The sequence below is a fragment of the Enhydra lutris genome, unplaced genomic scaffold (assembly GCF_002288905.1).
Source record: "Enhydra lutris kenyoni isolate GAN:26980312 unplaced genomic scaffold, ASM228890v2 scaffoldscaffold13, whole genome shotgun sequence".
Classification (NCBI taxonomy): domain Eukaryota; kingdom Metazoa; phylum Chordata; class Mammalia; order Carnivora; family Mustelidae; genus Enhydra; species Enhydra lutris.
This window is the reverse complement of record NW_019154097.1, coordinates 51,652,800-51,721,505: the sequence shown is the minus strand read 5'-3', so window position 1 is coordinate 51,721,505 and position 68,706 is coordinate 51,652,800. Positions and strand designations below refer to the sequence as shown.

At 50.7% G+C, this 68,706-nt stretch overlaps 3 protein-coding genes across 8 annotated transcripts; all 3 read right to left on the bottom strand.

Moving 5' to 3' along the window:
• Positions 1–10,547: 10,547 nt before the first annotated feature.
• LOC111145690 (zinc finger protein 853) lies at positions 10,548–18,433 on the bottom strand. The gene is made up of 4 exons (XM_022500797.1): positions 18,164–18,433; positions 17,284–17,401; positions 14,037–14,216; positions 10,548–13,698 (listed from the first exon to the last, which is right to left on the bottom strand). Exons 1-4 carry the CDS (start codon positions 18,173–18,175, stop codon positions 11,921–11,923), a joined length of 2,088 nt encoding a protein of 695 aa, XP_022356505.1. The 5' UTR covers positions 18,176–18,433; the 3' UTR covers positions 10,548–11,920.
• Positions 18,434–39,315: 20,882 nt separating this feature from the next.
• LOC111145860 (chromosome unknown C7orf26 homolog) lies at positions 39,316–52,351 on the bottom strand. Of its 4 annotated transcripts, XM_022501138.1 has the most exons (7): positions 52,073–52,351; positions 51,376–51,540; positions 49,370–49,535; positions 45,655–45,718; positions 45,194–45,423; positions 44,195–44,234; positions 39,316–40,055 (listed from the first exon to the last, which is right to left on the bottom strand). In XM_022501138.1, the coding sequence occupies exons 1-7, from the start codon at positions 52,262–52,264 to the stop codon at positions 39,854–39,856; spliced, it is 1,059 nt and encodes a 352-aa protein (XP_022356846.1). In that variant the 5' UTR covers positions 52,265–52,351; the 3' UTR covers positions 39,316–39,853. The 4 variants fall into 4 exon arrangements, with proteins under 4 accessions (XP_022356846.1, XP_022356843.1, XP_022356844.1 ...); XM_022501135.1 differs by having other exon boundaries at positions 45,194–45,718; positions 51,376–51,597; positions 52,073–52,349; XM_022501136.1 differs by having other exon boundaries at positions 39,699–40,055; positions 45,194–45,718; positions 51,376–51,597; positions 52,103–52,349.
• Positions 52,352–53,691: 1,340 nt separating this feature from the next.
• On the bottom strand, positions 53,692–67,609 carry LOC111145818 (zinc finger DHHC-type containing 4). 3 transcript variants are annotated; one of them, XM_022501068.1, is made up of 8 exons: positions 67,546–67,609; positions 66,881–67,019; positions 66,157–66,280; positions 65,316–65,389; positions 64,211–64,389; positions 62,164–62,289; positions 60,380–60,624; positions 53,692–54,050 (listed from the first exon to the last, which is right to left on the bottom strand). In XM_022501068.1, the coding sequence occupies exons 3-8, from the start codon at positions 66,271–66,273 to the stop codon at positions 53,760–53,762; spliced, it is 1,032 nt and encodes a 343-aa protein (XP_022356776.1). In that variant the 5' UTR covers positions 66,274–66,280; positions 66,881–67,019; positions 67,546–67,609; the 3' UTR covers positions 53,692–53,759. The 3 variants fall into 3 exon arrangements, with proteins under 3 accessions (XP_022356776.1, XP_022356777.1, XP_022356775.1); XM_022501069.1 differs by having other exon boundaries at positions 53,693–54,050; positions 67,459–67,609; XM_022501067.1 differs by having other exon boundaries at positions 53,693–54,050; positions 66,828–67,019.
• Positions 67,610–68,706: the final 1,097 nt, after the last annotated feature.

Genomic DNA, 68,706 nt, shown 5'->3' with positions numbered 1-68,706 from the left:
GCCGCCCACTCACCGCGCGCGCGCGCCGGGCCGGCCGAGCCGCCGCCGGACGCCGGGGCCGGGCCGGGCCTGCGCGCCCCGCGCTACACAAAGTGACGGCCCCGGAGCTGCGCGGCGGCGGCGCGTGGGCACCGGAAGTGCCGCCGCCGGGCCCCGCCCCGCCCGCGCCCACGGGGGGCCACTTCCGGTCACGCGGGGTCGAGCGCGGCTCCCGGAGGGGGCGTGCGTGGAGGGCAAGGAAACGCCTCTGGTGCGAGGGAGGGCACTCCGGGTCCTGGATCCCGCCCCACCCCTGGGGACCCTGGTGCCCCACTCCTGGGAACTCCAGGGTCCTCTGCCCCGACCCAAGACCTCCACTCCTCCCCTGGGAACCCCAGCGCCCCCTTCTCTGACCTGAGATCCCGACTTCAGCCTGGACACCCAGCCCCGCCTGCCCGGACCCTACACCCCAAAACTCCGACTCCTCCCCTGAGAACCCCAGAGCTCCCTGCTCTGACCCGAAACCCTGACTCCCCCCCTGGCCCCCCCCCCCCCCCCCCCCCGCTCTGAGACCTGGGTCCTCCTTTGAAGACCCCGGTGCCCCCCACCCCGAGACCGTGGCCCCAACCCCTGGACACCCCAACTCCGTCCTCCCCCTCGATTCTCCCCATGAGATCCCTTGGCTCTGAGCCTAACCCCTTCCCAAGCCCAGTGTGCAGGGAGTGCAGACCGAGTGCCAGACCGGAGACGGACCACCCCCCCCCCCAGCGTTGGGTCGCTCTCCAGGTCCTGAGACCGTGGAGGTAGGCTATGACCTATGGAGAGGCCTCGTGGAGGCTCTATCCAGTCCGCGGGCCATGACACGGAACAGGGACGAGGGCGAGCCCTTGCAGGCGATGAGCAAGTGCGACTGCAGCAGGAGGGGCCGGTGTCCACTTCTCACCCCCCCTGCATGCGGGACCACCAGTGCGTGCTGGACCAACGCTGCTAAATGAGAGCGTTTTACCCAGAAGCGATGGCGATGAGGACTGAGAGGCAGTGGGCCGGGTCAGCCGAATGAATGCAATAGGGTCTCCGACTGGAGCTTCCCCTGGAAGGACCTGTATCAGGAGGAGGCGGAGGACCAGCCTCTGAGAAGGGAAGGGTCCTCCAAGCAGAGGGAGGCACGAGTGATCTGTGACTGCAGGAGCTGTGAGGAGGTGAGGTCGCCAGACTGAGAGTCCACCTGCAGTCCTCCCCCAAACCTGCCAGCATCCACCTCCAGGCAGCCCGCTGGGTGTGACAGTGAGCTCTTGCCCTTACAGAGGTCGGGGCCTTTTTCAGCCTGCTTACAAGCCCCAGTCAGCAGCGGTGGAGCCCTGCTCCTTCCCAAGCTCCCACCCCACAGGCACCATTATTCTTAAGTTTTCCGTGGCACCGCCCAGCCTTGGACCTTCAGGACAGAGCAGCGACCTGGCCGGGCTCAGGCCAGGTTCAGACCTGCCTGAAATAACAGCTTCTCCCCTCCTCAAACCTCAGCCCCTGATCTTCTCAGGTCTCCACACAGGACTCAAACGTGTGTCCTGCAGAGGGATGCAGCAGTCACTGTCCCCCTGTTCCCCCCGCCAAGCCTCACCTTCTCCAGCTGGTGAGCACCAGCAGACCACCTTCCGGCTGAGGCTAACTCTTCACGGTGATTGTCTTTGCCTTCTGGTATTTTAAAAATGTTTTAAAATGGATAACGCTTAAAAATTGAGGATCTCCAGTCATGATCCCAGGGTCGTGGGATTGAGCCCCGTACCGGGCTCTCTGCTTAGTGGGGAGCCTGCTTCTGCCCCACCCCCCGCCTGCCCCTCTGCCTGCTTGTGATCTCTGTCTGTCAAATAAATAAAATCTTAAAAAAAAAAAATTGAGGGTCTCCTGTAAAAAGATGGAAAAAAATGGAAGTTCTGCCCACACGGAAGGCGGCGGTTTCCAGGGCACCTGTTAGGGGGCCCTGAGAGGCAACTAGCACCCCCTGCAGTTGAGGCTGGGGTTTGCCGCTCTCTGTGAGCACTTCCACATGGCACCTCCTCTCTGGGCCTTTGGAACTCTAGACCCCCATGGACCCTTCCCCACCCTCCATCCCCAGGTAGTCCCCACGAGAGGGTGTGAGTGAAGGAGAGCTAACGGGAGCAGTGGAGGCCAGGTAAAGGGGAACAACAGGGACAGAGGCCCCAGAGACTGGCACCAGGCCCTGAAATGGCGTGGGGGGGGTTGGCAAGGAAGGACGTCGTCCAGCCTGGGGAGAGCAGAAGTGCAGATGGGGTCCCCCCAGTGGGAGCTGTGACCCTGGCGAGGGGTGAGAATACCCCAGCCCTGTCCTCCCCACCTTTCCTGGCAGCCCATTGGCCGAATCCGCTTGTACTGTGGAGGGCAAGGGGTCCTGGGGCTGCGGTCACAGTCCAGTGCCCAAAGCCGGGTAGAGAACATACGGCGCAGGGGCTCGACAGAACCAGCCCCTCATCAAGCCGGGATCCCGCATCTCCTCAGAACTCTTCCTGGCCTGTCCCCGCTGGATACCTAAACCAGACTTGATTTCTTCCCCTCCCTTCTCTGAGGAGATTTTCGAGTCATGAAGCCCCCCAGGCTCTCGCCACTCAGCAGGCTCTGCCTCCATCCCGCTCTGTCCCCCAGAGGCTGAGCAGGGAGACTGCCACCCCCAGCCCTCTCTATGTTGTCCCCTCTGTGAGCTTCTACTCCCTCTGGCCCTGTGACAGGCAAAGTCCCCCAAAGCTTTTCCAGGACACCCACGTGGTGCACTGCACAAAGGCCCCAGAGTCTGCCGCCCAGTCGGCATGTCCAAGGTCAGAGTTAGGCTTGGGACACTCCCGTAAGATAACCTCCTCCCCTGCCCCATACCTGTGACTTCAGAAGCAAGGCGTGCTGGGGTAGACAGCCCGCTATTCTGTGGGAATCAAGCCGCTTGATAGGAGCCTTCGTATCTTTGCTTATTTTATAGTTAAATCAATATAATTCCCACTCTTACGACCTCACCTGGCCCGGTTCCTTCTGGGTCAGCTCTCCACTGGGTCCGGATTGGGTACTTCGGGAGTGGGACTTGCCATCCACCTCATACTAACCAAGCCCCTGCAGATGACCCTCCCCTGGACCCCAGGTCATCTTTGTGCCTGCACTAAGCAGTGCTAGGCTGTCCCAAGTGGCTGGGTCATGCCTGGGACTGTCATGTCCCCGTCACCGGGCCTTGATGCTCCCAGCCATCGAAGCCCAGAGCGGCCAGGATTGGCGCTGGCTGCCCAACACCTATGGGCACGGAACCTGAACACTGCCATAGGGCCGGGCTCCTGCCAGGTGGACCTTGCTTCCCAGGGGCCCTGGAGAGCCAGAGACCCAGGTTCCAGCCTTGACTCCCCACCTCCCTCTCCTTCACCCCATCATGCAGCGATGTTCTCACAAGCTCTGGGTAGCCCTGCTGCTTGGGTTTCCTGAGTCTCACAGTCCCGGCCAAGCCCCAGCCATTGGCCTTCCTGCAGATTCTCGGGTCCTCAATGGTATCACCACTCCTTCTGGGGCCAGCAGCCTCTCCCTGCTTTTCCTTTTGATGGCCCGCGTTCCCTGGCACAGCTGCACCCCTGCTGAGTGCAGGGCCTGTGCTCACGCCTGGGGTTCTCTGAAGAGCTCAGACCCTGCTGTCTAGGTGGTGGGGAGGGCGAGGAGACAGAGCCTTCACATGGGTCCCTGGCTCAGGGCTGCATACTGAGCCATGAAAGCCAACGGGAGGTGCCGGGGGGAGTGGGGAGAGAGATTAGCAGGAGTGGGGACCAGCACAAGCAAGCTGGAGCCCCGAATCTGCTAGGGCGCTGGCCCCACCCACCCAGAGATGCTGCTTTGGGCCATCTGAATTTAGCTCAGGGATCTCAGAACTGCAGTGGCAGTGCCAGTGAGCCCTCAGATAACAATTATAGATGCAGACAAGGCATTGGGATTCCATATTAGGGGTGATTGGAATCGGGAGGGGTTTGGTGCCATTTTTGCTTCTGAGCCGGAAGGAGAGAGCGGAGTGGTGGCTGGCAGTACGTCCCAGGGTAACGCCTGCCCAGGCCTGTGCACCCTGAGAGAGCAGGAAGCAACAGGAACAAGAGAGACCCAGACTGGACATTTCCACGCAGCCCAGCCAGGGACTGACCTGTCAGTCGGCAGCTTTCTCCCTGGAGCGCACTGGGAAGGGCCTGGTGGAGGAGGGCTGGGCAGAGGGGAGCGGCGGCTTCTCCCAGACGCAGGGGCTAGCCTTGGCCTGAGCTCCTCCCACACTGTGCTACCTGGACAGGTCTGGGGCGGACAGCAGTAACGGACACAGGGCCCCCAGGGGCAGAGGAGCGTGGGTCCCAAGAAGGAGGTGGGACCTGTGAGCCATGGGCCAGGTGGCATTTCAGCCAAGCCTGAAAGAGAGCCAAAAGCTGGGTCCTTATTCAGTGGAAGGCTCAAGGGAGCTCTCTGGGGTCCCTTTTATAAGGGCATCAATGCTGTCAGAGAGGGCTCCAACCCATGACCTGGTGGCCTCCCAAAGGGCCCCCCTCCTAATGCCATCACACTGGGCATTAGGTTTTAACATAGGAAAGGGGTGAGTTGGAGGGGGGACACAAATATCTAGTCCACGCCACAAGGTGACAGGGTCACATAGTAACTGGTGGCCGGAATTCCAATCCTCAAGTCCTCCCTGGAGGGACATTGCTATTTCCTAAAAGAAACCAAGCTGACTCAAGTAGAAATGGGAATTTCTACTTTCTGGGAGGAACCTCATCACTCTGGGAACATTCCCTAGTTCTCCAATCTTTGACACCGTGAAGGACTCTGCCCATCATCCTTCCAGAGGGAGCCCCTCCCCACCTCGGCCCCCCAACCCCAGAAGCCATGCCTGCCCAGTCTGCCATTCGAGTCCATCCCAGCCTCCCGCCAAGACCATACAGGGCAGGTGGAGGGCAGAAAGGGGGGAGCAGGCAGAGATGATACATGTGTCCCCTCAACAGGGGCAGAGGGTTGAATCCAGGCCCCTGCAATGGCAGGGGTGGGGTCTAGACTGTAGACAGATGGGGGGTGGGGGAGGGGCGTGTTGTGACAAAGACCATTTCCCTAACCAGACTTTTAGCCTGGGCCTCACCTCAATTAGGCCCTGACTTCCAGCTTCCATGTCTGTCTGCATCACCCACTTTTAACAAAAATCCTGTCAAGTTGGTTTAGCTAGAATTCCCACCCTTGGTATCTGATCACCCTCCATATCTGGTCGTGGTTCTGGGCCCAATACCCTCCACCTCGCCACCCCCACCTCACCCTTCAGCCACTGTGAGGTCTGATTGCCCTGGCCTGCCGTCAGCAAGAATCCTGTTTAACTAGAATCTCCCCCTACCCCTGATGTTTCTCGCGTCTTAGTAAATGTCCATCCACCAACTTCCCCCTACCTTGCTCCTTGTGAAAAGATTCCTGTGAATCTTCTCTTGTCCTTGCTGAATCCAAATTCTCTTCTGAGGTCTCTTTCCCCATTGCATTAGGTCCTGAATAAAATCTGTTGTTGCTGCTTTAACTACCAACTGGCTCTGGTTCTTTTGAGTGGTTGCACTTCTGTCATTCCCCCATAATGGGAATGTGGGGCTGGGTGGGAACTTTGGTCAGCACCCCTCTGTGCTGGGTTCCTTGCCGATCCATGGCATGAGAGCCCAAGAAGAGCCCAGAAGGGCTTCCTACAGGAGGAGAGAGTTGAGCAACTCCTAAGAGCTGAGTGGGAGTGAGCTCTGCCCAGACCAGGGGCCAGTCCCTGAAGGTGGTGGCATCATTCCCCTGGAGGGCCAAGCAGGAACTAGGCAGAAGACTCCTCTGGGAAACTCCATCTCACGACTACATCTTTACAGGCCCCAAAACTGTTACAGATCTATAACAAGGACATGGAATGTGTATTAATGCAGAAGTCTATGCTTTGGGGATACCATTTGATTTCTTACATCCTTTTTTTTTTTAAAGGTATTTTAAAATTAGTTCTCCAGGTGGATTTGGGAAATCTGTCGAGATTGAGTTCAGCAATGAGCACCAGGAAAGCCCAGTGAAGCAATGGTTGATAAAAACCAAGGTGTATCTGTCCTCAGGTGAGAGGCATCCTGATGGGGGTGGTCCCGGGCTGCTCCAGCAGCTGCCCAAGGTCATGGACAACCTCCCCTCACCCCTTCTCCCACCTCAGCTGGTTTCTTCCCTCCCCTGTCCTGACTGACCCTCTTAGCAACCCCATAAGTGAGGCTGCTGGGGCAAGAGGCAGAAATCACCAGGGCTCAGATGAAATGGACTTGGGGCTCCTGGGTGGCTCAGTGGGTTAAAGCCTCTGCTTTCAGCTCAGGTCATGATCCCAGGGTCCTGGGATCGAGCCCCGCATCGGGCTCTCTGCTCAGCAGGGAGCCTGCTTCTTCCTCCCTCTCTGCCTACTTGTGATCTCTGTCTGTCAAATAAATAAATAAATAAATAAATAAATAAATAAATAAAATAAAAAAGATTAAATGGACTTGTTCAAATTTGATGTGTGTTTATATATTTATTTATTGCACCATTGTTTCTTTACTTATTCCTAAAACAGATGAATAACTTGAGAGTAAATTGGGAGGGTAAGTCAATCTTATGACCAGAGATTGTAGGGCCTGGCAGAATGTGGTAGGAAGGAGCCTAAAAGATGGGGGGGGGGGGGCAGAGAGAACCGGAAAAGCGTTTTATTCTTAGGTAAGGAATTCAGATTTTCTTCTACAGGTCATGTGGGACAGAGATGGTTTAAGGGGTTACTGGGAAGGATTCTCAGTAACACCCAGTTGTTACCTTGTTGCCTTTCCTGTCTTCCTGTTGCTTCTCCTCTGCATCCTCTGATACTGTCCAGGAGAAGGTCTCTCTGCAGGGCTGCTGGTCTCCAACACCTCTCCCATATTCGCTCATCACCCTTTAGACAAAGACAGGGCAAGCCTTGAATTCGGAGCTTCCACCAGACAAATGGGGCTCGCCGTATTTTAACCACAGCATTTTGTTTCCACTGCATTTATTTTTACAGCTGCCTTCTATCTTTTTTTGCGGGGAAGGGGCAGAGGGTGAGAGAAAATCCCAAGCAGGCTCCATGCCCAGCTCAGAGCCCGATGTGGGGCTCGATACTATGACCCCTTGATCTGGGCTGGGACAGCGATTTCATTTTATAATTAGCTTTTGACATAAGTGACACTCTACTACTTCAAAGGCTAGATCATAAGAAGCCTTACAGATCCCAAGCCCAGGTCTCTTGGGACCCAGACTCTACTGAGAGATACACACATCACAGAGAGAGATTATGTGGAACTGCTCCGGGGGACAGCCCCACTGAGCTGACCACCAGTATTAACTACCAGCCTCATGATGAACCCACGTCTCACCCCACCGAACCATCAGATGACATCACACGGAGCAGAAGAACCTCCCGGCTGAGCCCAGGCGACTGCAGAGACATGAGAAATAATATGCTGTTTTTAGTCACCATTGCACAACAATCATTAGCAGAAGCAGAGGGCATTAGATAAAGCAGGAGACATCTAGAAGGACTCCTGGGCTTGGGTCTCCATGTCCCCAGGTAGATGGTGCTGCCAGCCACTGAAAGGAGGAATCAAGAGATGCAGGCTTGGCCGGGAATTAAGAGCTCTGTGTGGTCTTCCTGAGCTTTAGATTTTTGTAACACCCAAGTCTGGGAGACCAATGAGTCCTCAGGTCCTAGAGAGAAGCCTGGGTGGAGGCTGGGGACCCTACCAGATCCTACCTGCAGGGGAGGCTCCTAAGGGCATAACTATGCCCTTCTACCATCTGGGGTGCTCACGATTCATTTCTACAATGTCTACATTTTTTAACATTGGAATAGTAGGAAGCCTTATCTCGGAAAATCCAACCAGAGGAAGGAATTTGTGTTTGACTCTTGCTTTAGAAGCAACGAACATATTCAAAGAGCCTAATGTGTGCTGGACCCTTTTGCCCCTTTGCCTGTACTATTTCGCCTATTGTGTTTGATACACAATAACCCAGAACTATGGACACTCTTGCTCCCATTTTGCAGGCAAGGAAAATTATCACATAGTAACTGGTGGCTGGAATTCCAATCCCCAAGTCCTCCCTGGAGAGACACGGGTATTTCCTAAAAGATACCAAGCTGACTGAAAGGAAGCAAAGACCAATAATAAGAGTCCAGCTCTTTTCTGTTTTAGAGATTTGATTTTATCTCCTTCCCTGGGGATTTTCCATTTTAGAGAATCCAGGGCTTAGCCAGCCAGCTCCTGATATGACACAAATACAGCCCAAGGGCCAGCCCAGAGATATTTACCTAATCGCTAAGAAAGCAACATGACACCCTGCTCTACTGTCATTATGGTGACAAACACATCACCGAGGGGCAGGAAGGATTTCACACCAGGTCCCTCTGTCTAGCACTAGTCCCTAAAGTACATAAACCGTGGAGCCCTTTCCTGACCCCCTCACAAAAACATGATCCTTATCTTTTGCAAACCCTTGTAGATACAATCATTATATGAAAAATTAAGACTGATAGCACTCTTGGTAATTTTGTGAGCTTTTTAAAAAAAAAATTCACATTGTAATTTTTCACTTGATGAGCCAGCCTTGAGTCTGGACCCCTTTACAAAATTTCCAACCATTAAGAAACTTCTTTTCTGGGGGTACCTGGGTGGCTCCATTGGTTAAGTGGCTACCTTCAGCTCGGGTCATGATCCCAGGGTCCTCGGATGGAGCCCTGCATCGGGCTCCCAGCTCCATGGGGAGCCTGCTTCTCTCTCTCCCTCTGCCTGCTGCTCTCCTGTCTTGTGCGCTCTCTTTCTCTCTCTCTGTCAAATAAATAAAATCTTTAAAAAAACAAAATGTCATTTCTTAGTGCTCATGTCTCCCAACACACATGATTTAGCCAGGCCTAACTAACATCAATTAGAGGAGTGATCTAAACACTGAAAAGCAGGGTCCCCCACAACAAGCAGGGCATAGGTGAATGTGATGGCCATTGACTCAAGTCCAAGAAAGAACCCTTGGACATGGGTGGAACTACAACTGGCAGGTGGACAGGGAGCCCTTCCCAGGGCCAAGGGAGATGAGGCCCCCAGCTCCCTGCTACACAGCCCTGGGGCCCGGCCTGTCAGATGTCTCTGCAACCAGGATCCCCTACTCCTGACACAGGAATCCAAGTCTGGGATGCACTGGCCCTGGGAGCTATAAATGGGGACGAGCCGCACAGATGGGGGCTCATGATGCAGGGACGCTGCGGTCGGGAGCATGGACATGGGCCCTAGGCACTCTGGCTGGGGGCAGGTGGGTGGGCAGCGCAGCTTCTGGACCAAGCCACCCCATGGACTGCACCAAGGTTCTGCTGTGACATTTGTTCAAGGCAAAAGTACAGGAGTGAGGGACAGCTCAGGTGCTGTGGCTCCCACCCCTCTTGGGCATGGAGGAAAGTGCCTATTCCTGTCTCTGCTGCCCAGACTGCTGATAGGAATGGAGGTGGAGAGTAGCCAGGACTGCAGACCGAGCTGGTTTGTGGTTAGGCGGCAAAAACAAGGTTGGGGGAGTTGGGTGATGGGGTGATGGGGGCAGGGATCAGGGGCAGGTGGATGGGAGACAGAGCCTGACTCATGGGACCACACTTGGCTGGGCTTCCAGAATCAGGAGTTACTGGGGATGGGGGGCGGGCACAGAGGGCAGGCCTGCCTAGTCTTAGATGCCTGTTGGAATGGAGAAGCCTAACAAAGGTGACAGGGATGCTGAGAAGGTCTGGGGTGAAGTTGGGGCAGTAAACAAGATGAATCTGGGAGTCTGGGGCCAACGGGTTCCACGAAGTCTAGCCCCTATCTCTCCCTTTCCTTTCACCACCTGTCTCCTATAACACCTATGGGCTAGCCATCAGGAAACTCACCATTTCGAATCACATCAGGCCCTCTCTGGCTCTCCTCCATTGTACCCTGGGACTTCTGTCTGAATCGCCTTCCCCTCTAGTCCCACCTGTCCTCCCCTTGCAAGCACCTTATGGTCCAGCTAAGACTTCTCCTTTGAGGCCCCTTGGCTCCCCCATGTCGGAGTCAGGTGCTCTGTTGTCCCCCACCCCGCCCCCATCCCACTGTATGACCATTTACATGTGTCTCTCCTACTGGGCTGTGAGCTCTTCAGCAATGCCTGTCAACACCAGGGGGCTGCCTCCTTTGCACCTGGGACAAACCCCCCCCCAACACAGGGCCTTCACCCTCCAACATGCTTGGCCTACCCACCTGGATGTGGGTCCCTGTCCTGGGTTCCCCGGACGCAGATTACAGAATGTTACTCAAGGAAAGGGCCAGGGGAGGCTGGTAGGAGCAGGGATGCAGAAGGATCCACACAAGATGTGGGTAGAGAATCAACATCCTAGGCCAGCGGAGTCTGGGGTGAGGAGCACTGAGCGTGGGACTGAATATGAAGTCCCTTTGCTCTAGGGCAACCCGGAAACTCTTCTGTAGAAATGAAACCGGGGGCAGGACACAAAACCCGGCCGTGAAAACACAGAGACAAGACAACGCATTTCCTCATTTAAATTTATTTTTCAATTTTTGTTTCTCACTTAACCAACACATTTGTAAAATGTAGCAGGCTGTGTTAGTAAAGGAGAAGCAGGGAGCAAAGAGAGGGGCAGGATGGAAGCAGCCACACATGGGAAGTCAAGAGCAGGAAGCACTTGGGGGCAGAAGGGGCAGGCAGCCTCCTCCACCGTCCTGCCTTCCCACAGGCATTAACCTTGTCTATGCTCATAAAGACCCCCGGACAATTTTGTAAACGTTGTAAAGAGCATTTATGTTGCCTCCAACCTTTGTCCCCCCAATTTTCCCCTCTGACCCCACCAGTGACCAGGCAGGATCTGCTCAGGCCAGCGCCCTGCATAGCCTAGCCCAGGAGAACCCCGCTCCTGGGTTTCAAGGCCCCAACCCCATAGGCTTAGTCCCCGGATAAGCAACAGAGAAGCCGAGAGTTGGAGGGTTGCAGGGAGGTGGTGGTGGTGGGGAGGGATCTTAGAGCTCTTTCTCCAAGCTGGACCTTGGAGAGCATTCTCCGAATGCCCTCTGTTTCAACCACAGGCTCCTGCTCAAGAAGACACTGGACACGCCACCGTGGGCGTGGGACCTTGGCAGCAAAGAGGGCAAGAGCCTGCCTCCCACACTTGCTAAAACCCTGGGTTTCCCAGGAGGGAAGGGTTAGCTTCCACCGGGGAAGGGCTTCCTGGCATTGACCCAGTGGACACTGACCCTGTGCTTATGAACACCAACATTTCAATCAGGATGATATACACCCTGATGCATTCTCATTCTAGAAAGTACTTTCAAGGCAAATGCCTTTGAGGACAATTTAATGCCTTGATCGGTTTTCTACAAAGTGCAGATAAATTTCCTTTTCTCCCCATTTTTTTTTCCTTGAAGAAATTTTCACCAGGATCAAATCCTATCCGTGTGCGTTTTACCACATACATTTGATTCCCTGGTTAGTGTCCGAGGCAATGTCTAAGGTCGCCAGCGGTCACACGTGTCACTGGCAGTTTTCTCCCGTGGCTCTCCCCTCCACGAAGTCCGGTTTTCCGGGGGAAGGGATCCGGCCGACTCTTCGAGGATTGAGGATCGGTACCCAGTCACAAATTTGTGCAGCGTGCCGTTCATCCCGATGTGTGATACCTGTGCCACTCGGCCCCAGCAGCTCTCCCCGCCCCGGAGCGTTTCCGAGGGGCCGTGTGTGTGTGTGTGTGTGTGTGTGTGTGTGTGTGTGTGTGTGTGCACGTGGCCTCCCCTCTGCTGAGCAGGGAGAGAGCCGGGAGCCCAGCCGTGGCCACGGATCAGGGCAGGTGGGAGGAGTCAACGCCCTTTCAGGCCCAAGCCCGCGCCCCCCCCCGGCCGCCCGTCTCCACCTGTCACGGTCATGGCGCCTTGTCAGCGGCCCCCGCCGCCTGCTCGGAGCGCGGGGGTCCGCCCGTGGCGGCGCGCGTGCTGCGGAGCAGACCCAGGCCTCTCGAGCGGCCGGCGCCGTGCAGCTGGCGCTCGTGGCGCCGGATCTGCACTTTGTGGCGGAAGCGCTCGCCGCAGTCCTCGCACACATAGGGCCGCTCGCCCGAGTGTGTGCGCCGATGGCGCAGGAGGTTGGACGAGACGCTGAAGCGCTTGCCGCAGTCGCCGCAGGCGTAGGGCCGCTCGCCGGTGTGCGTGCGCTGGTGCTGCACGAGCGCCGAGCTCTCGCTGAAGCGCTTGGCGCAGTAGGAGCACGCGTAGGGCTTCTCGCCCGTGTGGATGCGCTGATGCGTCACCAGGTTGGAGTGCTGCGAGAAGCCCTTGCCGCACTCGCTGCAGCGGTGCGGCCGCTCGCCCGTGTGTGTGGCCTGGTGGCGCACCAGGTCCGTGCTGCGGCTGAAGCCCTTGCCGCACTCCCCGCAGATGGTCGGCCGGTCCCGTGCGCGCCGCCGCCGCCGCTGCCGGGCCGGAGTCAGCGCCGCGCTGCCCGCGGGGCCCGGGATGGCCACCACGGCGGGCGCCGCCACGGCCGGCAGCACCATGAGCTCCTGCAGCACCACGTAGCCTGGCGGGGCCACCACCACCGCGGCTGGAGCCCCCGGGGCCGCGGGCCCGCCTCCCCCTGCGGCGGGCACCAGCTCCAGCTGCAGCTCTGGCTGCACGGGGGTCAGCTCCAGCTGCACCTCCTGCGGCGGGGCTCCCAGCTCCACCGGGGTCAGCTCCAGCTGCACCTCCTGCTGCCCCTCCAGCTGCTGCTGCTCCAGCTGCTGCTGCTGCTGCTCCAGCTGCTGCTCCAGCTGCTGCAGCTGCTCCTGCAGTTTGAGCTGCAGCTGCCGCTGTTCCTGTTGTCTCTCCAGCTCCTGCTGCCGCTCTAGCTCCTGCCGCTGCCGCTCCAGTTCCTGCTCTGTCCCCAGGTCCACCGGCATGAGCTCCAGCTCCACCTCTTCCTCCTCCTCTGGCTCCAGGGGACGGGGCGGCGGCTGCTCTTGCAACTGTTCTTGCTGTTGCAGCAGCTGCTGCTGCTCTAACTGTTGCTGCTGCTGCAGGTGCTGCATCTGTAACTGCTCCTGCTGCTGCTGTAACTGTTCCTCCTGCTTCTGCTGTTCCTGCTGTTGCTGCAGCTGCTGCAACTGGTATTGCTGCTGCTGCTGTAACTGTTCCTGCTGCAGGTGCTGCTGCTGCTGTAATTGTTCCTGCTGCAGGTGCTGCTGCTGCTGCTGTAATTGTTCCTGCTGCAGGTGCTGGGGTTGCTGCTGCTGTAACTGTTCCTGCTGCAGGTGCTGCTGCTGCTGCTGTAATTGTTCCTGCTGCAGGTGCTGGGATTGCTGCTGCTGTAACTGTTCCTGCGGCAGGTGCTGCTGCTGCTGCTGTAACTGTTCCTGTCGCAGGTGCTGTGGTTGCTGCTGCTGTAACTGTTCCTGCTGCAGGTGCTGCTGCTGCTGTAATTGTTCCTGCTGCAGGTGCTGCTGCTGCTGCTGTAATTGTTCCTGCTGCAGGTGCTGGGGTTGCTGCTGCTGTAACTGTTCCTGCTGCAGATGCTGCTGCTGCTGTAACTGTTCCTGCTGCAGGTGCTGGGGTTGCTGCTGCTGTAACTGTTCCTGCCGCAGGTGCTGCTGCTGCTGCTGCTGTAACTGTTCCTGCTGCAGGTGCTGGGGTTGCTGCTGCTGTAACTGTTCCTCCGCAGGTGCTGCTGCTGCTGCTGCTGTAACTGTTCCTGCTCCAGGTGCTGCTGCTGCTGTAACTCTTCCTGCCGCAAGTGCTGCTGCTGCTGCTGTAACTGTTCCTGCTCCAGGTGCTGCTGCTGCTGTAACTGTTCTTGCTGCTGTAACCGTTTCTGTTGTTGCTCCTGCTCTTGCTGCTCCTGTGCTCGTTCCTGCTGTTGCATCAGCCCCAGCGGTGATCTCAGCTGCCCAGGGGGCACAGGTTGGGGTGTTCCGGGCAGGTCCTTGTTTTGTTGGGGCAGCCGGCCTTGCCCAGCTTGCTGCTGCCGCTGCTGCTGCAATTCCAGCTGCAGTCCTGACGGCGGGCTTTGCGGTAGCTGCTCTTGCAGCCACTCTGGCTGTTGTCGCTGCAGGTCCTGCTGTCCGGGTTGTGCTTCATCGGCGAGTCCCCTGGCCCCCATCCGGGCTGAGCCTGTTGGCTGTGGAGGGCTGCCGTTCTTCTCCCGAGCCTCTTCCTCCTCTTGACTCTCAACCCCACCGCTGCCACCTGCAGTGGAAAAGGCAGGAAGCCAGGAGAGAAGGATCCACAGGCAGCTCTCTGGGTCAGACCCCCATGGCCTCCCCGCTAACCCTGCCCCACGTACTGCCACTCTAGTACACACTGTTGAGCTCTCAGCAGGGGCCCAAAGGGACCAGGTCAATTGGCCATGGTATCGGGGAAGAAACTGAAATGCCCAGAGGCGTGGGGTTGGCTTAGAAATGTGTCCGAAGATCTGCGGGTCGCGTCACTCTGGACTCTGGCTCGGCGACCTCTCCTCTGGGCCTCCCTCCACACAGCCTCCATGCTTAGATCTTGGCAGTGACAAGAGCTTGGGCATCTGGGGCTCCCAATACCATTCCCTGAGAAGTCTCTTGGGCTTAATTACCATCCAGTGGGAATCAGCAAACAAGTCACCCTGACAGCTAAGCCACAAGCCCATGCTGAACTCTGACCTCACTTAGGGTCACGCCTTAAATAAGCAAACTTGCCTTCTCTGTAAATAATATAGAATCTCTCTCTCTCTCTCTTTTTTTTTTAAAGATTTTATTTATTTATTTGTCAGAAAGAGAGTGAGAGAAAGCAACACAAGCAGGCAGAGAGGCAGGCAAAGGCGCAGAGAGAGGCAGGCTCCCCGCTGAGCAAGGAGCCCGATACAGGACTCGATCCCAGGAACCTGGGATCATGACCTGAGCTGAAGGCAGCGGCTTAACCCACTGAGCCACCCAGGCCGTCCCAAATCTCTCTCTTTTTTAAAAAGGCTTTATTTGGGGCGCCTGGGTGGCTCAGTGAGTTGGGCCTCTGCCTTCAGCTCGGGTCGTGATCCCAGGGTCCTGGGATCAGGCCCCGCATCAGGCTCTGGGCTCGGTGGAGAGCCTGCTTCCTCCTCTCTCTCTGCCTGCCTCTCTGCCTGCTTGTGATCTCTGTCTGTCAAATAAATAAAATATATTTAAAAAAAAAAGGCTTTATTTATTTATTTATTTGATAGAGAGAAAGAGAGGGCAAGCATGACCAGGGGAGCAGCAGGCAGAGGGAGAAGCAGGCTCCCCACTAAGCAGAGAGCATGATGCGGGATTTGATCCCAGGACCCTGGGATCATAACCTGAGCCGAAGGCAGATGCTTAAAAACTGAGCTACCCAGGCGCCCCAGTAATAAAGAATCTAAAGTTACTTGGAAGTATTACCACAGATGTTTTCTAAAAGTCCCTGAAGTGTCAGAGAGAGCACTAGGTTTCCAGTGGGAAGTTCTCAGGTCAGGCCCTAACTCTACCAGTTAGTGGCTGTTAGCCTCCTATAGCCCCAGACCCCCACCCCCCCCACCCCGTCAGTAACAGCCTCAGGATACCCACGCTTCCAGCTCCGTGCGTGAGGCAGGAAGGGCCTAGCCTCTAGAACCCGGCATGTGCCTGACAAATCCCTCTGCCTGTGGGTTAGGAAATTCGCTCACAAACTGACGAACAGTTGGGAAATGCCAAGGACACAGCTAGCCCTGTTTGAAGGAGCCTAGAGATGGGACACGTTTGAGACTATTAATCTGGAACGGAAAGGGCTAACCCCATAGTCCTACATCAGCACAGTGACTGGCCAGTCACGTAACCTCTGGGAACCCAAGTGTCCCTGTCTGCAAAAGGACAGCGACCCTTCTCAGGGACACAGTGAGGACTCAAGGGGGGACAGGTGTGGCCCAGCACTGTACAGGTGTACAGTAACTCCTGCCACCTACGCGTCACTCTGTTGTCACATGTCACTGCCCAAGAGCCACACGTCGTTTCCCGTTTTGAGCATTCATACTGTGTTACCAGAAAATCAAAGAGGCCTGCTCCATTCCCAAGTCTGCCTTCAACAATCGTTCTTCCTACCGCCTCATATTTTCATTTTTGTAACGGAAAGCAGGGGTGCGATTTATAACATTTTGCTTTCTGGCCACTCTTCCAGGAGTATACTGACAGAATAAAACCAAGGGATATCTCCATGTAAGTAATTTCCTTTTAGGAAACTATTCCTCATAACGTTTGCTTAGGCTAACAGACAAGTAGTTTTCACATACGCACACCAGCCAGGAGTAGGCGCATGGTGACAAAGACAGCCATGCAAACCTGTCCATCCACCCCCCCACTCCCCAGCAGGTCTGAGCCACTCCCGCCACCTCTGGGAGCAGCAGGGACACATTGTGCCTCTGTGTCAGTCCTCATATTTCTAGCACAGCACTTGGCCGTGTGGCCGGTCCTGGCTTCTTACAGTCACATCAGCATTTCTAACAATGATGTTTTAGTAAACATATTATTGTCATCTGAGGCGTATACCATACCCTTGCAAGACTGTTGTCGGTTAAATATTTGAGCTGGAAGACCCCTCATTTCATCCACACATCCCCACCCAACCCCTCCAATTGCTTTGGTTCTTTCCATGCTGTTCAACCCTGGCCTGGACCTCACTCAGTGCCCTCAAAGGACAGAGAGGGAAATTGGACCAGAGTGGGTCCCAGGGGGAGAAGGCATCTTGGAAGGTTCTACAGGGCCACATTTGCCTCTGGGCAAAAAGGGAGAAAGATAGATGGAAGCAAAGGTCAGGAAAAGCGGACAAGGTCAGAGAAGGCCCCAGGAAAAAGAGAAGCCAGGGGGGGCCAATGCCTGGGGTACAGGGGGCAGTGGGAGAGAGCCCCTGAATTCAATCTGAGAACATGAGTCTGGAGCCCAGGACAGGTGGGAGGACAGTGGAGACTACCTGACCACTGGGGACACAGCAGCAGCTCCCAGCCAGCACACATCCGGGGTCCAGGGCATGGACTGTGAAATGTCTGCACTGTCAAGAGCCTGCCACCAGCAAAACCACAGCCTGACAGAGCCACCTCTGAAAATCCTAAGGCCAACCTGCCAGTGTTGTTCCAGGCAGTGGGCGGGGCGTGAGCGGCTGCAGCCAGCCCTCCCCACCTGGAAACCACCAGCTGAGCGCCCTTGCAGACAGCAGGCTGACCCCCGACCCTGCAGCCCCTGGAGCTCTGGCAAAAGATCCTCAAGGGGGTCTGAGGGCTATCTCCCGGCTTAGGTCAGAGCCACACCCCTCTCCAGCCCCTTACCTGAGAGGGTGCCCGGCCCCGGGCCCCCATCTTCAAGACACCGAAGCTCCAGCACAAAGGTCTCGGTCGCGGCCCCCAGCTCCATCCTAGCGTTCAGACCAAGATCCCGGGGAGCCAGCTGTGCTGAGAGGAAGGAAGGAAGCTGTTCAGGTGAGTCCCCACCCCAGGGACACCGACTGCCAGAGAGCCCTCCATCTCCTCCTTGAACCCCAGAGCCGGCATCTCCACCCAGCCTGGAAAGGAGGACAGTGCAATCCACAGCTGGGGAAGGGAGGAGCAGGGCGGCCTGGAGGCTCAGCTCCCAGGGCCCATTCATTTCCCGGGGCAGAGGCAGTTCCTTCCTCTCCCGACTTTGCAGGGCCCATGCTCAGCCCCAGGCTGAGGGGCTGCTGGTGCACCTGCTCCTCACTGAGATCCGACTGTGGGAACCAGCCCTCGCTGGGGAGCCGAAGTCCTACCAGGGACATCTGAGGAAGTTTGCAGAAAAAAGAGAAACATCTCCCATTCCACTGCCCCCTTCAAAGCACTGACAAGTGTGTTCCCTTCCCTGGTTTCTTGCCTCCCAAACCACTGTTGGGGTTCACCCCAGCCTTCTAAGGCCACCAGCGGGCCACAGGTTCCAGGTGCCACCGCAGCTCCCTGGGAAGGCAGGTTTCAGAGGACGACAGCCCATGGAAGCAGCCTTGGCCCACCGGCTCCTGAGGTCTGGAAGGTTCCTCAGCCCTCTCCTGCCTCCACCCTGGCCCCTGCGGAGATGTCGCCACATCCAGTCCTGCTTCCCCTCCTAACTCCAGCTCCCCTTCCAGAATCCAGTCCAGAAGCCCTCCAGAGAGCAGTCCCCCCGCCCCCCGGCTTCCCCACCCCCCTCCGGCGGGCCCACCTGGGGCAGCATCTCCGGCTCCTCGCAGCGGCCTCCTCTCCAGGGGAGGTGTGGTCAGCAGCGGCTGGAGAGCGCGGGCCGGAGCGTCAGCCAGCTCCCTCCTGAGGCGCCTCCATCCAGAAAGAGCCGGGGAGGCGCTGGGCCACCGGGGGCCTTTCTGGGCACTGCGGCGGGCCTGTCGCGGTCAGGGCGGTGGAGGTCGCCCTGGGCCCAAAAAGGGGCCAAGCGGAGTTGGCGAGCTGAAGTTGGTGTCGGCTCCCGGGGAAGGGGTGCAGGGAGGGGGCCGGGGGCCGGCCGGGCGCGGGTCCCGAGCGAGGGCCGCGGGGGGTGCCGGGCGACACCGGTCTCGGCCCAGCCGGGGATCAGCGCGGGTCCGGCCGTGGTCCGCCGGCGGCCACAGGTGCCCGGAGCCGGCGGGCGGGGGGCGACCCGCGCCGGGGTCCCGTTGGCTCGCCCGCCCGCCCGAGCTTGCGTCCGGCGGGCGGCGGGCAGCGGGCAGCGGGCCGGGCCGGGGCGGGGGCGGCGGGGCCGGCACAGGAAGTCCCCCCGGCATCCGCATCCTGTCCCCCGCCCGCCACCCGCGCGCCCCGCGCCCCGGCCCCCGCGCCGCCGCCGCCGCCGCCGCTCTAGGCAGCCACGAGCTCGGTGGGCTTAACCCTTCCCGGCCCGGCCGCTCACCCACAGGGCTCCCGGCCCGGCCCTGCCACCCCCACCCCCCGGGGGGCCCGGTGCAGCCTCGGGGCGCCCCTGGCCCGGGGCCAGGTTGGGGTTCATTAGCACTCCATTAGAGGACACTCACCTAATGGGGAGGCCCCAATCCGTCCCCCCACCATTGGACCCAAAAGAGGCAGCCCCCTTGGCCCCTTGAACCCCTCCTCCTGGAGCCTGGGATGGTGAAGACAGGGCAGGTGGGCGGAGGCGGGGGCGGGGCAGAGTTTGTGCGTGCTTGAACAGTGGGCTGGGACCCCAAAGGACCAGATGGGGAGGTGGGAGCCACCCTCTTTAAGTGAAGGGTAAGCCGGGCTCACTGTCGCTGTGCACAAGCCCCACGGGTCAGGCCTTCCTCCACCACCCCAACCTCAGCCCTCCCCAGGTCCCCAGCCCAGTAGCTCTGTGCTGAGGCCTCCAGCGACAGGCCAAGCTGACCCCTGCCTGAATCAGGGGTTTCCTCCTCAGGGAGGCCTTACCTGACCATCTTAATATCCCATCAGTTTGCTGCACTACCCGAAACCTGGAGAGTTCACATTAAAATCGGGATACTCCAATTCTCTTGAAAAAGCCCAAGATCTGGCCTTGGAGAGGTGGTCCTGGGCTAGAGTATGGGAATGCCTCATGGGAGGCGGTGTGGTCATGTCTTCCTCCCTCTTTAGGGTCTCCATGCTTGCAGGGCCGCCCCCTTGTTCCGTTTTTGGATACTGTGGCTGTGGAGTTGAGGACTTCTCCAGCCCTTCCTCACCCCCAGTCTGGATGCTCTAGATGCCCGAGAACCAGCTCTGCCTCATCAGGAGAACCAGTGCAGCAAGAGCCTAGCTTTGGAAGCAGAAAATTCTGGATTCACAATGGCTTCTTCTGGTTGGGTAATGGGGCAGATTATTCCCTTGCATCTGTGGAATGGGGACAGCACTCTGCTAGCCAGGGTTTATGGATAAGCAAGCATCTCCTCTCTGGCCAGCGGGCTGTGCACCTTCCCTCCCCTGGGAGGGCTGGGAGCAGAGCTGTCTCCACCTTCCTTCCTCCACGGAGATTTCCTGCTGAGATAATCCAGAGAATCCACTCAATCCTTGGATCTTTAACCTCTCTCTCTGCTGGCTTCTTTCCAAGAGCTTTAGCTCATTCTCCCAGCTTTCCCATCTTAAAAGCAAGCAACCCCTTCTCTCTCCTGCCCTTGCTGGCCAGACTGCCTGGAAAGATGCCCCATAGCTGTTCTGTCTGTATCTCCATCTACCTGTCCCTCCTTCCTCTTCCCCAACTTGGCCTCGGCCCCTTCACTCCACCCAGACCGCTCCCCCTAATGTCACCAGGGACCTCCGCATCATTGACTCGCTCATGCTATTCTACCTCTAGGCAGCTTTGGACAGCTGTCTGGTGGTCGATGACAGGGACCACCCTTGGTTCCCCCTTCCTCGTCGTCTGCCTCCTCTCTGACTCCGGGCTTGCTGCTCATCTCTACATCATCAAAACCTATATAAGGTGTCTTCCCAAATCAACAGTTCTTTCCTGAAGAGCATTTCTCCTGTCCATGACCCAGACTGAGCACCCCACGAACAACAGTCACCCCTTTTCTAACTCTTTCTTCCTTTAATTTTTTTTTTTTTTTAAGAGAGAGAACAAGAGCTGGGGCACATGGGTGGTTCAGTGGGTTAAGCCTCTGCCTTCAGCTCAGGTCAGGATCCCAGGGTCCTGGGATCGAGCCCCGAATCAGGTTCTCTGCTCGGCAGAGAGCCTGCTTCCCCCTCTCTTCTCTGCCTGCTTGTGATCTCTCTCTGTCTCTCTCTTTCTCTCTCTGTCAAAGAAATAAATAAAATCTTTTAAAAGAGAGAGAGAGGGACGCCTGGGTGGCTCAGTGGGTTAAGCCGCTGCCTTCGGCTCAGGTCATGATCCCAGCGTCCTGGGATCGAGTCCCGCATCGGGCTCCTTGTTCTGTGGGGAGCCTGCTTCTCCCTCTGCCTGCCACTCTGTCTGCCTGTGTTCGTTCTCTCCCTCTCTCTCTCTGACAAATAAATAAATAAAATCTTTAAAAAAAATAAATAAAAGAGAGAGAGAGAACGAGAGTGAGCAAAGGGGGTGGGGAGGGGCAGAGGGAGAGGGAGAGGAAGAGAGAGAATCCCAAGCAGGCTCCACACCCAGTGTTGAGCCCGACCCAGAACTCAATCTCACAACCTTAAGATGGTAACCTGAGCTGAAATCAAGAGTTGGACACTCAACTGACTGAGCCAGCCAGGCAACCCTCTCACTTTAATTTTTTTGTCCAGACAATACATATACTGAATTGAATAAGTCAAATTGTTCTGGGAGGCTTTAGCAACAATAAAAACCTCTCCTTGCTTCCAAGTCCCCTCCCGTTTCTTCTGCCCTTTTTTTTTTTTTTTTGCCATTTTTAAATAATATGCTTATAATGCTATTATTTGTTTTTTCCATCTTACGTAGTATCTATGGACATCCCAGTCCGGGAGATGGAGATTCAACCCTTTAAGCCACACATACACATGTCTTCTTCCTGTCTACAATAATCTCTATGGTCTTTATCCAGTTTTCTGGGATGGAGTTTCTACACCCTTGGAATTTCTCCAGGGATAGGAACATCTTTGTTACTCAGGGGGCGAGGTGGCTGGATTAGCTTCAGGATGGGGGGCTGGTGGTACTAGAAAGACCAGCCACATGATTGCAGGGTTGGGGCTCTGAGCCAGGGGATATCAACCCAACTGCTGGGGCTAGAGATTGAGGTCAGTCACATGGCCAATGAGTCAACCCATCATGCCTATGCAATGAAACACCAGTGAAAAACTATGGGCACCAAGATTTAGCTGAGCGTCCTGGTTAGCAACAGACACTCCTTTTCCAGAAAGAAGACACGGAAATTCTACATTCAGGACTCTTTCTAGACCTTGGTTCTCTTCAGAGACCATGGCTGGTCCTGCTGTGTATCCTTTGCAGTAAGACAGTACTCGTAAGTAGAGTAATTTCTTGAATTCTGTGAGTTGATGTAGTTAATGACCCAACCTGAGTAGGTCAAAGGAATCCCTGATTTTGTAGCCAGTCAGCCTGGGGACTCCCAGACTTGCCACTGGGGGCAGTCTTGCGGGGTGTGATGCCCTTATTTTGGGGCATCTGAAACAACTTTGGTAGTCAGCTGCAGAAGTCTCGGACGGGACCACACCTCTCCAGTTCTAGCACAGTCAGGGGGAAATCCACCTGTACCATTCCCGTGAATACATCTCTGTAAATATTTTCCCTGCTGAGCCCAGTAAAAGGATTTGTATTAGTTCCTTTCTTATACAACTCTTAATCCTTCCTAAATTAATCTCTCCTCGTTGCTCGCGGGGGCGCTCTCTTTCTCTTTTCTTTTTAAAATTTGCTTTGATTCAGTCTTAGAATCTCCTGAAACATCTTCCTGCATTCTCCTTTGTCTCTCTAAATGCCCATAAACACAAATTTCCACCTGGGCAAACGCGTCAGAAAATCTCTTTGTTTCATTTTGTTTCCAGACATCCCTCCTGGAGCCTCCTTCCTATGGACCCAAATTGGGCAGTTTGCCCCCTGGAATGCTCTCTGTCAGTCTGGGACTCCGTGTCTCCTGCTCTTTCTCTCTCCTGCGTTCCTCTGTTTCCTCACACTGCATCTCCCTCCTTCGGAAGTCCTCCTACAGATACTTAGCACTCACCAAATATTCCAAGTCTTCTCCTGTATTTCCAAGTCTTACATACAGTTCAGCTGTGGTTAAATGAATAATTTGGCCAGGGGACTATGAAAGGAAGTGACCTGGGCTATGTGTAAGCCAAAGCACTTAGGAGCTGGTGGGCCATCTCTGCCTCATGCCTCCCCTGCCCTGTGGCCTTGGAGGCCATGTGTCCCAGATTGTGTAACCACAGGACACTGGAACGTCACTCAGCCTGAGCTATCCATCCGGTCAGGAAAACACCAGAACTCGTAAGTAATTAAGCAGAACATTTAATACAGGACAGTGGTCACAAACACGTTAAAAGGGCTGGAGCATGACACAGGGGATGGAAGAACTACCTAGAGGTTAGGACCTCTAGGGCAAGAGGGGTGAGAGAGGCGAGAAGGAGAAATGATATTATAGACAGACAGACACAACTGCCGTATCAACAAGGTTGGGGTAGGCACTGTGGGAACTGGGCTATGTAAGCAAGAAATGACCAGCCCAGACTCTCCAGCCAGTGACGGCTCCGCCAGGAACAAGAAAGGTCTTTGCTGTCGTCCTGACTTTTGATCCCTCTGTGGTGCTTCCCATTAGCAGAATCTACCCAGAGGCCAGCTGGCAAGGGAGCCTGGGGAAATGTCATTTCCCATCTTCCAGCCTCCAGCAATGGAGCATAAGGAAGGATGGGGATTGAGTCAAGAGGCAACAGGCCAAGAGCTGGCACATTTGGTGATGAAAGAAAGCCTCCTGCCCCCCGGCATTGGAAATGCAGACGTTTCTGAGCTAAGACAGAGATGGGAAGGCTGTGTCACTAGTGTTGAACATTCTGACCCTCGTTCCGGGGAGCACATTCTTCCTGAGAGAGAGTACATGGCAAGGAAAATCTGGGGAGCCTTCCTGTCTAAAAAGGTTTCTTTCAAGACGCTTGGGTGGCTCAGTTGGTTGAGCATCCGTCCACCTTCGGCTCAGGTCATGATCCCAAGGTCCTGGGATGGAGCCCCACATTGGGCTCTCTGCTCAGCAGGGGAATCTGCTTCTCCCTCTCCCTCAGCGACCTCCCTGCTTATGCTCACTCTCTTTCTCTCTCTCTCAAATAAATAATTAAAATCTTAAAAAAATAAAAAGTTTTTATTCTTACATGTGACTGGGCATGGATTCTAGAATGACAATGGCTTCTCCTCAGATTTTAAAGACGCCCTCTCATTGTCTTTTAGCCTACAGTGTGGCTATTAAGGATGTCCCGTGCCATTTTGATACCAGATCGTTTCATGTGTGGCTGGTATTTTCTCTCTGGAACGTTGTAAATCTTTTTTTTTTTTTTTTTTTTTAAACCTGGATTCTGAAGGTCCATGATGACAGGAACTCAGGCAGCCACTTCAATCAGGAGACTCACGCTTTTCTTTTTTTCCTTTTTTTTTGAAAGATTTTATTTATTTATTTGACAGACAGAGATCACAAGTAGGCAGAGAGGCAGGCAGAGAGAGAGGAAGGGAAGCAGGCTCCCCGCCAAGAAGAGAGCCCGATGTGGGGCTCGATCCCAGGACCCTGGGATCATGACAACCTGAGGCGAAGGCAGAGGCTTTAACCCACTGAGCCACCCAGGTGCCCCTGACTCATGCTTTTCTGATCTGAGAAATGAATTTGAGTTCTTGATCCGACAGTGTCCCCTTCCATTTTCTCTTTTCTGTTTTTCTGGAATTGTGATTATTTGGGTGTTGGATCTTCTGTTCCGATCCTCTAATGTCATTGTACTTTCTCCTTCATCTTCATCACTTAATCTCTTGGTTACACTTTCCTTTTTTAAAAAATATTTATTTATTGGAGAGAGAAAGAGCCAGGAGATGAGCAGAGGGAGAGGGACCAGCTGACTCCACACTGAGTGAGAAGCCTGACAAGGGCTAAATCCCAGGACCCTGAGATCATGTCTTGAACAGAAATCAAGAGTCTGACACCCAGGGTGCCCGGGGGGCTCAATTGTTAAGCGTCTGCCTTCGGCTCAGGTCATGATCCCAGCGTCCTGGGATTGAGTCCCACATGGGGTTCCTTGATGAGCAGGAAGCCTGCTTCTCCCTCTCCCACTCCCCCTGCTTGTGTTCTCTCTTTTGCTGTTTTTCTCTCTCTATCAAATAAAATAAATAAAATCTTAAAAAAAAAAAAAGAGTCTGACACCCAACTGAAGGAGCCATCCAGGGGCCCCTCTTGGTTACACTTTCTAGAAGAGTTACTCCTCTCTGTCCTCTAATCTTTTTGCTTTTATTTCTGCAACCCTGTCTTTAATTTCCAAAGCTTTCTTTTTCTCAGACTTGTTTTTTCTTATACGTGCTTTTGCTGCACCATTGTTAATATTTGCTCCCATCTCCCTTTTGACAGTTAACTTTGTTTCTACTTCCTCTATCATCGCTTGCTCTAATTTTTTTTTTTTTAAGATTTTATTTATTTGACAAGAGGGAGAGACAGTGAGAGAGGGAACACAAACAGGGAGTGGCTGAGGCAGAGGGAGAAGCAGGCTCCCTGCTGAGCAGAGAGCCCGATGTAGGGCTTGATCCCAGGACCCTGAGATCATGACCTGAGCCAAAGGCAGACGCTTAACAACTGAGCCAGCCAGCCTCCCCCCCATTTTTTTAAATGACCTGAGCCAAAGGCAGACGCTTAACAACTGAGCCAGCCAGCACCCCCCCCCCCATTTTTTTTTAAAAGCTTTTGCTTCATTTCTCTTGTTGGAGGATTTCCTAAGATGCCCGGTGATGCTGGCCTGTTCGGTGATATGTGTGGAGTGAGTCGCTCTGCAAGTGAGAGGGATTCCGCCACAGGGAGGGGTGTTCTCTAACATCTGGTAGTATTTTCTCTCAGGCCAAGGCCACTCAGTTTCTCTAGAAAGGACTTGTTTGATCTCCTGCCTGGAAGTGACTTGGCCCTGAGCATTCTAGGAGCCAAATTGGGGCGGGGTGGTGGTGGGGTGGAGACTGGAAATCAGATTTCCCTAAATCTCCACAGTTTCAAGAAGAACTCTTCCTGCCTCTGATGCCCAGTGCTCCCCAAAGTCAGAGCCTGTTTGGTACCAGGCTTTTGCCAGAGTAGATGCGAAGTGGGAGGGAAGGTGTGGGGACCCACTGGCCCCTTGCAACACATTGTAACAGCCTTTCTGTTTTCTGCTCTGCTGGGAGACTTGCATTCTGCTGGCATTCTGGGGGGTGGGGGTGGGGGTTCTGGGTCGTTCCTTGTTGGCTTCCCCCTCTGACAGCTTAGCTTTCGACTTTCTGTCCTCTGCTAAGTCAGAGCCACTAGTTCACCTGTGTCCCAGTTTCTAAAATCGTGTGCTTTTGATTTTTCCTTACTGAGAGAGACAGACGAGAGACAGTGAGCAAAAGAGACGGAAGGAGAGACAGAGAGGAACAGACAGTGGGCCGGGAGTGGGGGCCCCACTGGGGAGAGGAGTGTGCCAGACTAGTGCTCCGATGGCCACCTGGGGCTGCGGCAGGTTTCATCTTCCACTGGGGATGGTGGACAAGGTGTGGGGTATGATCCAGGGAAGAATGACAGACGGGGGAGCAGCACCGATGGCCTGGAATGCATCTCGGGCCTTGCTTCCTCTGGTCACACCCCCAGTGTTCCCTCTCAGAGCCCCAGGACCCCATGGCACTTGCCTGACTGCCAGCTGCAAGGATGAGGAGTTGGTCTAGGTTGGTCACCCTTGTTTCCCGAGCACTACAGCAGACACTCCTTTAAGTATTTGTTGAATGAATTACTAAAATAATCAGACTGGGGTGCTTTCTATACCCACTAACACTACAAAGACAACTCAGAATAATAATCCAATCTTCACGTCTCACCTACGGGGATTCTCTCCCTCTCCTGGGGGATCTGGAGCAAAGGCTCCCCGGAACCAAGGGTGCCTGGAGGGATTGTACCATGGAGGTGCCGTAGAGAGAGAAACTCTTTTGAGTTCCCATTGCTGAGAATCCCAAAGCTCCGGTCCCCACCCTTCCTGGGATGCGCCCGAGCATCCTTCCACAAAAACTCTTTCTCCTGCCTAATTCACTCCCGGTTGGTCTCTGCAAGCACAGAACCCTCACAAATGCAGAAACTGGTACTAGAAGTGGCATTTAGGCCCAGAGGCCCCCAGAAAAATGTGGTAGTTGAAACCAGTTCCTGGGCCAAGATGAGGACAAGGCAAGGCGATTCCCACCTGTGTTCAGGGTGGGCCAGTGTGTTCTGTTAAAACAACGAATCCGGGTGCAAGTGAGGGCCCCCTGAGACCACGGGTCCTCTGACAGCGAGGCTCTGAAGGAACAAGGATGCCAGGACCACAGCACTGGATGGGTCTATCTGATGGCAGACACTCCCTTCAGTAAGATCTTGGCATCCCTTTGCTGAGGACCAGACTGAACCGGGGACCGTGGTGGGGCTGCTCTGAGAGCATCTCAAAGCACCGGGAGCCACAGGCCGAGACCTCGCTTTCAGGTGGATTCCTCGGTCCCCAGAAGGGAGCCCCACTTGGACTCTATTTGAGTTTCCTGGGGTTGCCATGACAACCCACCACACACTGGGCCGACAGTGTGGAAATGAATGTCAGAAAGTTCTGGAGCCCAGCAGTCTGCGATCAGGGTGTTGGACGGGTTGAGTCCTTCTGAGGCTGTGAGGGAGGGTCTGTTTCTGGTCTCTCTCCCAGCTTCCGGGGTTGCCATCCATCTGTGGCATTCCTGGGCTTCTAGAAGCTTCACCCCATTCTCTGCCTTCATCATTGCAGGTGTTCTCCCTGTGTGTGTGTGTGTGTGTGTGTGTGTGTGTGTGTGTGTGTCCCAATTCCCCCTCTTTATAAGGACACCTGTCCCTTTGGCTTCTGGCCCACTCTAATGACCTCATTTTAACCAGTGACATCTGCAATGACCCTATTTCCAAACAATGTCCTGAGGGGCTACAACTTTAGTAACTTGGTGGGGGGAGGCAGAGATTGTAGGAGTGGAAGGAACCATGAGGAAACTCAGCCACAGGGAGCACCATGTGGCTTCTTGAGTCAGGCTGAGTGGGAGGACTGAATGCGGATGGGAGTCTGTATTTTTGGGCCCGCTTGCCCGAAGGCCAATGTGCAGCAGTTTCCAGGGGAGCCAATGCCAACCTGAACCAAAGCAAGCTCTGTGCCTAGGGGCACTGCCCTTGGCCTGGATTGAGGATGGAATAGAGACTTTGGGGCCAGAACACATTCTGCCCCTACCCCAGTTGTCCCCTCTACTACCTCTTCCAAAGGGGCTCAGAGGACTTCACCCGATTTGAGAAATGGGCCAGGGATGGAAACACCAGGATCATTAGCAAAGCTCTTTATCAGCTGGGCATGCCTCCAGGCCCTGGAAATGAACTTCCTAGTCTGAGCAGGGATGGGAGGACCTTCTACAGGCCAAGACGGAAAGGCAGCACTCAATTTCCAGAAGGAAAGTTGGCATGCTTCATATGTTAGGTGTTGTGTGGGTGGCGTGGAAATCAGGTCTCAAGCACTGGTCTGATGCTCAAATCAGTGGGCAGCCCAAAAAGAAAATACCTAATGTGCGGAAGCCGACCTTTCTGGGTCTGGAAAACAGCAGCTTGAGCCAAGCCTCTGTGCGGGCTGCTGTGTGTGGCCTGTCGCCCCGTGCCTGGACCTGAGCCTTGCATTTGGCACCAAGGACAGAGCACACAGCCTAAGTAGGCCTGGTGGCAGAGAAAGGCTGTGTTGCCGGTTTGGTTGGCTAGGAGGCTGCCTCTGGGATGGAGATTAGCCTGCCAGAGCCTCATTACAGAGGGCTGGGAACTGGATGGGAGGAGAGTAGGTGGCAGGACCAAGCCAAGGAGACTCTGGACTGTGGTGTGGTCTCCGCGAAGGCCCCAGGCAACCCACTGGGGACCTCTGAAGCCAAGACGGTTTTCAGAGTTGTCACAAGCTCGGGGCATGAGAGCCAGGACTTTATAAACCTGCATCAGTCATTAGATACAGGATCCTCTGGGGCGGGGATGTGACCTGGGGCAAGGTGTTGCTCTTTAGCAAATTCAAGTCTGAAGATGGCACAGATATGGCCTGTCGGGCAACAACACACTTGGCTGCTCAGGGAGACCCATCCTTCAACCCTGAAGCAGGAAGGAGGATCTCAAGAGTGCATCCTGGCATCCACTACGGGCTCTTGCCAGCCCATCCCCAGCCTGTGGTTCCCCACCCAGGCCCTAGGTCAAGGCCACTAGAGACAGGACTCAGGACTCAGCGGTTAATCAATGGTCACCAAGCTGGGTCATCAAGGCTACTGGGAGCTCAAGAACAGTTTGGCCTGCGGAACCCACTGGCTACGCCAATGCACAGTTATGTCCCCTGAATGAAAATGATCAACAATCAACCTCAGCTCTGTAAGATTACATGCCAGAAAACCCCTAAGCCTGGTGCGTAAGGATCTGGAATTAGATTCAGGTAATCCCCAGGCCTGAGGAAGGAGCAAATGGCCTCTGTGGGAAAGGTTTCTGAGAAGATAAAAGGGGATGCATCTCCTTCCTCTGCTCATTACAACTGAAAACTGGAAAAAACCAAAAAGCAGTGATCTAAAGGCTATGAAAAGTAAATACTAGCGGGCAGACTGGGAAAGTCAAAAGACAAAGAGAAACCAGTATGGCAGAGGTGGTTTCCTGTTTGTTTATCTCCTTTATCTACTGGCCTTGGGCTGAGGGCTAATCAAGGGACTTGAATAGCATTGGGAGATTGTAAAACCTTCAAGAGAAACTACTGTTTAGGGCTAGAAGACCAGGACAGTGGCCCAGGGGGGCCCCCCCACCCCCCACCCCCAAGGGCAGGAGAGTGGGTGGAGAATTTCCACATTTTTCTTCTTCTTCTCCCCAGTCCTACCCTGAGCCCAGGGCCATTTGTGAAACCTCATTGTCATGGTCGGGGTGGAAGGGGGCATGGGCACCTAAGGTCTTAAGAGATGACCCGTATTTCTGGACAGAGGAACGAGGATAAAGGGTCCCTATTGTGTGAAGAATGACAGGATCCTTGTCATTTGTTTCCGTCTTTTTGCTCATCACTTCACCCCAGAGGAAGCCCAGTTACACAGAACCGTGCCTACGGTGGGGGTTGGGGGATGGGGGGCAGGCGGACATTCCTGGAGAATCTCATCTTCCTGGTCAGAGGAATCTGGAAAAGGGGACCTGGGAGTCAGGGGTATGGAGGAAATTCTAAAGAGGAGGAAGCTTGAGAGTGGGTTCCCCTACTTCTGCGTATTGACTAATACACGTTGCCACAGGGCATCCATGGGTGACACTCATCAGCTATGTAGCAAAGTCTTTGAAAACTGGCCTGACATGGGAACCGCTGAACACAGAAGGAAAGAATCTGTGGTCTTAACCAGGCTGATCACCTGCTTTGGACAAACAAAAAAACTAACATTCCAACGTTCTCCAGAGAATGTAACAGGACTCAGAGTCTCAAAAACAAAAAAAAACCAAAGCAGTATTTCAAATGTATAGCATATGATCCAAAATTACTCAACATACTGAGAACCAGGAAAACATGGCGAATTCAGGACGGAAGAGACAATCAACATATACCAAGCCAGAGACGACCTAGATGTTGAAATTATCAAAGACTCTAAGGCAATGATCATAACTATCCTCCACGAGGTAAAGGTAAACATGCTTGAAATGAATGGAACTTGTTTTCAGCAGATAAATATAAACTGAATAAAAAAGACTTTAGGGGCACCTGGGTGGCTCAGTCTGCCTTCAGCTCAGGTCATAATTCCAGGGTCCTGTGATGGAGCCCCATGTGGGCTCCCTGCTCGGCAGGAAGCCTGCTTCTCCCTCTCCCACTCCCCCTGCTTGTGTTCCCTCTCTTGCTGTGTCTCTCTCTGATAAATAAATAAAAACTTAAAAAAATCAATAAAAATAAAGTCTTTAGAACTTCAAAGAAAAAATAAAATAAAAACCCACCAAAAAAAAAAAAAAACCCACAAAGCAAACCAAAACAAAGAAAACAAAACCAAATGGTTGAATGGGCTCAATAATAGAAGAGAGATAACAAATGAAAGAGTTGGTAAAGTTGAGGACAGATAAACAGAAATCACAGGGTGAAAAGGATTGAAAAAATAGAGAGCACCAGTGACCTACTGAGCATCAAAAGGTCTAATATTAGTGTCATGAGACCCTAATGGAAAGGAGAAAGAGACTGGTGCAGAGAAAATACTGAAAGAAATAATGACTGCGGGACGCCTGGGTGACTCAGTGGGTTAAAGCCTCTACCTCAGGTCATGATCCCGGGGTCCTGGGATCGAGCCCCACATCAGCCTCTCTGCTCAGCGGGGAGCCTGCTTCCCCCTCTCTCTCTCTGCCTGCCTCTCTGCCTACTTGTGATCTCTCTCTCTCTGTCAAATAAATAAATAAAAATCATTAAAGAAAGAAAGAAAGAATGACTGGAAGAAATAAAGACATCCTAAATTTGGATAAAGACTTAAGCTTACAGATTCAAGAATGTCAGAAAACCCCCAAAAGGATAAGATTAAAACAATACAAAACAACTAAACACCCAAACACATCACAGTCAAACTCAGGAAAACCAAAGATAAGGGAAAGAAGTCCTGAGAGCATCCAGAGAAAAACTTCATGTTATAAACATAAGGATAACAATTCAAATACTGAATTTCTCACCAGAAATTATGGAGGCCAGAAGACAGTGGTACAAGATTTTGTTTAAAGATTTTATTTCTAACTAATCCCTACACCCAACATGGGGCTTGAATTTACAACCCTTAGGTCAAGAATTGCATGCTCCGCTGACTGAGCCAGGCAGGCACCCCAACAATAGAACAACATTTTTTAAAGTGCTCAAATAGAAGAAATATCAAACCAGGATTCTATGTCCAGCAAAAATATCTTTCAGGGAGAAAGTGATAGAAAGCCATTCTAAGATGAAAGAAAATTAAGAGAATTACTCACTTACTTCAATAAAAATAAAACTTAAGGGGCACCTGGGTGGCTCAGTCGTTAAGTGTCTGCCTTCGGCTCAGGTCATGATCCCAGGATTCTGGGATCGAGCCCCGCATCGGACTCCCGGCTTGGTGGGAAGCCTGCTTCTCCCTCTCTCACTCCCCCTGCTTGTGTTCCCTCTCTCGCTGTGTCTCTCTGTCAAATAAATAAATAAATAAATAAATAAATAAAAAAACTTAAAAAAGAAAGAAAAGAAGAGCTGAATTCCTGGTACTAGTATCAAAGGGAGAGCAGAACAGACTTAATTTGCAAAGAAATGTTCTTACTGCTCTGATGGCTTCTTGGAAGACCCGCTCAGAAGGCTTGTTTTCCCTTCCCTTGGAACTTTCCTACTACTGAAACTGTTACTGAGGGACAGTTATCAAAAATATTTATAGGAAAGTGTTTAGTGGTTGCTGGAGGCAGTGGATAGTAGTTGGGACGAACAACAGATTAACTAAAAAGCTGAGGAGGAAAGAGATTGGGAAATAAGAGAAGCTGGAGAATGAGATTCTTTGGAAGAATAAAGCCTCTGAGAAGCTCTGACGTATTTCTAGAAATCTAGAAGACCATGGGCATGCCTGGTGCCATGCCTATGCTCAGTAAAGACCTGAAAAGGCTCTAAGCTTTCACGCCCCCTGTCTGTAGGCGAACAGGAAGTCAAAGCTAAGGCAGAGTAGTTAGCTGCCTGCCTGAGTGTTGAAGGTGTGCTCCAATACCCACATTTAGGTCTTCACTACATTTTGAGATAATTTAATATTTATATATGGTGTGAGATAGGGGTCCAATTCATTCTTCTGCATGTTGAGATCCAGTTGTCCTAGCACCATTGGTTGAAAAGTCTACTCTTTTCCAGTGGAATGGTCTTGACACCCTTGCTGAAAAATAATTGACCACAGATCTGTGGTTTTATTTCTGAATTCCTATTCTGTTCTATTGGTCTATATGTCTGTTTCTTTTTTTTTTTTTTAAGATTTTATTTATTTATTTGACAGACAGAGATCACAAGCAGGCAGAGAGACAGGCAGAGAGAGAGGGAAGCACGCTCCCTGCTGAGCAGAGAGCCCGATGCGGGGCTCGATCCCAGGACCCTGGGATCATGACCTGAGCCAAAGGCAGAGGCTTTAACCCACTGAGCCACCCAGGTGCCCCTATATGTCTGTTTCTTTACCACTACTGTGCTTTTTTTAAATTTCTGTAGCTTTGTAGCAAGTTTTAAAGTTAGGAACTGTGAATATTCTAGTGTTGTTGTTGTTGATTTTCAAGACTGTTTTGAGTATCTCGGCTCCCTTTTAATTCCATGTAAATTTTAGGATCAGCTGGTTCACTTCTATTTTAAAAAGGCAGAATTTTGATGGTACTGCATTGAATCTGTAAATCAATTTGGAGAGGATTGCTGTCTTAACAATATTAAGTCATGGCTCATTTTCCTTCTTATTTAGGTCTTCTCTCATTTCTTTCAACAACTTTTGTAGTGTTTGGCGTACCAGTTTTTCACTTTCTTAGCTAATTTATTCCTAGATGGCAGTTCCTTAGAAAAACATAGAGTCACCATATGACCTAGCAATTTCACTCCTGGGTGTCTACCTATAAGAATCGAAAACAAGGGGAGCCTGGGTGGCTCAGTCAGCTGGGTATCTGCCTTTGGCTCAGGTCACGATGCTGGGGTCCTGGGACTGAGCCCTGCATCAGGCTCCCTGCAGAGCCTGCTTCTCCCTCTCCCTCTTCCTGCCACTCTCCCTGCTTGTGCTTGCTCACTCTCTCTCTGTCAAATAAATAAATAAAATCTTTAAAAAAAAATTGAAAAGAGGTGTTCCAACAAACACACATACACAAGTGTTCATAGCGGCACTAGTCATAAAAGCCAAAAAAGTAGAAACCACCTAAATGATGAACAGATAAATGATGACAAAATACGGTCTATCCACACAATGGAATATTACTCAGCCATAAACAAATGAAGTTCTGATGGATATGGATGACCCTTGAAAAATACAATACTAAGTGAAAGAAAGCAGTCACAAAAGACTGCATATTAAGCGATTTCATGTATATGAAATACGTATGGCAGGCACGTCTACAGGCAGTAGACTGGTGGTTGTCAAGGGACGGGAAAGGGAGGTGAGGTACAGGGTTTCTTTCTGGGGCAACAGAATGTTCTCGAATTGGATAACTGTGGTGGTTGCATAACGTGGTGAGTATTCTAAAAACCACTGAACTGCATACACTTTAAAACAATGAATTTCATGTTCTATGGATCTGACCTCAATAAAAAAAAGTAATGCAACAATTAGGAGACGAAGGTGCCTCGGTGAGTCTTGAAGGTACTGGACAGGTGCCCCCAGTGAGCAGAACCAGCCAACCAAGGGGACCCTGACCACCGCCAAGCACGTGCATCAATAAAATGATGTCCGATTAGGTCTGCTGGTTCTGTCACTACCAGACTATCCCTACCTGCAAAACCAAGTCTCTGGTAACACCAAGTGCCTGTTGTGTGGTGGCCTGGGGCTTTCTCCTAGGGCCTCTGTCTAAAAGGAAGGCTTGAGGCTAGTTTCTTTGTTTGTAAGTCACAGACCATTTTTCTTCTCCTCCATTATTTATGGTGTATTGGGCAGTTATGATGATTACTGAACCAAGTCTTTCTTTTTTCTTTTTTTAAAAGTATTCCCAAGTGAAGATTCAGTGTTTTTTTGTTTTGTTTTGTTTTAAGATTTTATTTATTTATTTGACAGAGATCACAAGTAAGCAGAGAGGCAGGCAGAGAGAGAGGAAGGGAAGCAGGCTCCCCACTGAGCAGAGAGCCCGACGCGGGGCTCGATCTCAGGACCCTGGGATCATGACCTGAGCCAAAGGCAGAGGCTTTAACCCACTGAGACACCCAGGCGCCCCTGAACCAAGTCTTTCTCTTTTTTTTTTTTTTTTAAAGATTTTATTTATTTATTTGAGAGAGAGACAGTGAGAGAGAGCATGAGCGAGAAGGTCAGAGGGAGAAGCAGACTCCCCATGGAGCTGGGAGCCCGATGCGGGACTCGATCCCGGGACTCCGGGATCATGACCTGAGCCAAAGGCAGTTGTCCAACCAACTGAGCCACCCAGGCGTCCCTGAACCAAGTCTTTCTTAAAATGACTTGGTTATGGGCATTACCTGGGGCACTTGTTAAAAGAACAGATTCCCAGACCATGGGGTGCCACAGGGAGCCCAAGATTCAAATTAGAGGCATTCTCTGTCCTGCAAGCATGGACCCACGCTGGTATCCTTGGCAGAGGAAGCCGCTGGGGCTGTGAGTCAGCTGTGCTCCCCAGGGGGAAGTTAGGAGAGGTGCCTTTTCTTGGCCAACGTAACTAAATTCCTAAGGAAATTCTGAGTGGTGCCGCTGTCCAATTCATACTGCCCAAGGTTGGGAGATGAGGTACAAGGGCAGTTAGGGAAAGGCATCTAGCGATAGGTTCAGCTACCCTCTCATTATGGTAGAACGAGAGAAAGGACCTGGTAGATGGTTAGGAACCTCCACTCCACGCAGGTAGACGGGAAGTGTTTGAACCTTCATGGTAGTACAAGACTGAGGAGCAGAGAGACAGAACGTTCTCCTTTCAGACACCTTAGTCAAGCTACACGTATGGACAAAAACGTGTCTAACCCCATTTTGTGCCTGAAGAAAGCAGGGCTCGGAGGGTTGAATGAACTTGCCCAAGGTCACAAAGGAACAGAGCTGGGGTCAGATCCGGGTCTGTGGAATTTCAAAGCCCATGCTCTTGACCCGTCCATGGAAATAATTCCCAGCCCTCTGCCATTAATGCAAAATCCCAGGCACTGAGGCATGATTGAGATCACTAGGCAACTATTCGCAACTGTGTCAAACATTTCCAAGCTTTGGTTCATCTGATTACAAAGTTAATACTGCCTGTTGCAAACATTTAAACATCCTACTCATTCAACAAATATTTATAGGTTGGTTTTCGGGTGCAGTCTCTACCAGGGCTAACGGAAATACGATCCAAGCCTTAAGCAGAATTTAACAAAATCTCGGTAGCTACATTTAGAACAGTAAACAGTATACAGTTACAGGTAAAATTAATTCTGGTAGTATATTTTAACTCAATAGATCCAAAATGGGGGGCGCCTGGGTGGCTCAGTGGGTTAAAGCCTCTGCCTTCGGCTCAGGTCATGATCTCAGGGTCCTGGGATTGAGCCCCGCATAGAGCTCTCTGCTCAGCGGGGAGCCTGCTCCCCGCCCCCACGCTTGCCTCTCTGCCTACTTGTGATCTCTGTCTGTCAATTAAATAAATGAAATATTTTTAAAAAAGATATTTCTGTATTTTTTCCAGCATTTTTAGTTAAAGCAGAAAGGCGGGTCTGACAGATCTGGCCCATCATGACCAGAGATAGATGTTCTACCATGCGTGTTTTTAAAAATTAGCTTTTAATTAGACAAGTAACAAGAATACATTGTCCTTGTAAAAAAAGTAAAATGTGTGCAATACCGGCCAGTAGATCTGCCAAAGATGAATTTCTCTTCTAGCCATCAGGGACTAATTCAAGTCTTGTCATCTTTCATTATGAGTCAGAATGGTTCTTTTAATTAAAAAACTTAAAACAAAATTGAAACTTTAAAACAATACAGACAGGATAAGGTCTCCTTTGAGCACTACCCCATTTCCAGGACATACAACGGGTATCCTGACTTCTAACGTCATAGATTACTTTCCAAGAGAGGTTTTCAAATTAGGAAAATATACCGTAAAAAATTGATTTCCATCTTCTCCTGAATACTCAGAAGTTCGGACAACATTCACCTTGGCCTGGGTGTCCAGATATGGCACCCCTAGGATTTCCCCAATTTGGCACAGTACTTGGTACCCCCTGGTGTCTAATTCTGGAAGCTTCGCCCATGGTTAACACCTGCCTGGTCGCTACAGAAGTCTGAATTTACAACTCCCAGCTGGTTGGTTCTCTCCTGAGGCTATTCAAGCAGTTTCTGGATTTTCCTTATTAAAAAAAAAAAAATACACACACACACACACACACACACACACACACATCCCGCACCCAGCATTTCCATAGAGGTGTGTGTGTGTGTGTCTGTCTGAGCACACTGACAACCTACGCCCACACAAAACCTTGTACACAAACGTTCATAGCAGAAACAGTCATATGAGCCAAAGCATCCAAGTGTCCATCAACCATCGAACGGACAAACAAAATGGGATACATCCACACAATGGGGTATTAGTGGCCATAAAAGGTAATGAAGTGGTGATTCGCGCTACAAGGATGACCCCCAGACACATGATGCTAAGCTAAAGAAGCGAGTCACAGAAGACCACGTCTGTAGGATTCCATTTACACGAGACATTCAGAACAGGCAAGTCCAGAGAGACGGAAAGTAGACGGGTTGGCGGGGGCTGCGTCGAGGGGGAGGGTGCTAGCGGGCACAGGATTTCTTTTGGGGGATGATGAAATGTTCTAGAACAGAGAGTGGTGATGTTGGTTTGCACCACTTTGTAAATATTCTGCAACCACCAAAGCGTGCTCTTGAAATGAGTGAATTGGGTAAGTGAGTTCTCTCTTCATAGAACTGTTACTTAAAAAACAATACTGCCATCAACATCCGTGAACACTCTTTTTGGGATCTGGCCTTGCTGGGCCATAGGGCCATTTTATTTCTTCATTTCTCCAGAGTGGCTAAACCAGTTATCTACATAAACAGTGTGATCATTGTTTCTTCAGGCCATTAGTTACTTTCTGTTTTGCCAGTCTAATGGATAAATGGAAAACATGGCATCTTTTTAAAATTTGTATCTCTTTTTAATTTGTATTTCCCTGGTTACCAGTTTTAGAATCTTTTTTTTTTTTTAATTGGTAATTTGGGTTTTCTATGAAGTATCTGTTCACGTCCTTCACTCATTTTTTTATTGGGATGTCTTTTTTTTTTTTTTTAAGATTTTATTTATTAGAGACACAGCGAGAGCGGGAACACAAGCAGGGGGAGTGGGAGAGGGAGAAGCAGGCCTCCTGCTGAGCTGGGAACCCAATGCGGGGGGGTTGAATCCAGGACCCTGGGATCATGACCCAAGCCAAAGGCAGACGCTTAATGACTGAGCCACCCAGGCGCTCCTATTGGGATGTCTTTTGATTAATTTGCATTTTTGATACATTCTATATGGGTATACTTCATTTTATACTCTGCACATATTTTCCTCATATACAAATTTTTTTAAGTTTTTTTTTTTTTAAAGGTCTTATTTATTTATTTGACAGAGATCACAAGTAGGCAGAGAGGCAGGCAGAGAGAGAGAGAGAAGAGGAAGCAGGCTCCCTGCTAAGCAGAGAGCCCGATTCGGAGCTCGATCCCAGGACCCTGGGATCATGACCTGAGCTGAAGGCAGAGGCTTTAGCCCGCTGAGCCACCCAGGCGCCCCTACACAAATTTTTTATGTGCGTAAAATACTCATTAGGAAGAGCCTGACACTTAATTAGTAAATAGGAAATACTTCTTATTGTTAATAGGTGGAAAGGCAAGAATTGGTAAAGGTGTAACAGTCCACATACACCCATCTTTTTAAAAAGTTGACTTAATTACGCACTACTAGAAACACCACCAGAGAAAGTGGAGGGCTCCAGGAGCTCTATTTCCTCCATTTTTCCTTCCTCCTTCTCCTCCTCTCCCCTCCCTAGCCCGCCCCTCCCCTTGTCTGTTCCCCCAGTCATTCAAGGCAAAAACCATCTTGGTTCTAAGATGAACTAAGCCCTAACTAGGCCCTGGAAATTTGGTGGATGCCTCCTTCTGGGACAGAGCCATGCTCACAGACCTCCCCTAATGGCACAGCAACAGGAGGGCTTCTTTTCCATGGTTTCCAGAAACACCGGCACCGGAGCTGAACAGCACGCACCAGCCAAGCGCTCATCTCCTCGGTCTCATGGGTGTGTCCCACCAAGACATGGAAGCCGATATTTACTTTTATTTTTTTACTTCAGTTCCTGAACCGACCTCAGCAGATAAACACACCAACATGGAACACAGTCAACTAAGAATAATGAAATCAAAGTCAAAGTAAGGGCAATTTCCTTTCTAGTTTGTGGCTCTCAGAAGCAGCTTAAAACCAGATTCCTGAGAGGCTGGCTTGCCGGCGGGTCCCTTCCCACCCGCTGCAGCTCTGGGAACCCGGCTGAGCACTGTAGGTGTGCAAAGAAGCCAGTCTTACGTGGCTGACAAAGCAGGTGTGGTTGGGACCCTTTCCAAGCAAGGATGGCCCCTACATGGTAGCTGTATCAGCTCGTGCTCCCTGTCTCGAGGGATGCCCTGAACCCCAGACCTAAAAAAAAAAAAAAAAAAAAAGGGAAACACACATAGGAATTTATTGGGCAGGCTGGTTTGGTCTGATCTCCTGGGTCATGGTGTTTGGCCAGGAACAGAAGGGTAGACAAACCACAAGGCTCAATTTCATCCCCCCTAAGTTCATCTCAGCCCTTCATTGCTCACTGTTGGCTGTTAAGTGTCTCTCCTGCCTCACTTCCAGCCCAAGGGGGTCCCATGTCACCGCTATAGGCATTGTGCCTTCCCAGAACTAGTAAATGAGAACTCAAAGCGGAGAACTTCCATCGCACAGAGGGAAGCAGACAGGCCCCTGGGGGACCGGCAGGGCGGTGGGGACGAGGTCGGCAGGGACAAGGTTGGCAGTGCTTCTGGTAACAGGTGCCTCAAATTATATTCAAACTTCTTACCCCATCACTGCAGACCCACAAGGAAACCACTGCTGCTCACACCAACTATGGTGTAAAAATAGTCCATAAAGTCTATAAAACTGTTTAGAAAAAATTTATTTGAACATATGAAAGGAAAATTTAGACCTCAATAAAACAGAGGAGCTCCTGGGCTGGGGCCCCCTGCCCGGTTCCTGGCCCGGCCCATGCCGGGGCCCAGCTTCGAGCTCACAGAGCTCCCAGGGACCCGTCCCACTCACACGCAGAGACACCAGCGGGACCTGCAAATGCTGCTCATCACAGCCGTGCTCGGGGCAGCACGGGCTCCCCGCGTGTCTGAAACGACCCATGGACACCGGCTCCAAGAATCGGCGTCTCAGCAGGACGCCCACACGGCTGGGCACACGCGGTCTGTCCTTCCTTCCACACATACCATCCAGACTTGAACGTGACCCAGCAGAAGGCCCCCTGGACTGCAATGCCGCGTAACGCCCGCACCAAGACAGTCCTGCTGGGGATGAGGGGCCACCGGCTACCCGAAAAGGTCCTCTTCGAGGGGGTGGCTCCCCCTTTCTCTGGAAGGCTTCCTCCAGCCCAGGCGGAAGGCACACCGCCCCTCGGTGGCACTGGGGCCGGCCTAGCGGATGGGCCTGAATGGGAAGGTCATGCCCGACATGAATGTGTGCCCTGGGTGTGCGGGCAGAGCAGGGTGGGCGGCGGGGTGGGCCGGCACGGCCCCGTAGCCCAGCGGGGGCGTGTGGATGTGAGGGTAGAAGCCGGGGGGCAGCGCTGCGTGGGGTGCCTGCTGCACCGGGCCCGAGATCACCAGCTGGAGCAGGCTGTGAACACAAGAATAAGGGTTAGGCGCACGGCGGTTGAGCTGGCCTGTCCCCTTACGGATGCGGCGGCCCCCGGAAGGGAGAGAGGGCTTGGGCACGGTGGTGGCCTCACACACGCACTGGGAGATGCACCAGACGCAGGCACAGAACATGGAAGTTTCCAGAGGGGGAACCTGTCAACTCGGCACAGATGGGGGTGGCTTATGGCTGGGGTAGGGAGTGGGGGGTTGGAGCAGAAGGAGGTGACCTGGAGGTGGCAGGATTGAGACTGGCCCGAGACAGAGGAGAGGGGAAGGGCTGGCAGTAGGAAAAGCAGGATCCTGCAGGCGACAATTTGGGAGGAGGGAACTGAGGAAACCACAGGGCAGGTGCCCAAGGTGGGGTAGGGACAGGGCTGCAGTCCATGGAAGCTCTGGGCACAGGCTCGGTGTCTGTGGCCTGGAGACCCCCACATCCGGTTCAGCCCAATCACCTACACTTAAGAGGGTTATGACCAAGGCAGGACAGCAAGCAGGACGGCGGGCCACAGGGCTCCCAATGTCATCGTAATGACTGAGTCCCAAATGAATTCCAGGCACAACACAGGAACGCAGGCCTTTCCGAGGCTCAGATGTGAGCATGGTGTAGGCCCTGCCCTCGGGATGGCCCAGGCCCAGGCCTGAACCCAGCCCTTTCCCACCTTTAGGGGCCACCCTTCCTCTCCCTCTCTGTAGAGCTCCTGCTTACTGGCTCCTTCACTTCTGGGAGAGTCTTCTGCAGTCACTCTCCAACCCTACGCATCACACCCAGGGTCTCCGCGGGAGGACCCAGTCACTCCTTTGCCAACTCCCACCCATGACCACCCCAAGCCCTAGGTGCCACGTGCCTCCACGGGCCTGTTCTCTGCTCTCCATGGCTCAGGACACCCATGGCCTCTGCCCTCCTCCTGGAATCCCTTTCGGTTTCCAATATTGGTCCCTTCTAAAACTCCCTGAAGAGTTCCCTCTGCCTGGCCCCCTCCTCGCCAATCCCACATTTCCTCCCAGAGAGATCAGCAAAGATTCCTAAGTCTCCCAGCGCCATGAGCTTCGCATGCCTTAGCTGGCCCACTTGGCCAACCCCGAACACCCAATCACGCCCTAATCGGAGAAACTTCTCGGGCCCTCTCCTCTTCAGGACAGAGGCCTCCTTTCCCAGCCCCGCCTCTCCTCTTTCTCCCCTGCAGATGGACAGACTCTACGCTTGCTCTCCAGCCACAACCCAGGGCCGTGGCTCCGGCTGGCTTCTGTGTCTCTGCAGCGTCTAAGTCACTCTCGCCACATCACCAAATCTGCCTGCCTGGTCCTGTTCACACCCATCATTCATCCTAAGGACTTCCTCATCCCACCAGGCCACACCTTCCCTGCACACGACCCTGCTTGGTCCAGGAACAACCGCAGGCCACTTTGCCCTGGCTACTTGCCGCCACCTACCTGGAGCTCTGGCAGTGGGGGCTAAGTCTTCTGCAGACTGACCCTCACCCCTCCCACCCCTGAAGATAAAGTCTGGTACTCAGAGCCCACAGGAGGAGCTCAGGAAGTAAACCCAAGGCACGAAGAAAGTTGGTGCCTTCTAGTGGCCTAAGGCTCTTTGGAGCCCCTTTTCTTTCACATTTTTTTAAAAAGATTTTATTTATTTATTTGACAGAGAGAGAGAGAGAGCAGAAGCAGGGGCAGCAGCGGAGAGAAAGGGAGAAGCAGGCTTCCGACTGAGCAGGGAGCCTGATGCGGGCCTCCATCCCAGGACCCTGGGATCATGACCTGAGCCGAAGGCAGAGGCTTAACCAACGAACCACCCAAGCGCCCCCAGAGCACCTTTTCATTTATGTTACCACATTTTTTTTTATAACTCAGTGAGAAAGTCACTCCAAATAAGCAAACACAGAAACAAATCTAAGAGGCACATTACAAAAGCAAAATTTAAGTCATATGCTCGGTTGAATCTGCACACCCTGCCAGAGATAAAAGGGGTTTCAAGAAGTTTCCAGTGTAGGGGTGCCTGCATGGCTCAGTCATTAAGCATCTGTCTTTGGCTCAGATCATGATCTCCGGTCCTGGGGTAGAGTCCCGTGTTGGGCTCCCTGCTCAGCAGGGAGCCTGCTTCTCCCTCTTCCTCTCCCCCTGCTGTGTTCCCTCTCTCACTCTCTCTTTCTGTCAAATAAACAAAATCTAAAACAAAAAAACAAAAAAAACAACAACAACAAAAAAGAAGTTTCCAGTCTATTCAGAAAGACAATTCACGGAAAAGAGACTACTATCAGAAGTCAAAGAAGTTTTCCAAGTGGCTCTGTGAGCTGTCTTTCCCCGCGTCGCTGCCAGGCTGCTCCTGGGAGGGTGGGTTTTGGGCCATATGACTCAGGATGGGGCCCAGCACAGGCTGTGAAGACGTTTCCCTTGGGATTCCAATGGGGGACCCCTGGTCACAATGCTAAGACGAGAAAGGATTTAGACCCTCTCACTGCTCTAATGGCCTGAAATGCTACACATTAGACAACAGCTGTGCACAGAGAAGGGAAACAGTAAGGAGAGATTACTGCAGGAGGAGCAGAAAATTGCCAACTCAGTAACGATGTCCTCAGATGCCAGGGGGAAATGAAAGGAACATTGAGGTCTCCTGAGGGACAGGTGGCTCTCTGGGCAAACTGTCCATTCTGCTGACAGAATATGCCAAGCAGCCCGTTCTGTTCCTCCAGGACCCACACACTCTACCCACTTGGTTTCCGCCTCGGCCCAGACACCTGCCAAAGCCGCAAGGCCTTGGCACCAAGATCTCCAACCACATAGGAGCGCACAGTCCTCGGGCAGCGGCTACTGTCACCGTTAGCCTGTGAGCCGGCTCCTAGCCACTCCTCCGGCCCTGGGTGATGCCTGTGGTCAGCCTGCCATCCGTGCCCAGACTCCTGGCCCTGGGCAGCTATGATCACCCACCCCGCAGAGGGGCCTGGCGGGCTGGCTTGCCCTCTGTTCGAGACCACAGGTCCCGGAGCCCCAGCCGATAAAGGCCAACACAAGCCTCTGCAGAGGAGAATGTTGGTCATCCTACGAACTTCACTCCACCGTCTTCTGTCCCTGTGCACACCAGGAGGGAGCTGTGTGCTCAGCTACAAGCTCTCCCTCACTTAGTTGCCACAGTTACTCTCTGGAGCGCATACATAATTTCTGTCCCTCAGATGTATCACTCCTAAGTTACTAAGTATCCCCATGCTTCCCACCGGGGAGGTTGCCTCTGGTATTTTGCTACTGATGATACTGCATTTGCCTGAAACTTTTTCACACACACAGCTTTTGCTTCTTAGAGTCCGCGAAATTAATTAGAGCAAGGGACATTCCTACGTCATGACAACAGTAAGTGGACCAGCAGCTGCTGCTTCGTGGATACGTGCCACACACCAAGCACACAGCAAGAACACAAGAACGCTGTTCAGAGGGCTTTCTGTGTTTTCACTCTAATCCTCACAAAAATCCTACGGGGCGGCAGGCAGGAATGGCAGGGGGACAGAAGACAGGAACGATTATTTTCTCAATTTTACAGACCAAGCAAGGCAGTGGAAGACCAGGAAACCGCCCAGGGTCACACAGAGAGCAAGGCGCCAGCCTGGACCTTTCCCCAGGAGCCGAGTGACCCCACAGCCCTGCTCTTACCACTATTCGCACGGCTTCCCCCAAACGATGACAATAAGTGCCACGGAAAACCAGTGAGAATCACACTCAGAAGCCACTCAGTGCTGCCACCCAGCGACAAAGCCTAAAATGACATGCAGTGCCCCAGGGCCGTGGTTCTGAGTGTTTTCCACAGGGCTGCGCCACCCACACTGTCACCAGCCGTGTGCGTCACAACTGTCCAAAGTCACCACGAACCATGTATACTAATTTAGCGAGCGGTCAATGACTCTGAGCTGGGTCTGGTTTCCTCCCTGGACCCCCGGACAGGATGGCCACACCTCTTCGATGTACTCTCCACTTGGGCTTTCTCTCCTGTGGATCATCCTATCCTACCCCCCATCAGGTCCCGAGGGGGCTCCTGACATACAGAAGCTTCAGACCCTGCAGCCCAACTCTCCCCAAGGAGGCCAGGACAAGGGCCCCACCCCACCCCGGGCCAACACCTTCGAGAGCACTTACTTATTATGGGGCAGCCTGGAGCACAAAGTTCTCAGGTCATCTGAAATCAAGGAGACACAAAATAAGGAACAGACTGGAGAGCAAGGGGAAATGGTCACTGAATTCTTTTCAAGGATGCTGGCTGGAGAGCAGTTGTGTCTTAACTACAACTTCCTAGCATCACTTAGAAACTGCCCTCTTTCTTCTTTTGATTCTTGCTTTAACAACTAGGCCCCACAGATATGTGACTCAAGAAAAGGGGCAGGTCTATTGGTCATTTGTTAGGTGGCTGGGAAAGGGCCTGGAGGCAGGGCTCTCACAGAGCGGATCAGATGCCCCAGGTGCAGTGGGAACCGCACCACAGGGACCGCTGCCTGGGGCCAGAGGCAACGTCTGCCAGTGCACGGTCACTAAACCAGCACAGGTGTTTATGAGACACCGGGAGCCTTCCAGCACTGAAGTACAGGAGAATCACGGACCCAGAAACAGGTGCTGGGGATGCTTCCTGTCCTTGAACCTGGGCACTGTGCTGTATGAAACTTATGCCTCAATAAAAACGGGCTACAGTTAAAGATAAGGTTCTCTAGGGGTGCCTGGGTGGCTCAGTGGGTTAAAGCCTCTGCCTTTGGCTCAGGTCATGATCTCAGGGTCCTGGGATTGAGCCCCAAGTCGGGCTCTCTGCTCAGCAGGGAGCCTGCTTCCCTTCCTCTCTCTGCCTGCCTCTCTGCCTACTTGTGATCTCTGTCTGTCAAATGAATAAATAAGATCTTAAAAAAAAGGTAAAGTTCTCTACGAGGAAAGAAGGTGACGGGTCATCCTCACTCTGGAGGAGTCCCCAGTCCTGGGCAAAGCAGCCGGGAGACGCACAGACGTCACGGCCAGCGCTCGACCTGGGTCCACTCTGCGACTTCACCCCAGTCCCCTGTGCTAAGAGGAAAGAAGTGGTAAAAAAAAAAAAACAAAAACAGACGAGTTATTCGTCCCAGACCCCCTGCTTTCCGGGGCCAGGGAATTACCCACCTCTCGTGCACAGCAGCGCCCCAGAGGCCATGGCCACCTGCAGGGCCTGTGCCAGTCGGTCCAGCGAGAGCTCGATCTCCTGGGAGGCGTTGAGGGGGTTCAGTTCATCTGCCAACCTGTTGATCTCCTCTACCAGCGGGACCATGTGGTCAAACAGGATGAGCCCCAAGCGGCCGTAGAGATTCTTCTCGGTTAAGTGCACTGGGAGCATCATGAGGACCTGCAGGACACTGAGGTGGAGTTTCGAGTACAACAGGTGGGAGTCTCTGTCCATCCCTCCTGAGTCCTTCGGAACCTTGGTCGGGACGTGGCCGTTCGACAGGGAGGGCTTCTTCTTCCTTTTGTAAGCCAGGGGGGCCTTCACGCACCAGCGGATCAACCCCGTGAGCGGGGTGAGCTCTAAAAATCCTATCGGGAGATTGGCCGCAATCGGAGTATTTAAAAAAGTGATGAGAATCAACCTCGGGTCCTCGAAAATCCAGCCGACAATCATTTCAAGCAAGTCCAACGGTGGGATGAGGTCATCTGCCAACAAAGACGCTTTAAGTCAGATGGGTTTGCAGCCCTGGTGACGCCAAGTGACGGCTGGGGAGATGGGCCCCTAACGGCATGGTACCCAGCCCCCGACACTCGGACTATGTGCTCTGCTTAACTATTTTGTGTCCCCTTTCCGAGAACATCGCCTCCACGAGGGCTGGGACTCCCGTCTTAGTTGGTGATTCTCCCCAGGGCCATGACTGGCCACAGTAGGGCTCAAAAACATATTTGTTAAATAAACAATTCTCTAGGACTCCACCAAGCTTTGAAGTTCATCCCTTGGGTCAATTTAAATAAATTCCCACACTCTTTATGTCCCAAACTGCCACCACAGCTCAGCCCTTCCCAGAGTAGTGTCTGTCCCTCTGCTGGTGTCGCCTCTGTGGCCCAATGACGGCTGCGGTGGCCTTCCTAGAGCAGCTCAGGGTGTGGTTGATGTTCAGATGGTGGCCAAGAGCCATTCCAGCCGCAGATCTGGAATCTTTGTCTAAGCAGAGCCTGACCTCCTCTACGTGGCACTTTTTACCAAGCAAGAGTTGCCGTTCATTTGGGGCTCACTATGAGCCCAGCACTGGTCTAAATCCTTTCCATGAATCAACTCAATCCACCAACAACCGCCTGTTATCAGAGGCAGGAGGCACAGTGATATTAAGTCACTCTCCCAGGACTAACGAAAAGTGTGTGGTGGGCCCAGACATGGCCCCAGAGGGTCTCGCTCTCGACTGCTCAGCTGCACTGCCCACCCCGGGCCTGGCACACAATGCCCGGAAGGTGTCTGTGAGCGTGGGACTGGGTCCCTGCCCTTCTGTCTCTGGGGCTGTGCGGCCCCCAGCTCACGGAGAGCTGAGGAAGACGGGGCTCCTTCCGGGATGCTGAGGCCAGAGACAAGCACGAAAGAGGAGTGCAGGGAGAGTGAGACACGTGTGGGCAGAGGCTCCTCTTTCTCCAGAGACACGGCCCTTCCCCACCTGAGACCATGCCGACCTCCTGACTGGGAGTTCGACTGTGCCCTGCCCTTCTGCTATAAATGAGGACAACGGTAGGTAGCCGCTGTCACCTGTGGTTCTCACTTGGCAAAATAAACGTTGGGGGAGCCCAAGTCTGGCCCCTCGAGCCCCCCGGAGAGGTTTGTGCGTGAGGAATGCCAGTCTCATACGCGTGTCCAGCAGACCACCCCGTCCAGCCACCCCCATCTAAGCGGAGGCATCTCCAAGAGCCCGAAGCTGCGTGTGTGTGGTGCCTAGGGAGCGTGTGACCCGAGTCTCTGCACCACTCAGGCAAGAGGAGGTCCTGTCTCCTGAGGTGAGCTGCTTCCGTCTTGTGGTTTTGAAGGCACAGAGTCCCCAGGAGTGCTCTCCCGTCACCAGAGGCTCCCAAAGAGCAGCGTCAGTCACCATCCTGACTGCAGAATCCAGCTCCGCCTCTAGAGCCCCCACCAGGTGCCTGGTGACCTCCCCATCTCCTATCTCACCAAGCTGGACATGTTCAAGATGCACAGCTTTTGGTACGTGGGTCACACCTCCATGACGTGGTCGTGAAAGTCCCCGACACGTCAGACGGGCAAAGGGGCTTAAGAGAAAAATACCGCGTCTCATCTCCATTCCAGAACGCTGGCGGTATGCTCTGAACATGACCGCCTTTTGTGTGCTGTCTCATGTGTCCCCAGTGTTAAGGGCAATTCCGGTCCTTTTTGGTCTGGGATGACTGACGGCTTGGAAAAGAAACCGTGGTGCAGTACAGTGGGTTTAAGGAAACCCCTTCCTACAGGAAACCAGAGGGGCTGCTACTGTTCCCAGCTAGGAACAGCTCTGAGAAAGCCTTTGCAGGAGAGCGCCAGGGAACGGCTCACTCTAACAGCAGGGCACCCACCGCTCACAACACCTGCCTCCCAGCCCAGGGGCATGTTGCCGGGACAGAAACGGTTTGAAAGTACTTGTGACTGTGACATACACTTCCATGTTCACACTCTGTCCACACAAACTTTCCTAAAAGAACTAAAAAAACTGAACAGCACGGCGGGGAAAGGTACAAATAAAAGGAGAATCAAATATGATCCCGGAGCCGCTGGACTGAACACAAACGGAAGCGCTGCTGAGGGCCCCCCAGCGGCTGGTTTCGCTATCAGACCGGGATAAGACGCTGTCAACCCCCAGAGCGGCAGGAGCCATGGGCAGAGGAGGAGGAACCTGAAACAGAAGAGCGGGCTTTGAGTCCGACTCTGCAGAAAAAGTGCTCACCGCGGTGAGGCCCGAAACTTCCCCAGGGGCCGCATGGGCCGTGGGGCTCACACGGGCACACGGATGTGAAAGGGTGCGCTGTTCCGCAAAGCCTCGTCAATCCATGTTCCCTGGAACCCACCCCTGCGGGAGGCAAGTAGGCAGCAGAGCCTAGTGAACGTGGGCCTGCGACTCCTGCTCTAATTCAGACAGAGCCGGTCAACCTGTACTGGTTTTCTTTATTCAAAGCCTGTATAAAGTGATCGGACCAGAGGGCTCTGATGCTCAGGACAGGGACAGGGGGCAGAGGACACGGGCCCCTCCCAGCTGAAGTCAAATGCCATCTGTTGGCTGCCCTGAGGACTTCACCTGGCATCTTCCCAAGAAAGCCTCAAAAACATCACCACGATGGAAGTGACATGCGTGCCTCCTGGTGCTATATGCCCGGGACACATCACCGCCTGGGCAGGGCTGTTGCCAAAAATGTTGAACTTGAATCCTACATAAGGAAACAGTCTGATCAATCTAAACAGGCCCGGGCTCTTCAAAAACCATCGATGTCCTAAGAGATTTTTTTTTTAAATGCTTCATCTGTTCAAGACTTAAAGAGATCAGAGGGACATGACAACTATATAATATATGATCCCTGAAAGGATTCTGAGCTCTCCTGACCTTTCGAAGCAAGGGAGGGAAAGAGCTCTAAAAGAAATTATTGAGACAATTAAGGAAGCTGAAGACAGGCTATGTAAGAAATAATAGAATTACCTCGATATTTAATTTCTCAGACTATTAAATTTCTCAGGTACCATGATAATGGTACCAGGGTTACGTAAGGGAATGCTCTTGTTCTCGGGGGAGAGATACACGCTGAAGTACTTGGTATGTGACGTTGCTAACAAACTCTCGAAAGTTCAGGAAAACCAAATATTCTGGAGTGTGTGTGTGAGGGGGGAGACGAAGAGAGGAAGGGCAAGAAAGCCCACGGCAAGTGTTAACAGGGGCTGAAAACTAGGTGAGAGTCTCGCAACTTATAATAGTCTCACCACTTTCCTGAAGTGTTGCTATTTTCCAAAATAAAAAGTGAGGGATAAAAAAAACAAAGAAAGAAAGAAAGGAAAAAAGCAAATCACGTCTGGGGAGAAAGCCACGTCTTCCCCAGACATCAGATACCAGCATTTGCAGGCTGCCTACCACTCGGACCATCCCTGAGTCAGCCGAGTGGGAGGCACTAAGGAAAGCTCCCTGCTGGCAAATTCCAGAAGTCCAGGCGGTCCCTTCCTTTCCCTTTCAGCCTAAAAGAAAACACACATTTCAGAGAAAAAAACAAAAAGCCAGAGCGTCCACTGGGCTTTCCGCCTGGGTGTTTGGTGGGAAGAAGAGTGGCAGCCACCCAAGCAACCTCAGCGGCCTGTTTGGAGTTTACCTGATGACAGGTCATAGAGCGCGGTGACGGAGGTAATGAGCTGGCAGCAGAAGCGAGGGCTGGCACTGAGTATCTGCTTCAGCGTCTGCACGGATCCCGGTACCAGACAGCAGTAGTCATCCACAAGGGCCCTGGCTAACCTCACACAGTAGACCACAGGCGTCCTCTGGAAAGAAGCCACAGTGCACGTAACTACAGGCATCATGAGCTCACGGACGACAAAGACGTACGTGTGGAGGAGACCACCAGGGCTGGCGGCACCGCTCCCAACAGGGGACAAAGATGTCCAGAGCTCACTCGGAAGCCGGGCCCGGGCAAACCCAAGGCCACAGGCCCAATCCATCCTGCCACCTGTTTTTTTGCAAAGCAACTTCTACTGATACATGCATCCGCTCAGCTGTTTGCTGACTGTGTGAGGCTGCTCCCTACACGGCACTGGCAGAGAGGACAGCTTGTGACGGACTATATGATCCGCAGAACTTAAAGCATTTACCATCCTGCCCTTTATGAGAAAGGCCTGCTGACTTGCTCTGAAGTTCACTTAGGAAAGGTAACTTGTGACTCAGGTGAGGAAATGACAACTTTTGCGACCCTCCAGGTGAGGTTCCAAAGACAAAAATGAGCAGCTGTTACCACTTTAAAGAGCTCATGGAGAGTCTGTGATTGCCCCTGTGATTCTGGAGCAGCGGGTCCTACGCTTACAGGTTTCTGTGATACTTTCAATCCTCTATCAGCACCCTCCCCTGCCTTTTTCCTCCCCCGCTCATCAGAGGCCAATCTGTAGCTCCTGCCACATTCCACAGCTGCTCAGGACGCTCCGGGTCCAGGGCACCGATGTGGCCTACAGGGAGGTGGAGGGTGGGGAGAACCACAAGGGGACAGCAAGCCAGATTGTTCCCTCGGGCTGAACTCTGCCCCCACCACCTCAAACCGGCCATCCCGCCCTCCCCAACGGGAAGCTGCAGTCCCTCGCCCCAGTGTGGCAAATCTGGACTCAAACCACTAGGACCCTTTCCTGTCACTGACATCTGCTTTTGCTTTGCCAAAAAGCCAGCGCGACAGCATCAGGAGAGAAAAATGAGAAATTACGTGATGAATGAGAAGATGTGAAGCCTGACTTCACTAGGTGATTGATGAAGGGACAGAGGTAACTGTGACATTAAATACAACACACGTGATCGATTCAGATGGCCCAGAAATCAGCCTGGTGACAATTAAGGTACAGATTCCACTGAGACTTACCTGGGTACCACAGAGAACAGTATATTTTCTCCTGGCCAAATTTTGAGGATAAACAGATTTCAAGGAAAACATCTACATAAACTGGAGAAACAAACCCAACACCAAAGGCTTCAAGTACTTGAGAATGAAGCAGGTTTGTGAAACTGAACATGGTAAATTCTGTTAGCTTAGCTGAGAATCATGTTAATCTCAATTCTGAGTTAATAATTACGTGGATTATCAATTTTTGAAAGACTGAGCAACAAAAAAGCAAAACAAAATGAATCTTTCAAAATACCATCTAACACAAAATCTATTTGATATTCTTTGATATTTAAAAACATTCTAAAAGGCTCATGCGCCATACCCATTAGAAGAGCTGGGATCTTTGTAATGTCACCCTGCAACAAGGCGAAACAATTCACGTGCTTACTGACCTGTGTAATTTACTTACTTAAAAAAAAAAAAAAATCTACCTTTGAAGCCACATTATGCATAGCTGTTTTCAAAATCCTACCATATCATTTTCAACCAAGGAAAATGATATTTTGCTTATTCTGGAGATGAAGAATTTTCTTTTTTTCTCTTAAATTCATTTACCATTACAAACAAGTTTTGTTAGGAATGGGTACTACCTGTATCTAACCGTAGGTGTGGAGTATTAGCAGACAGGGCAGTGACATCAAGGAGATAACACACAGAAACTGCCTCTCCCAAAATCCAATTAAGGGGCACTAAACTCCTCTTCAGAGCCTCTCCGGAGAAGGCTATTTCTCGGGTAGTACCTGGAGCCAGGAAGCCGCACACTCCAACACTGGGATCCGACACACAGCCACAGCCATGGAGACCAGTTTTCCCAACAAGCTCATCCGGCTGTCATCAGCCTTGTTCCCTTGGGGGCTGAAAAGGGACGAGAAAATAATCTGCCGGACAGAGTCCTTGGTTTGCTCCTGGAAATAATTGCACATGATTTCAAGAAGTTGGAGCTCCTGAAGTGAATTCAACCTCTGCAAAAACAAATCCAAGAGAAGCGGTAAGAAACTTAGCTTTAACGTGTGCACTAATCCATACGGTAAGAAAACAGGAAATATCCTATTTCCCCCTGGGAACTGTTCACCCCTCTAAAGCCTGGGTCCCAGGGGGAAGAACTCTGTTAATCCCGGGAAATGTCAGTATAGAATTCGACATCATCCTGGGGCCCTCGGGATGATGACCTACAGCGGTCTGAGACTCGATTACAGGCCTTTAACGTCTCTTCCTGCAGCACCGCCGAGACCGGGCTGTCGCACGCCCGGCAAGCAGGCCCACAGCCGAGCAATGCTCCGGAAGCCAGAGCAGGTGGACTGGGGCTGCTGCGAAGGAGCGCGGCCCGGGGCGAGAACGGCGCCGCCGGTGGGAAGAGGGTCTGTGGTTGGCCAAGGCTTGTCACCGCGAGGGGCAGGAAAGAAGCGGGAGTTTCCTTCTCGCGGCCGCCCGCCGCACCTTGGGCTGCGCGCCGCGCTCCTTGGGCACCTGGAACACGAACTCCTCGAGCAGCTCCACGGGGCCCTTGTCCACGATGGGCAGCGGCGCGCTCTGCAGCTGGCTGCTGAAGTAGATGTCCAGGTGGTACAGCACCTCCTTGGCGGCGCTCAGCGCGTCGCGGCGCAGAAGCGAGTGGCGGATGTCGCTCATGGTGCGGCCGCTGCGGCCCGGGGCGCCCGGAGCGCGTCGGGACTTCCGCCCCGGGCCCCGCGGGCGCGCCCGCCGCCGCCGCCGAGACAAAGAGGCCGCGACCCGGCCTCCGCCCGCCGACCCCGGCGCCCGTCCGCCCGCCGCTCCCGCTCCGGCCCGCTCAGGGGGCCATCGATGCCGCCGCCGCCGGCCAGCGGACTCCCGGCTGTGCGAGTGCGGTGCCACCGAGGGCAGCGGGAGCCCGTCGCCGCGGAGCCGAACGGCGGCGGAATGCTGAGCGCGGCGACGGCGGCCCGCAGGGGCCAAGCGCAGGCGGCGGCGAGGGCTGGCTCTCAAGAGGGCGCCACCTGGCGGCACGGCCCGCCCGCGCGGAGGGAGGCACGCCCCGCCCCACAGGCCCCGCCCCCGGGCCCCGCGACCGCCCCCGGACCTGGGGCCCCGCGCTCCGCGGCGTGGATCCACCACTGAAGGCTCACTGGGCTTGGCGCTCCACCCGCCCGCGCGCCGTACGTGAAGCTCCGCGGGCTTCCTTTGCGTGGCGCTCTAAGTCCATTGCTTGATTTCACCGCGCTTTTCCACCTGTAACAGAGGCGTGGTGGTGCAGGGCCGTGTCAAAGGGTGTGTCTAGTCTGGAACTCTTGGGGCTGCAGTGACAAATGACGCCATCCAATCCCCGGCCTCCGAGTCCCCCTACTCCCCAATCCCCTCCAGTGCGGCTGGCTGGCCATGGGAATCGTAGGTGTCCTGCTCCTGAAAACTCTCCCCTCCCCAAAATCCTCAACACTTTCTCTCTTCTGCATCCATCCCTACACTGAATTAACGGGGCAGTGGCAGCGTGGGGGCTGGGGTGTTAGTTTGGAATTTTAAAAATAGAGCAGAAAAAACTTGAACATGGCCACAAGAAGCCAGGGCAGGGCAGCCGGGGGACCACAAGTGCAAGATTGGGTCCTGTGTAAAAGGCCCATGCTGGCCACAAGGAGGGCTTGGGTGAGGGTGTTGGGCATGACTAAGGAGATGAAAAGCCAAGTCCTTTCCCTGGGAGAGCTGGAAAGGGCATCAAAGAGGGTGCAGCTGGTACAACCCTACCTCACTGAGACTCTCCTGCACATCAGGGGACACAGTCAAGGCCCCTCCTTTAGAAGCCTCCAATCTACTGTGGGAGACCAAGGTTAGCTGGAACCTTGAGAAGTCATCTTTGATGCCCTTGGCACCAGGGCTTGAGATAAACTCCATTCCAACAGGCTGAGGGAACAGAGGATGAACAGGGAAGATTTCTACCACGGGACTCAGCACGGCAGTTGTAAGGATTAAGCATCCAGGAAACACTAGTTTTCTCTTCCCTTCCTGAACCCCTGAGAGCCCATCGATAAACATGCAGAAACCAGAAAAAAAGACCCCCCGCCAAAACCAAGAAACACCACACCAACTCTTAGAAAGTATCTATATGTATAAATAAATTTATACTATATTTAAGTGGCAGTAACACTTCCCATTCTTAGTTTTTTTTTCTCTCATAACGTGCAGTGGCAGGTAGGAAGATCTCTCTGAGGTTGCTCCAAATCCCATGGGAGTGAATGTTCCGGTAGACCTGGGGCTCTGCTGAAGGGGGCCGGCCCACGTGGGGGCAATGCTGACACCAGGCCCGGTCACCTCGGTACCACTCGTTAGTGGTCTGGTTGGTGGCAGCCAGGTACAAAGCAAAGCACAGGTAGCCCCCCAGGAGGAGGCTCAGCATGACGACAAAGCCCAGCATGAAGACAATCCTCGGGAAGGTCACGAACAGGTACTGGGGGCAAAGAAGAAACAGCACATTAGGCAGCCAGGCTGGGACAGAAGAAAGGGTTGTACCCTCCAGCTGCGGCCCAGTCCGCAAACACTCGAGAGCTGCCCACCCAGCTCACCCACCTGCATACACATCTGACAGTCTAAACACAAAACTGAACCATAAGCAGCACTGAAAAACAGCCCGGGAGGAAACCCGAGTACGTACAAGAGTTCCAAGTGAGCTAAATGAAACGTGTACATTGAAGGAAAAGGGAAAGGATACTCCCAGGAGGGAGTGCCTTCCCTGTTAGCGGTTTGTAAAACAAAGCCCTAACTACAGACCTGAGTTCATGCATCAAAATCAAGTCCAGATGGACAGAGGAGATCACTTTCTCTCTCAACACAGCATGACCATGGAAATGCGCATACAAGAGTATTCACTACACTGATTTTAATGGCCCCTCTTCCTAAAAGAAACACATTAAAAGTCCATCCACAGGGGTGCCTGGGTGGCTCTGTGGGTTAAAGCCTCTGCCTTTGGCTCGGGTCATGGTCTCAGAGTCCTGGGATCGAGCCCCACATCGGGCTCTCTGCTCCGTGGGGAGCCTGCTTCCTCCTCTCTCTGCCTTGCCTCTCTGCCTACTTGTGATCTCTGTCTGTCAAATAAATGGATAAAATCTTAAAAAAAAAAAAAAAAAAGTCCATCCACAAGGAAGTCAAACCTCGGGATAGTTACGCTCTGGAATAAAAAGGAGCCGATAAAAATGAGATCAATTTCTACGTTCCAATTTGGAAAAGACATTGATAAAAGATTGCTGGATGTGAAAGACAAGAGGCGAGGCTCACAATGGGATCATGTTTGTGTAAAAACAAAAAGATTCCATGAAACTCCCTATGACTATAGAAACACACAAAGGAAAAAAGACTGAAATGTTCACACAAAACTACAGAAGTAGGGATGCCTGGGTGACTCAGTTGGTTAAGCTGCTGCCTTCGGCTCAGGTCATGATCCTAGGGGCCTGGGATTGAGTCCCATGTCGGGCTCCTTGCTCAGTGGGGAACCTGCTTCTCTCTCTGCCTCTGCCTGCCACTCTGCTGCTTGTGCTTTCTCTCTCCCTCTTTCTGACAAATAAATGAATAAATAAAATCTTAAAAAAAAAAAAAAACTACAGAAGTAGTTGCCCCGGGGGCGTGAAGTTGTTAGGAGGGGAGGGGCGGATCTCCCAGTTTTCTTTTCATTGCTTCCTAAAGATGTTTAAAATTTCACGCTTCTCTCCTCAGCTTTACTGATATATAATTGACAGGACATTGAAAGTTTAAGGTGCATAACATGACATACAGCAAATGATCACAACAGGCTTAGTTAATACATCCGTCACCACACATGGTTACAATGTTTTTTTGTGATGAGAACTTTTAAAACCCACTCTCTTAGCAACCATCAAATATACAACACAGTATTGTTAACTACAGTTCCCAGACTGTACATTGTATCCCCAGGACTTCCTCATCTTTCAAATATGACTCTGTACCTTCAACTACCTATGCCCAATTCCCCACCTTCTCCATCTTTTTTTTTTTTAAACGCTTCTGGACTGCTTGAATTTTTATGTTATTTTTTAAAATAAAGAAAATGAATTTTGAAAGAGGTATTTTTAAAAATATTTTATTTACTTGAGAGAGAAAGAGAGAGAGAACAAGTTGGGAGGTGGGCAGAGGGTGAGGGAGAAGCCAAATTCCTGCTGAGCAGGGAGCCAGATGAGGGACTCGATCCCAGGACCCTGAGATCATGGCCTGAGCCGTAGGCAGACGCTTAACTGAGCCACCCAGGCACCCCAAGAGTTCAGTATATTTGAAAGTCAGGAGTAAGAGAGAAGTAGATGCATCTCTTGACAGGGGAGACTTTCTAACTGAAGTTATAAAGAAAAGAGATATATTTGATGAGAAAGGAGGTCTAAGTTTTTTAATACAGAAAAGGATACATAAATTGAAAATAGAAGAATGAACTGTCATTACTGCACGATCTCAAATCAAAAGTAATTCTAGTATCAAATAGATAAACAGTTAAAAGGACATAATTCATAAAAGATCTACAAATAACTGACAAATGAGAAAAGTAATCGAAAGTAATGAAAGAAATAGAATTTTTAAAAAGGATACACGGTAGTTTCCTACCAAATTACAAGCACCTGCTGCCCCCGGGCATCCTCAATGCCAGCTCTGACTCAACGAAATGAACACTGATAAAAATATATATTCAAGTCAAAAGATTTATAAATGTCAATAATCTCTGATCCAGTACATATTTTTTTGGAATTTATCCTACAGAAAGTCCTAAGTACAAAGACAAAACTATATACACTGCAAAGGGGAAACACACTTCACCCATGGAGAGAGCTGTGTATCACGGGTCCCATGTCCCACCTGATGGGAAGTAACATGAAATACACATCCCTACCTAGGAAGCATTCTTGCCAAAAATATTTAACCTGAATCTAATCAGGGCTCTAGAACTAACTTCCAGTTCACATTAATATGAAGGAATAGAGGAAAATCTGTTGACAGAAGTAGGAAAAAGGCAAATTTAGAACAAGGGACATTCTAAAAGACAACCAACTAAACTACTAAATGTCAATTTCATGAAAAAAAAACAGGGGCATTATTTTAAACAGACTAACAAGACAACATTCAGATGCCTAACGATGAGGTGAAATCTGGTTCAAGGAGGTAAAAAAGCTATAAAAGATTCATTTGAAAAAAATGAAAAAAAAAAAAAAAAGAAACAGTGGGGATATTTCAATATGGACTAGATGATTTAGTACCTATTTATTATATATCCTATGTTTATTACATAGATTTACTATTACTTTTCTTATGTGAAGTAACATAATTATAGTTATATAGGAGAAGGTTGACATTCTTTAAAAATGCATGTTCAAGTATTTAGGGGCAAAGCGACATGATGTCTTCAATTTATGAGCCCAACATGGGGCTCAGTCCCACAACACCAAGATCACAACCTGAGAAGAAATAAAAAATTGGGTACTTAACCAACTGAGCCACCCAGGCACCCCATAATTGAAAAAAAAAAATTTAAGAGTAAAAACTATTCAAGGTTGAAATGACAAGGTTATCACTACACAACCTATCAGAATAGCTAAAATGAAAAATAGTGATAACATTAAGTGCTAGCAAGGAGCCAGACAAACCAGTCCCTCCCCCATCACTGGTGAGGATGTACAATGGTACAACCACTCTAGAAAAGAGGATGGCGGTCCTTTCCAAGACCGAAAATGGACTTATCAACCCAACGATCACACTGAAGACAGATCATCACGTAGGACTTGTGAATGGGAATGTTCAGTGCAGCATTTCGCAGGGTCCTTCAGAGGGTGAATGGTTAACCAAAGTGTGGAATACTATACAGCAGTAAAAAGGAAGGAACCCTAGATCCATGCAACCACTCGTGTGGATCTCAAAGAAATTGCATTAAGTGAAGAAACTAACCTTAAAAAGATATTGTATGATCGATTTATGTAACAATCATAAAATAACATAATAACAGAGGTGGAGAAGGGAGTGGTGGTACCAGGCATTAGGGATGTGAGGAGGAAGCTGTGGCTGTGAGCGGTAACATGAGGGAGTGTGTAGTGATGGATAATACAGCGTGTTGACTGTAGTTGTGGTTGTATACGGCTGCACATGGGACAAACTGCACAAAGCTACACACACACACACACACACATACACAAAACCACAAATAAACACATATGTAACTGGTAAAATCTGAATTGGCAATGGGGATTGTGCCAACGTCAATTGCTTGGTCTTGGTGTTGAGCCATAGTTGTAGAGGGATGCTGGCATGGGGGGGAAGGGCTTACAAGCACGTAGGCTTCCTGTGTGTTTCTTTGTAATCTCCTATAAAACTGTAATTATTTCAAAATAAACTTTAAAAAAATACTGGCTTTAAGACTGTGTATTTTGTTGGGGCGCCTGAGTGGCTCAGTCATTAAGCGTCTGCCTTCAGCTCAGGTCATAATCCCAGAGTCCTGGGATCAAGCCCTGAATCAGACTCCCTGCTCAGGGGAAAGCCTGCTTCTCCCTGTCCCACTCCCCCTACTTGTGTTCCCACTCTCACTGTCTCTCTATCAAATCAATAAATAAAATCCTAAAAAAAAAAAAAAAAAAAAAAAAAAAGACTGTGTTTTTTACCATATTAACACAGTATCCTTCCAGTCCTATTTTCTGAGTGCTTTTAAATTAGAATGGGTGTTGAATTCTGTGAAACACTTTTCAGCATCTAGAGAAATAATCATGTCATTGTTCTTTATATGTAATAATGCTGTATAAAATATTAAATCAATTTTCTAATATTGAACCAACCTTGCTGTATAAAATATTAGTCAGTTTCCTAACATTGAACCAACCTTGCATTCATGGAGTATATCCCACTTGTTCATGGCATTTTTATTTTCTTTGAAACCAAAGGAAAAAACACTCAAGAAGAAGTAAGCAGTTCCCTAGTGACTGCTCATAAGCTACTTCCCATAAATTCAGTAGAAATCTTTTAGTCATCAAACGAGTTTTTTAAAAAACTCTACATTATTGTAAATTAATTTCTGACAAGGGTGCCAAAACAATTCAATGAGCAAAGAAGGGTCTTTTCAACAAAAGATGCAGGACATCTGGGCATTCACATACTAAAAGTATCAAGTTAGAGCCTAACCCAATAGCACATACTCAAATTGACTCAAAAAGGATCAAAGACCTAAATATATACGTAGAAGAACATGTAAGTATAAATCTTCACGACCTTGGATTAGGCAACGGATTCTTACATATGACACCAAAGCATAAGCAACAAAAGAAAAAATAAAATCAAAATATGAAACTTTTATGTTTCAAAGAAAGTCATCCCAAAAATGAAAAGACAACCCACAGAATGGGAGAAAATACTTGCAAATTCTATACCTGTGAAGGGTCAAGTGTCCAGGTAATCTGAAAAATTCTTACAACACAAGAAGAAATGACAATCCAAAAAAATGAGCTTCTCCTCTAAATCTTCTTCTCCAAAGAAGACATGTAAATGATGAAGCAACACACAAAATGATGGTCAGCATCGTTAAATCTTCAGGGAAACGCAAATCAGACCACAATAAGGCACCACTTCACATCTATTAGGATGACTTTAATCAAAAAGACAGATAGTAACAAGTATCCGGCAAGGATGTATGAAGTTGGAACCTTCATACATGGATGGTGGGAATGTAAAATGGTGAAGATGCTTTGGAAAACAATCTGGCAGCTCCTCAAATGATTACAAATACAGTGACCATATGACCTAGCAATTCTCCTGGGTCTGACTCAAGAGCAGTGGAAACCTGTATCCACAAAAAAACTCATACACAGATGTTCATGGTAGCCTTATTCAAAAACAAATAAAAAGTAAAAACACTCAAGTGTCCATAAGTGATGAACAAATAAAATGTGGTCCTTCCACACAATGGAATATTATTCAGCCACAAAAAGGAGTGAAATACTGATTCATGGTACAACATGGATGAACCTTGAACATATTAAGCTAAAAAAAAGAAGCCAGTTCAAAAGGCCACACACCGTACAATTCCATTTATCTGAAATACTCAGAAAAGGCAAATCCATTAAAAAAAGAAGGTAGATTAGTAGTTGCCAGGAAAGAGGGGCATGGGGAATGACTGCTGATAGGTAAGAGTTTATTTTTGGGGTGAAGAAATGTTCTGAAATTAGATGGTGGTAGAGGTTACACAACTCTGAACCACTAGACTGTACACTTTAAAAGGATGAATTTTAGGGGGCCCTGGTTGGCTTAGTAGGATGAGCAGGTGACTCTTGATCTTGGGGTCATAAGTTTAAGCCCCACATGGAGTGCAGAGATTACTAAAAAAATAAGTAAACTTTAAAAGGATGAATTCTATGGTAAATGTATTATATATCAACTAAACAAATTGTATACTGGGGCACCTGGTTGGTTCAGTCAGTTAAGCATCTGACTCTTGATTTCAGCTCAGGTCATGATCTCAAGGTTGTGAGACTGAGCCCCGTGTCAGGCTCCATGCGCAGTGGGGAGTCTGCTTGAGATTCTCTCTCTCTCTCTCTGCCCCTCCCCTTGGTCACACATGTGACCGTGCACACACTCTTTCTCTCAAATAAATAAAATCTTAAATAAGTAATTAAATATTTAAAAGTTACATATTAATTTTTTAAAAAGGAACGGCTTCATCTTTTGATCAGGAAAATGCCCTTTTTCCAATTTTGAAACCTAAAGTCAGAAACATACACCCTACAACATAATTACCTGCACATTAATTACCTGAATGAGAAAGACAATGTCAACAACCTGGAAGTGTCCCAGATCATCAACGTAAGTCTCCAGATACAAGTCCGATAGCACCACCAACTGGACCAGAAACACAGTGCTCACCACGGCCATGGTGCCAGCTGAGGCCGTCAATGTCAAGAGGTAGAGGAGGAAGTACCTGGCATTCCAGGCCCCGATACAGTTGTTTACCCAAACACAGTGATGGTCAAAACGGTGCACACACCTATTACACACACCTGCAGAGAACGGGGAAAGCCACAGCCCAAGTTAGTCCTTGATGCAACAATGAGACCAAGCGCATCTATGGAGATTTTTACGAACTCTTGGCAGTATGAGCTGGAAGAAATGACGGCTGCTATCACCGAGCTATCAGAACCACAGCGTCAGTACAGTGGCCACGAGCCACGGGTGGGTTAGTAAGCACTTGAAATGTGGCTACAAGAAAAATCTGAAAGCATACTCTGTTGATATTGATAAATTCTAGATAGTTTTTCAATTTATACAATGCTCCTTTAAGTTCAATATGAGCATTACTTGAACAGATGTAATTTTTTTTTAATTTATTTTTTAGATTTTATTTCTTTATTTGACAGACAGAGATCACAAGTAGGCAGAGGCAGGCAGAGAGAGAGAGAGGAAGCAGGCTCCCTGCTGAGCAGAGAGCCTGATGCTCGACTCGATCCCGGGACCCTGGGACCATGACCTGAGCTGAAGGCAGAGGTTTTAACCCACTGAGCCACCCAGGCGCCCCTGAACAGATACAGTTTTAAAACTATAGTCAAATCAATTAAAGTCAAATCAGTTCTTCTGATAAAGATGAACCATTATGTAGGCATTAAAGGAAAATGATTTTTCGGTACTGATTCAGTTATTTTAAAATGTTTAAGAATTTCTGGAATAACTTGGGTATGTGAATCTGCTCTTCCTACTGCAAATTTTTAAAATCTAAATATAGATCAAGTAGTTCCAAGGAAAGTTTAGTGTCTCAGTGGACATGTTCTGTAAATGGAAAATATATACCAGATTTCAAAGACTAAGTATGAAAAAGAGAATATAAACTATCCATGAATGATTTTTTTATATTGACTACACATTAAAATGATATTTTAGATATGTTAGGTTAAATAAGAGGTATCATTAAATTTAATGGTCCCTTATTTCACTTTTGTAATGTGGCTACTAGAAAATTTAAATCACATGTGGCTCACATTGTATTTTTGTTGGACAGCACTAGTCTAGAATCTTGGTTATTCCCCAGAAGAGTAGGCTCTGCCATGAATGACATCTGCAAACATGACATCCCACAGAAATTCCTGTTGGGTAACAAGGCCTCCCACATGGCAAAGGAAAGGCTGTTATGCCCAGGGCAGAGCTGCCCACTACAAAAGAACATCACAAGCTTCATCTTCAGGGGAGCCTGGGTGGCTCAGCTGGGCTAAATGTCTGCCTTTGGCTCAGGTCATGATCGTGGGGTCCTGGGATTGCCCGGTGTCAGACTCCCTGCTCAGCGCAGAGTTTGCTTGGTTCTCTCCCTCTGGCCCCTCACCACTCGTGTTTTCTCTCTCTCAAATAAATAAATAAAATTTAAAAATAAAATAAGAGCTCAACCTCCAGTCATCTGTAAGAAACCACTATCTGGCCTCTACCAGCAGTGGCTGCTCCATGTCTGGGAGACAAATGGTCCTGCTTCTAGATTTCTGTAACATTTTCTTGCTACAAGGCCCATGTGTCTGCTGTGCAAGGACAGAGCTGGAATGAACCAAAGCCAAACTTACTGCAGTGCTTGGATCGCGCTGGTTTCCTTAAATTGCAAGTAGAGCACTTTATATTCTTTGAGAACATCACTTCGTCGAATTCATAAACTTGAAGAAATGATAACTCATTTGCTTTTGTTATGGTACCTGAAAAACGTAAGGACAAGTGTCGGTTTCGAGCGATCCGATGGACTGAACGTTCACAAAATCTGTCCTGACAAAGAGTGACTAAAACTTGTATATTTAGGGGCACCTGGGTGGCTCAGTGGGTTAAGCCTCTGCCTTTGGCTCAGGTCATGATCCCAGGGTCCCAGGATCAAGCCCCGAATCAGCCTCTCTGCTCAGCAGGGAGCCTGCTTCCTCCTCTTTCTCTGCCTGCCTCTCTGCCTACTTGTTAGCTCTGTCTGTCAAATAAATAAATAAATAATCTTAAAAAAAAAAACTTGTATATTTAATATTCTAAATAACTCATTTTAAAATAAATACCTTTACTGAGATACAGTTCATAAGCCCAATTCACCCATTTAAAGTGTACAATTTAATAGTTTTTAGTACATTCACAGACTTACGCAACCATCACTGCAATCAATTTTAGAACATTTTTATCACTTCAGAAAGAAACCCCTTAGCAGTCAACCCCACTCCTCTCGAATCTCAGACCTTGGCAATCACATAATCTATTTGCTGTTTCCATGCATTTGTCTTGTTTGGATACTTCTTATAAATGGAATCATACAACTTGTAGTCTTTTATATCTGCCTTCTTTCACTCATTATAGTTTTTCATGGTTCCTCTACGTTCTAGCACATACCACTCCTATTGCCAAACACTGTTCCATTGAATAGGCACATCACATTTACCTATTCATCAGTTGATGGACAGGTGGGGCTTCAAGGATAGAAAAGCTTAAAGTAAAGGCATGGAAAAAAGATACCAAGCAAATATCAATTTTAAAAAAAAGGGTAATGGGTACCTGGGTGGCTTAGTCGGTTAAGCATCTGACCCCTGATATCGACTTAGGTCATGATCTCAGGGTTGTGAATTCAAGCCTTGTGTTGGGTTCTGCACTGGGTAAGGAGCCTGCTTAAGAGTCTCTCGGGACACCTGGGTGGCTCAGTGGGTTAAAGCCTCTGCCTTCAGCTCAGGTCATGATCCCAGGGTCCTGGGATCGAGCCCCGCATCAGGCTCCCTGCTCAAGCAGGGAGCCTGTTTCGCCCCCCTCTCTCTGCCTGCCTCTGTGCCTACTTGTGATCTCTGTCAAATAAATAAAATAAAATCTTAAAAAAAAAAAAAAATTCTCTCTCTCCCTTTCCCTCTGCAACTTCTCCCCCACCCCTTTCTCCCTCTTAAAAAAGTGTAATAATATCATACAAAAGAGAACTGAGAGCAAAGAGCATTACTAATGACAAAGAGCTTCATTATATTTTGAAAAAACATTCAAGGAAAAGGGAATACCAATTCTAAACTTGAATGCATATAATACAAATATATATATAACTATTATAAACACCTACACATACAGACATATATAATAGCTTCAAAATAAGTAAAGCCAAAATTGACAAGGAGAAACCTCAAATCTGTCATCAGAATGAGATAACATACCTCTCTTAGTTATTGCAAACAAAAAAATTAGGATGAACATAAAAGATTTGAACATAATTAACCAACTTGACTTAATGAACTCACATGCTGTCTACACCCAAGAACTAGAAAATATACATTATTTCAAAACCACACAGATCACTTACAAAAATGACACACAACCGGGCATGATGCAAATACCAATGAAATTTTTGAAACAGGGCCACAAAGATCACAAACTCTCTATATAACACAAAGTATCAAAAAATAAACTAAAAAAGCATGTAGAAAATTTTAGGCCATCCTAAATAACCCAAGGGTCAAAGAAGAAACAAATAAAATCAGAAGACAATCACAACGAGAAGATGATGAAGGCACTGCGTATCGCATCTTTTACCAAGTCCCCAGAGGGATCACTAGTCTGTAACCGTGGAGGTAGACAGCTGAGTTGCCGCCAGTCTCCACAATGAGGGCCTCAACTTACCAGGGTTGCTCACACAGCTGAGCGTGAAAAACACCAGGTTTACAATCAGCAGCAGGTAGGGCAGAAGAAGGTAATGCAAGGGAAACTCCAGCTCCCGACAGTAGCCAAATACTTCCCAGGTGTATTCACTGTAAACCATCCCTTGCAAGACAAGGTGCAGGAGAATGAAGATGTGGTTTCTGAAAGGAAAAAGGCAGCATGTGGCCTTCTCCATGAAGAAATCATGTCATACTAAAGTTAACCTGGGCCCAACCACTTCCTTTGGGCTTGAGATAATAGCACAAATTATGCAAGAGACGATGTGAGACAGTTCCCACATTGCCTCACAGTACTCAGTACTCAATAGATGTCATCTATTAACTTTTTTTTTAGGATTTTAATTATTCAGAGAGAGAGACAGAGAGAGCGTGAGTGTGTGACAGCAGGGGGAGGGGCAAAGGGAGAGAGAGAATCTCAAGCAGACTCCATTCTGAGCCGGGAGCTCAAAGTGGGGCTTGATCCCACGACCCCAAGGTCATGAACTGAACTGAAATCAGGAGCTGGATACTGAGGATTGTTATTACTGAGGATTATTATTGTTATTACTGAGGAACTGACTGAGGATATTATTACTATTATTACTATTATTATTGGGGATTGAGGTATCAGGATATATCTTTTTATAGAAATGCATGTAATATTGCCACTCCTTAAATATTTCTGTGAAAACTGCAGAAATAAAAGGCAGATTATTTATGAGCAGAGGTCCTAAACCCAGGACTCTTGATCCTTCTCAGCCTCCTTCCCCGAACTACCGCTGAAAACCAACAAGGAGTGTCCTGAAGCTCTAGGGGACAGCAACAATTAATAATCAAAACAGAAAAGAAAATAGTATTTATTTTTTTTAAGTTTTTTCAAGATTTTATTGAGAGAGAGAGAGAGCGAGCAGGGGGAGGAGCAGAAGGAGAGGGAAGAGAGAGAATCTTAAGCGGACCCCATGCCCAGCAAAAAGCCCGACTCGGGGCTCACTCTCAGGACTCTGAGATCAGGACCTGAGCTGAAACCAAGAGTCAGATGCTTAACCAACTGACCCACCCGGACAAGAAGAGAGTATTTAAACTCATACCGTGTATGGAAGAGGTAATGAAGCAATTTCAGCATAGCTCTCTGAAGGCATTCTGGAATTATATAGGAAATTATCTAAACAAAAAAGAAGGATTCAATGTCATTTCGCATTCTCCCTGCTCCCAAACATACCAGATGCTCCATTTTGAGCTAGTGATACTGGGGATTTGTGTTTCTGCATAAGGGCAGAGAAGAGATTTGAGAGAGAATAAAATAAAGGGTTTCCCTCAGCTGGTCTTCCTTTGATGCCAGTTCCTCTCCTCCCTTTTCACTCTAACTCCAAAGAAAGCACCATGTCAGGGTCTTCAGGCAAAGGGAGGAGAGCAGAGGGGCTGGTAAGTAATGTTAATGTGAACTCCACTCCCTTCCCTACCTTGGGTTCAATCCTACATTCCAGAGTCCATTTGCAATCACTAAGCATTAACACGGGTCAGTCCCAAGTCAACCCATTCCCAAAGGCTGCTGACCCCAACTGTGCTCACTTTGACCCCTGAAGGGCGGTTGGCAGCCTGATGCTCACTCCCTGGTCATACAGCCCCCAGGTCCACCCATCAGGACCCTCTAGGCAGACACTGCTCACGTCCAGGCCCAATTACAGGCATCAAATTCAAAGAAAAATAGCCAACCTTGAGAATGTTATCTTCTTTCAAAGTGAAATCACAAGATTACTTTCAACAATAACAAAAAAAGAGAAAGACTTTTGAATAGACCACAAATACCATAAATGAAAGAATTGAACAAATAATAAAAATGGCAACTCTCTTTTTGTTCCATCAGGGAACTGATGAGCCTTTTAGATTGGTGGTAGTCAAAATCCAGCGGTCTCCAAGCATCATCATTACCTGTGCTCCCCCTCTGACCAGGCCTTTCAGGTAACGGGTTTTTGAGCAGATGCAAATCATAACAACACCAATCAGCACCAAAGCCACGTAGAACAAAAAGAGAACCAAGAAGTCCATCCTGGGGCTACAAAGAAACAGAAAGAGTGTGACTACTACCGGGGGATATATTCCAAGGTGCATATTCTTAGATATCAACTCTGTAAACGGCTCCCCAAACAGAATTCAGCAGCCCTCATGCACACACTGCCTTGCACTGAGGCCTCCCAGAGTTTCCTAATCAAACCACTGTGATTTATTTACGGCATCTTCTGCCTACAAATTCCAAAATTAAATGGGGGAAAATGTGCAAAATGCATACACTTTCCCTCCCACCAGCAACAAATCATCAGTAAATATAAACCCACGTAGATATTGATATGGAATGTACCCAAAAGAATCTGCTGACAATGCTACTGGAACAAGCATCCCCCCAGAGGCAGTCGGGGACTCACTCCCACAACAATCGTGGATCACCCATGGGGACCAGAGTCAACACACAGGCCTGTATTAACTGGAAACGGTTACTTTTGGCCTTAGCAGATATGATTCCAGGCAGGACTTCCAACTGAGATAACCAAAGCAAAACTTATTCACGAGATAAGACGGAGGAAACAATGAGCAGCAATTCTCACCATGTGATTCAGGGTCCCCAGCCTACATATTTCCCATTTGGATAATTTTCTACCGGCAGCTCGGGCATTCCTCCTCCCAACATTCACGGAGAATTCAAACGGCATCTCCTCGTGTGCAGTGGCGTGTGCCTGGCGCATCAGGTGGCACCCAAAGCTGCAGGAGGCATGATTCTTCTAGAAGGCTGGATCTGGCTGCAGAGACATCGATAAAACACCCACACAATAAAACAGGGTGGGAGTCAGGGGCGGTATAAAGTGTGGAAAATAATTTTAAAGTCAGGGGATGCTGAGATCCCGCGGGGGTGAACGGGGTTATAGGACTTCGGGAGGAAAAGCTAACTGGGAAGATTAAGCCAGGAGCCTTGGGTCCTGGTTCCTATTCCTAATCTCTGAGGTGCCTACGCTGGCCACCGGACAGAAAGGCTTATCCGAGGCTACACTATCCGAGGGTCCCGGCGGGTGGGCCTGGCCGGAGTTTTCCAGGGGGCCGGGAGCCTGGTTGGGGGACGGGGTGCAGAAGGTGCAGAAGGGATACGGTGGGTGCCCTGAACACCCGGCGGGGTGGAGGTGTGGGGCTGCGACCACACACCCACACCCACACGCACATACATACACACACACACACACCCACACACAGGTGGAAGGGCGGATCAGACAAGGAGACAAACGCCCCTGGACCAGCTGGGTGTCAAAAAAAAGCCCTCGGAGGCGGCCTTACCGCCGGGATCAGCCAACCGCCAGGCGCACCGAAGCGGCGCCTTCAAGGCGCTTCTTTAAACTTCCGGCGGGCCTGTGACGTTAGCACGCGACGCTGGCCTCTAGGCCGACTTCCGGCGGAAATGTGGGCGGGCGGACGGGCAGCAGCTGGGGGTGGGGTTCGTGGCTGGTGTTCGCGGTAGGAATGGTGTTGGTAGCTTCGCACCCTGGACCTTTCAGGAGGGGTGGTCGGGTCCGAGGGCTGGAAAATCGAACTTTGGAGCATTATCGCCAGGAAATCTTAAAAAAGCGGTCCTAAGCCAGTGCAGGTGTTATGAAGCGGGCCGAGCCGCCTGGCGGCTTGGGTTGAGCCCAGTCAAGCAGGGACCCCGGCTGGCCCATGGCGTGCACACTTAGGGGCTCCTGTACCGAGTCTTGGCGATGAGCAGGACTTGCTTTGCTTTCTGCTAACCGCACCGTAGGGATCCGTCCGACCCGTCCCAGTGTCTTTGCTCCTGATGTCTCAGAACAGCTCTGAACATCCTGTCCCCAGGAACAGTGAACAATTGCTTGACTCCAAACCTGAAGGATAAGAAGGAAGGCTGTTTAATGATAGTTGAACCTGGGGTGAGAAGAGCTGCTTCCAAACATAGCACTGAGAAGCCCCCTGTGGGGTGTCCCTTTGCTCCGAACGCCTCTGCATCCGCGAAGACCAGTCTATTCTTGATGCCTCTGAAAATCTGTCAGGCCTGTCCTCCCTTTGAGGGGAACCGTCTGATCTCCAAACACTGGCTTTCAAGCTCTTCTCTTTTTCTGTCTTTGCGACCTACCCCAGCTTCTTGATTCCTTTTCTTTTTCCTTTTTAAGAAACTTACAAGCTGGGTGCCTTGGTACCTGGTGTGCAAAGCCTTCATAAACTCGTGGACACAGAATTGAAAAAAACAAAAGCAAATCAGAAGCTGTGAGGCCACCAGGGAAAACTGTGGTTATGGATGGAACCTCATCCCACATCCAGAGTGGGCTAGATTGCATCAGTGTCTCCAGCTGACTCATCACCCTGCTGATTAATTCTGAGCCAGTGGTTAAGTATTTTGGGTTACTTTTTTTTGGCTCATAAATGCAGAACTTTATTTTTATCCCCATTCATTTTTCTCGGGATGGTTTCAGTGGGGACTTAACTTTG

Excerpts from the sequence above, each read along its gene's own strand:
- LOC111145690 (XM_022500797.1), bottom strand. Across the intron at positions 14,217-17,283 it reads GGGGCCGGGCACCCTCTCAG|GTGGCAGCGGTGGGGTTGAG; the intron begins GTAAGGGGCTGG and ends TTTCCACTGCAG. Across the intron at positions 13,699-14,036 it reads GCAAGAGCAGCTACCGCAAA|CAGCACCTGCGGAGGAACAG; the intron begins GCCCGCCGTCAG and ends CAGCAGCAGCAG.
- LOC111145860 (XM_022501135.1), bottom strand. The coding sequence starts at position 52,264 with ATGAGCGACATCCGCCACTCGCTTCTGCGCCGCGACGCGCTGAGCGCC. Across the intron at positions 49,536-51,375 it reads GTGCGGCTTCCTGGCTCCAG|AGGACGCCTGTGGTCTACTG; the intron begins GTACTACCCGAG and ends GCTTCTTTCCAG. Across the intron at positions 45,719-49,369 it reads GCTCTATGACCTGTCATCAG|ATGACCTCATCCCACCGTTG; the intron begins GTAAACTCCAAA and ends CTTTGTTGGCAG.
- LOC111145818 (XM_022501068.1), bottom strand. The coding sequence starts at position 66,273 with ATGGACTTCTTGGTTCTCTTTTTGTTCTACGTGGCTTTGGTGCTGATT. Across the intron at positions 62,290-64,210 it reads CAGCTGTGTGAGCAACCCTG|GTACCATAACAAAAGCAAAT; the intron begins GTAAGTTGAGGC and ends TACGTTTTTCAG. Across the intron at positions 54,051-60,379 it reads ACATTGTCTTTCTCATTCAG|TACCTGTTCGTGACCTTCCC; the intron begins GTAATTAATGTG and ends CTTTGCCCCCAG.